The sequence below is a fragment of the Triticum urartu genome, chromosome 1A (assembly GCF_056163025.1).
Source record: "Triticum urartu cultivar PI428250 chromosome 1A, HENAU_Tu73, whole genome shotgun sequence".
Taxonomy (NCBI): domain Eukaryota; kingdom Viridiplantae; phylum Streptophyta; class Magnoliopsida; order Poales; family Poaceae; genus Triticum; species Triticum urartu.
Genome location: NC_141873.1, coordinates 444,745,980 through 444,818,068, shown reverse-complemented (window position 1 = coordinate 444,818,068; position 72,089 = coordinate 444,745,980). Strand labels below are relative to the sequence as shown.

Sequence of the window (72,089 nt, the reverse complement as noted above, 5' to 3'; positions counted from 1 at the left end):
AGGCAACCTATCAGTATAATCCTTAATAAGTGCAAACTTCTCCAATATAGTGTAGTCGGGAGAATTCAAAAAGATAATAGGACTATCATGCGTGGGTGCAACAGCAACAATTTCATGTTTAACATAAGGAAATATAGCAAGTTCATCTCCATAAGCATAATTCATATTGGCATCTTGGCCACAAGCATAGCAAGCATCATCAAAAAGGGATATTTCAAAAGAATCAACAGGATCATAACAATCATCATAGCAATCATCCTCCGGTAAGCACGAAGGGAAATTAAACAATGTATGAGTTGAAGAGTTACTCTCATTAGAAGGTGGGCATGGGTAGCTAATATGCTCTTCCTCCTTTTGTTCTTCGCTCTCCTCGTCATCTTTTTCATCTAATGAGCTCACAGTTTCATCAATTTCTTCTTCCATAGACTCCTGCAAAATATTAGTCTCTTCTTGGACACTGGAGTAGTACTCAATATATGGTTCAACATAGGCATTACAAGCATAATTATCATAGCAATATTTAAGTATGGCAAAATTTTCAGATTTGTAAAGAGTAGCATCATACTTTTCAATCAAAGAAGCAATTTCATAAGCACCCTTAAAAGCAACAAATTCTTCAATTTGTTGAACATCATAGTAATTATAAACACCCTTAGCATACGAAGATATGATTCCATTATTACTAAACTCACATTGATAGGGAAGGTGTTTCTTAGGGTTTTCATAACAACAAGTAAAATCATATATTTCACATAAATTCCAAGCATAGCATTGAAAATGATGAATTTGATCCAGTAAAGTTTTCCCTTATTCAGATATTCGGTGTCGCACATAACAAGCATGCTCATCTAAAGATTTGCCCTCAACTAAGCTAGTTGGGGTTTCAGCACGAGCACATAGGGATCGAAGATGATCCAAGTAATAAGCTTTAGCAGTGTGATAGATTTTGAGTGGTTCTTCAACCATTGGCTTAGTAGGTACAACTAATTTTTTTGGTATTTTGCGTTTCCTACCCATAACTAAAGATAGAAAACAACTAAGAACAGCAAATAAAAATTACTTAGTGATAAAGCAAACAAGCACACCCGAGAATATTCACCCCACGCTATTGCGCCCCGGCAACGGCGCCAGAAAAAGGTCTTGATAACCCACAAGTATAGGGGATCGCAACAGTTTTCGATAAGTAAGAGTGTCGAACCCAACGAGGAGCTAAAGGTAGAACAAATATTCCCTCAAGTTCTATCGACCACCGATACAACTCTACACACGCTTGACGTTCGATTTACCTAGAACAAGTATGAAACTAGAAGTACCTTGTAGGTGTTGTTGGATAGGTTTGCAAGATAAGAAAGAGTATGTAAATAAAAAGTAGGGGCTGTTTAGATAAAGAAACAATAAAGTAAATATAGCGAGTGTAGAAAAGTGGTGGTACGAGTTGCGAAATTGTCCCTAAGCAATTGAATACTTTACTAGACGATAGCAAGTATTATGTGGGAGAGGCCACTGCTAGCATGTCATCCCTGACTTGGAATTCTATGCACTTATGATTGGAACTATTACCAAGCATCCGCAACTACTAATGTTCATTAAGGTAAAACCCAACCATAGCATTAAGATATATTGGTCCCCCTTCAATCCCGTATGCATCAATTTCTATGCTAGGTTGAAGCTTCTGTCACTCTTGCCCTCCAATACATAGTCCAATCAACATACAACTAACCCTAGGGTGTGATCCACGTGCGCAATCATATGATGGGCACCAAAGGACAACAACATAACCACAAGCAAATTAAATCAATCAAGCAATTCATCAACCACCGATAGGACAACGAAAATCTACTCAGACATCATAGGATGGCAACACATCATTGGATAATAATATGAAGCATAAAGCACCATGTTCAAGTAGAGGGTACAGCGGGTTGCGGGAGAGTGGACCGTTGTAGATAGAGGGAGGAAGGTGATGGAGATGTTGGTGAAGATGGCGGAGGTGTTGGTGTAGATCGTGGTGATGATGATGGCCCCCGGTGGCACTCCGGTGCCACCGGAAGCGAGGGGGAGAGAGCCCCCCTCCTTCTTCTTCTTCCTAGACCTCCTCCCTAGATGGGAGAAGGGTTTCCCCTCTGGTCCATGTCCTCCATGGCAAGGGAGGGGCGAGAGCCCCTCCGAGATTGGATCTGTCTCTCTGTCTCTCTCTGTTTCTGCGTTCCCAGATTCTTCCCTTTCACCGTTTCTTATATTCCCAGAGATCCGTAACTCTGATTGCACTGAAATTTTGATACGATCTCTATCTGGAAATTAGCTTTCTTGCGGCGAAAGAAAGGCATCAACCGCCTTACGGGGTGGCCACGAGGGTCAGGGGCGCGCCTGCCTCCCCAGGGCGCGCCCCCCTACCTCGTGGGCCCCTCGAGCATCGTCTCGCGTGGATTCTTCTTCCCAAAAATCATATATATTCCAAAAAAATCTCCGTCAGTTTTTATTACGATTGGACTCCGTTTGATATGGATATTCTGCAAAACAAAAAACATGCAACAAACAGGAACTGGCACTGGGCACTGGATCAATATGTTAGTCCCAAAAATAGTATAAAAAGTTGCCAAAAGTATATGAAAGTTGAATAATATTGGCATGGAACAATCAAAAATTATAGATACGACGGAGACGTATCAGTTCTCTATGCCCACGAGCTCGAGCCGAAGACCCCACATTGTTGGATCCGACTGTCTTCTTCCTCGACGGACGCCAGCGATCCTCGACGATTCCGGCACCTCTGCTGCTCCTAAGCCAACGCCAAGCCTCCTTGTGCCTTCCCGGTGAGCTCCGGCTCCTTTCCCCTCTCCTGCCACATCTCTTTCTCCCCCGTAGCGCGCTCCCCGCGTTGTTTCCGCCATGGCTGAAGCTCCTTGTCGCCGCCGCACTAGCTGCCATCGTTGCCATCAGTCTCCCGGCCAAGCACGGAACGTACTCAGGCCATCTCTCCGAACACCATACCTCCACCGCGCTGCTCATGCTCCCCGCTGTCGTTGCCGCGCCCGGCATGCGCGCGCGCCTTGCCTGACCGCGAGCCCACACGCACTGCAACGCAGCCGCTCGCACTCATCTACTGATGCTGCTTGCTCTGCTGCGCTGCTGCCTGCCCTCACGTAGCCGCCGCTACTCCTGCCTAGCACTGCCACTCCCAGCGGCCCTTGCTCGTTGGCCAGCGCGTGCCCTCCCCTCTGTGGCCGCTCTCCGGCCTTGCCTACACGCGCTGCTCACCGCCGCTCGCACTTAGTGCCTCTGTCGAGCTCGCGCCTCCCTGCCCAGTCGTGGCTCGCCATTCGTCGGCCCGACCGCTGCCCCAACCGTTCCGCCCCGCTACAGCTGCTCACTGACCACCGCTGTTGGCGCCCATCCGCGCACCGCCAAGGCACCCCACTACTCCCGCTACCCTGCTGCGCCTCGCACCGCTACCGGCCACGCCGCGCATCGTCGACCCCTCCTTGCTCGCCACCAATCGCCGAGCGCAGCCGCCGCCTCTACCTCAAGCCTCCGGTTGCTGCCTGCACGGCCTCCGGCAGCCGTCGGTGCATCACCGCGGCATCGCCCCGCTGCCTCGCGAGCGGGCTCGACCCTGTGCGGGTTGCGCCCGCTGCCCGCCTGCCCATCGCCCCTATGGCCTCCTGGCCAAATGACGAACGGGGCCCACGCACTAAGAAAAAAAAGAAAAAATATAATTAATTAATTAATTAACTAAGTTAATTAACTTAACCTAATTAATATGTTAATAAAACTAATTAAGTTGGTTAGTTAGTTAGCAGAGAATGACATGTGGGACCCAGTGGTTTGTTGACTAGTCAAAGTCCACAGTTGACCGCTGACGTCATGCTGGCGTCATAATTGCATTTTCTAATTTAATTAATTCTGTTAATTCTAAAAATGAATTAAAACTTTATAAAATAATATAAAATAAACCATAACTCGGATGAAAATATTGTATGCATGAAAGTTACTCAGAACGACAAGACGAAGCCGAATACGCAGTCCATTCATTTGCCACACATCCCTAGCATAGCGAACATGCAACAATCCACCTCCGGTTCATTAGTCCGAAAACATCAAACACCGAGAATACTTTCCCGGATGTTTCCCCCACTTTTCTAGTATCACCTACCACCGCGTTAGGGCACACCTAGCACCACTTAATGTCATGTCATGCATCGTTATGCATCTGTTTCCATTGTATTCATTGTTTCTTTCCCCTCTTCTCTCTGGCAGACTACGAGACGGACGACGCTGCTGCCCCGATCGACTACGTTGTTGACGACCCCTGCTTGCCAGAGCAACCAGGCAAGCCCCCCTTTGATCAACCAGATATCGCCCACTCTCTTCTCCCTTATTCTTGCATTAGGTTTGCTACTATTGTTGATTCAATAGCTCCTATTCTGATGCATAGCCTGTCATTGTTGCTACAATTGTTGATACCTTTACCTGCTATCCTAATGCTTAGAATAGGTTGCTAGTATTACATCAGTGGCCCTACACTCTTGTCCGTCTACCATGCTATACTACTAGGCCGTGATCACTAGGGAGGTGATCACGGGTATATACTATACTATTACATACTTATGTTGATAATTCGGAGATGGGGGCTGAAGGGGCAGGTGGTTCCATCCATGTAGTGGTGGGCCTAGGTTCCCGACAGCCCCCGAGTGTTACTTTGTGATGGAGCGACAAGGCAGGTTGTGACCACCTAGGAGACAGGTGGGCCTGGCCCTAGTCGGCGTCCGCGGGTACTTCAAATAACACGCTTAACGAGATCTGGATATTTGATCTGAGTCTGGCCACTAGCCTATATGCACTAACTAACTACGCGGGAACAGTTATGGGCACTCAACATCGTGGTATCAGCCGAAGCCTTCTTGACGTCAGCGACCGAGTGACACGCGCCGGGGTTGGACCGTGTAACGCAACTTCCTTTGTAATGGAGTTTGCTAGGTCTGCTCACTAGCCGCGTACGCAACATGCAGGTGTGCAATGGGCAATGGGCCCAGACCCCTACACGCTTAGGATTTAGACCGGCGTAGTGACCTCTCCGTTGTGCCTAGGTAGGGTTGCGACGTGTTGATCTTCCGAGGCCGGGCATGACCCAGGAAAGTGTGTCCGGCCAGAGGGATTGAGCGTGTTGGGTAAAGTGGCGCACCCCTACAGGGAAGTTTATATATTCGAATATCTGTATCCCTCGGTAAAAGGACGACCCGGAGTTGTACTTTGACCTCATGACGGCTAGAACCGGATACTTAATAAAACACACCCTTTCAAGTGCCAGATACAACCCGGTGATCACTCTCTCACAGGGCAACGAGGGGAGGATCGTCGGGTAGGATTTTGCTATACGATGCTACTTGGTGAACTTACAATCTACTCTCTCCTGTATGCTTCAAGATGGAGAATGCCAAAAGCGTAGTCTTCGATAGGACTAGCTATCCCCCTTTTATTCTGGCATTCTGCAGTTTAGTCCACAGATACTACCCATTTCATTGCTACCAATGCATATGTAGTGTAGATCCTTGCTTGCGAGTACTTTGGATGAGTACTCACGGTTGTTTTGCTACTTCTTTTTTCCCTTTTCCGAGTTATTGCGATCATATGATGGAGTCCAGGAGCCAGAGGATCCCGAGGATGTTTCTACGTGGAGTTTGACTTTGAGGAGTAGTTAGGAGGTCCCAAGCAGGAGGCCTTGCGTTTTCGATCGTTGCTACTTTTGTGCTAGACTTCTTAAGGCAAACTTGTTTAACTTATGTCGGTACTCAGATATTATTGCTTCTGCTGACTCTTGTGTCTACGAGCATTTGTATTCGAGCCTTCGAGGCCCCTGGCTTGTAATATAAAGCTTGTATGATTTTAATTTGTGTCTAGAGTTGTGTTGTGATATCTTCTCGTGAGTCCCTGATCTTGGTCGTACACATTTGCTTGCATGATTAGTGTACGGTCAAATCGGGGGCATCATAGTGGCCCATTAATCCCCTTGGGGTTCCGGTAACCCCTCGGTACTCCGGAAAGTATCCGAACCTATCCGAAACCATTCCGGTGTCCAAACATAACCTTCCAATATATCAATCTTTATGTCTCGACCATTTCGAGACTCCTCGTCATGTCCGTGATCTCATCCAGGACTCCGAACAAACTTCGGTTCATCAAAACGCGAAACTCATAATACAAATCATCATCGAACATTAAGCGTGCGGACCCTATGGGTTTGAGAACTATCTAGACATGACTGAGACACATCTCCGGTCAATAACCAATAGCGGAACCTGGATGCTCATATTGGCTCCTACATATTCTAGGAAGATCTTTATCGGTCAAACCGCATAACAACATACATTGTTCCCTTTGTCATCGGTATGTTACTTGCCCGAGATTCGATCGTCAGTATCATCATACCTAGTTCAATCTCGTCACCGGCAAGTCCCTTTACTTGTTCCGTAATGCATCATCCCATGGCTAACTCATTAGACACATTGCTTGCAAGGCTCATAGTGATGTGCATTACCGAGAGGGCCCAGAGATACCTCTCCGATACATGGAGTGACAAATCCTAATATTGATCTATGCCAAATCAACAAACACCATTGGAGACACCTATAGAGCATCTTTATAATCACCCAGTTACGTTGTGACGTTTGATAGCACACAAGGTGTTCCTCTGGTATTCGGGAGTTGCATAATCTCATAGTCCGAGGAACATGTATAAGTCATGAAGAAAGCAATAGCAGAAAAAACTAAATGATCATTATGCTAAGCTAACGGATAGGACTTGTCCATCACATCATTCTCTAATGATGTGATCCCGTTCATCAAATGACAACACATGTCTATGGCTAGGAAACTTAACCATCTTTGTTTAACGAGCTAGTCAAGTAGAGGCATACTAGGGACACTCTGTTTATCTATGTATTCACACATGTATTAAGCTTCCGGTTAATACAATTCTAGCATGAATAATAAACATTTATCATGATATAAGGAAATATAAATAACAACTTTATTATTGCCTCTAGGGCATATTTCCTTCAGTCTTCTCCAAGATGGAGGTCTTGAAATCCACAAGTGGATCCTCTCCTAAGAGGCCTTGATCTCAAATGGAGGTGGTAGAAGGAGCAAAGCTCACAAATATCTCTTCTAATACTTTGCTAACCCTAAACATGATCCTAGGTATGACTTATAGCCTTGGGGTCGAAGTAGATGAAGGGGAGGGCGAAGAGGCAATCTCATCCGGCCATCCTGGGAGGCCCGTGCGCATGGGGTAAGTTGGGCCCGTGCACACAGGGTAAGTTGGCCCGTGTGCACGTTACACGCCCGTGCGCACGGGTGCTACATCTGTAGCTCCCAGTGTAGCCCGTGGGCACGGGGTCTCGGGGCCCGTGCGCACGGGGTCGCCTGGGACCTTCTATCCAGATTCTTGGGGACTCCTTCTTCGTCCATGGCGACTTGGCGCGCTTCTCCTTGGACTTGGTGGTTCTCCTTAGCTGCTTGGTGGTGTTCCTCTTTCGTACCTAATGAGGCATAGAGCATCTTGGTGAGGTAGCACCCAAGTTCCGTTTGTGTCCATATGCATGTCAAGTAGGAAGGAGTTCACCTCAGTTTCCAATGCACGTGCACTGGTGCGCATCACTCCTAAACAAACGGTTTTTAACCCCTTTCCGCGACTGCATTTGGAACCATCGCCAAGTGAGTGTGGGCGATAGGGGGGTCCTTCCCACACGACTCAGAAACCGTCGGGATAGGGACCCTACAGTACTCCAACTCGTTTCCGCTCGCATTGCCATTGCAGTCGGTATTGTGTGGTGCTACGTTTACGATGTGCGGCCCATCACAAACGGCTCACTATTATAGAATGTGTATGATGCGCGGCCCATCACAAATGGTTCACTGTTAAGAAGATTAGCTAATCGTCGTACGAGTGTCGGACAGGATTACGAAACGTCAGACCGTCGTAACATTGCCGTACACGACAACTATCGCACACGCTATTCTATGGCTAGGAAACTTAACCATCTTTGGTTAACGAGCTAGTCAAGTAGAGGCATACTAGGGACACTCTGTTTGTCTATGTATTCACACATGTATTAAGTTTCCGGTAAATACAATTCTAGCATGAATAATAAACATTTATCATGATATAAGGAAATATAAATAACAACTTTATTATTGCCTCTAGGACATATTTCCTTCAGTCTCCCACTTGCACTAGAGTCAATAATCTAGATTACATAGTAATGATTCTAACACCCATGGAGTCTTGGTGTTGATCATCTTTTGCTCGTGAGATAGGCTTAGTCAACGGGTCTGCAACATTCAGATCCATATGTATCTTACAAATCTCTATGTCTCCTTCCTTGACTTGATCACAGATGGAATTGAAGTGTCTCTTGATGTGCTTGGTTCTCTTGTGAAATCTGGATTCCTTTGGCAAGGCAATTGCACCGGTATTGTCACAAAAGATTTCATTGGACCCGATGCACTAGGTATTACACCTAGATTGGATATGAACTCCTTCATCCAGACTCCTTCATTTGTTGCTTCCGAAGTAGCTATGTATTCTGCTTCACACGTAGTGAAGGAAATATGCCCTAGAGGCAATAATAAAGTTATTATTTTATTTCCTTATATCATGATAAATCTTTATTATTCATGCTAGAATTGTATTATCCGGAAACATAATACTTGTGTGAATACATAGACATACTAAAACGTCACTGGTATGCCTCTACTTGACTAGCTCGTTAATCAAAGATGGTTATGTTTCCTAACCATAGACATGTGTTGTCATTTGATTAACGGGATCACATCATTAGGAGAATGATGTGATTGACATGACCCATTCCATTAGCTTAGCACCCGATCGTTTAGTATGTTGCTATTGCTTTCTTCATGACTTATACATGTTCCTATGACTATGAGATTATGCAACTCCCGTTTGCCGGAGGAACACTTTGTGTGCTACCAAACGTCACAATGTAACTGGGTGATTATAAAGGAGCTCTACAGGTGTCTCCAAAGGTACATGTTGGGTTGGCGTATTTCGAGATTAGGATTTGTCACTCCGATTGTCGGAGAGGTATCTCTGGGCCCTCTCGGTAATGCACATCACATAAGCCTTGCAAGCATTGCAACTAATGAGTTAGTTGCGAGATGATGTATTACGAAACGAGTAAAGAGACTTGCCGGTAACGAGATTGAACTAGGTATTGAGATACCGACGATCGAATCTCGGGCAAGTAACATACCGATGACAAAGGGAACAACGTATGTTGTTATGCGGTCTGACCGATAAAGATCTTCGTAGAATATGTAGGAGCCAATATGAGCATCCAGGTTCCGCTATTGGTTATTGACCGGAGACATGTCTCCGTCATGTTTACATTGTTCTCGAACCCGTAGGGTCCGCACGCTTAACGTTACGATGACAGTTTCATTATGAGTTCATATATTTTGATGTACCGAAGTTTGTTCGGAGTCCCGGATGTGATCATGGACATGACGAGGAGTCTCGAAATGGTCGAGACATAAAGATTGATATATTGGAAGCCTATGTTTGGACATCAGAAGTGTTCCGAGTGAAAACAACATTTTACCGGAATACCGGGAGGTTACCGGAACCCCCCAGTAACCTAATGGGCCTTAATGGGCCTAGTGGAGGAAGAGGAGAGGAGGCCTAGGGGCTGCCGCGCGCCCCTCCCCCCCCCCCAAGTCCGAATTGGACAAGGAGGGGGGCGGCGCCCCCCCCCCTTTCCTTTCTTCCCTCTCCTCCTTCCCCCAAGTCCTAATCCAACTAGGGAAGGGGGGGAGTCCTACTCCCGGTAGGAGTAGGACTCCTCCTGCGCGCCTCCTCCTAGGGCCGGTCGCACCCCCCCCCCCCCTTGCTCCTTTATATACGGGGGCAAGGGGGCACCTCTAGACACACAAGTTGATCCTCGTGATCATTTTCTTAGCCGTGTGCAGTGCCCCCTTCCACCATATTCCTCGATAATATTGTAGCGGTGCTTAGGCGAAGCCCTGCAACGGTAGAACATCAAGATCGTCACCACGCCGTCGTGCTGACGGAACTCCTCCCCGACACTTTGCTGGATCGGAGTCTGGGGATCGTCATCGAGCTGAACGTGTGCAGAACTCGGAGGTGCCGTACGTTCGGTACTTGGATCGGTCGGATCGGGAAGACGTACGACTACTTCCTCTACGTTGTGTCAACACTTCTGTTGCCGATCTACGAGGGTACGTAGACAACACTCTCCCCTCTCGTTGCTATGCATCACCATGATCTTGCGTGTGCGTAGGAAAATTTTGAAATTACTATGTTCCCCAACAGTGGCATCCGAGCCTAGGTTTTATGTGTTGATGTTGTGCACGAGTAGAACACAAGTGAGTTGTGGGCGATATAAGTCATACTGCTTACCAGCATGTCATACTTTGGTTCGGCGGTATTGTTGGATGAAGCGGCCCGGACTGACATTACGCGTACGCTTACGTGAGATTGGTTCTACCGACGTGCTCTGCACACAGGTGGCTGGCGGGTGTCAGTTTCTCCAACTTTAGTTGAACCAAGTGTGGCTACGCCCGGTCCTTGCGAAGGTTAAAACAGCACCAACTTGACAAACTATCATTGTGGTTTTGATCCGTAGGTAAGAACAGTTCTTGCTAAGCTCGTAGCAGCCACGTAAAACTTGCAACAACAAAGTAGAGGACGTCTAACTTGTTTTTGCAGGGCATGTTGTGATGTGATATGGTCAAGACATGATGCTAAATTTTATTGTATGAGATGATCATGTTTTGTAACCGAGTTATCGGCAACTGGCAGGAGCCATATGGTTGTCGCTTTATTGTATGCAATGCAATTGCGTTGTAATGCTTTACTTTATCACTAAGTGGTAGCGATAGTCGTGGAAGCATAAGATTGGCGAGACGACAACGATGCTATGATGGTGATCAAGGTGTCGCGCCGGTGACGATGGTGATCATGACGGTGCTTCAAAGATGGAGATCACAAGCACAAGATGATGATGGCCATATCATATCACTTATATTGATTGCATGTGATGTTTATCTTTTATGCATCTTATCTTGCTTTGATTGACGGTAGCATTTTAAGATGATCTCTCACTAATTATCAAGAAGTGTTCTCCCTGAGTATGCACCGTTGCGAAAGTTCTTCGTGCTGAGACACCATGTGATGATCGGGTGTGATAGGCTCTACGTTCAAATACAACGGGTGCAAAACAGTTGCACACGTAGAATACTCAGGTTATACTTGACGAGCCAAGCATATACAGATATGGCATCGGAACACGGAGACCGAAAGGTCGAGCGTGAATCATATAGTAGATATGATCAACATGGTGATGTTCACCAATGAAACTACTCCATCTCACGTGATGATCGGACATGGTTTAGTTGATTTGGATCACGTGATCACTTAGAGGATTAAAGGGATGTCTATCTAAGTGGGAGTTCTTTAGTAATATGATTAATTGAACTTAAATTTATCATGAACTTAGTACCTGATAGTATCTTGCTTGTTTATGTTTGATTGTAGATAGATGGCCCGTGTTGTTGTTCCGTTGAATTTTAATGCATTCCTTGAGAAAGCAAAGTTGAAAGATGATGGTAGCAATTACATGGACTGGGTCCGTAACTTGAGGATTATCCTCATTGCTGCACAGAAGAATTACGTCCTGGAAGCACCGTTGGGTGCCAAGCCTGCTACTGGAGCAACACCAGATGTTATGAACGTCTGGCAGAGCAAAGCTGATGACTACTCAATAGTTCAGTGTGCCATGCTTTACGGCTTAGAATCGGGACTTCAACGACGTTTTGAACGTCATGGAGCATATGAGATGTTCCAGGAGTTGAAGTTAATATTTCAAGCAAATGCCCAGATTGAGAGATATGAAGTCTCCAATAAATTCTATAGCTGCAAGATGGAGGAGAACAGTTCTGTCAGTGAGCATATACTCAAAATGTCTGGGTATAATAATCACTTGATTCAATTGGGAGTTAATCTTACAGATGATTGCGTCATTGACAGAATTCTCCAATCACTTCCACCTAGCTACAAGAGCTTCATGATGAACTATAATATGCAAGGGATGAATAAGACAATTCCCGAGCTCTTCGCAATGCTGAAAGCTGCGAAGGTAGAAATCAAAAAGGAGCATCAAGTGTTGATGGTCAACAAGACCACTAGTTTCAAGAAAAAGGGCAAAGGGAAGAAGAAGGGGAACTTCAAAAAGAACAGCAAGCAAGTTGCTGCTCAGGAGAAGAAACCCAAATCTGGACCTAAGCCTGAAACTGAGTGCTTCTACTGCAAGCAGACTGGTCACTGGAAGCGGAACTGCCCCAAGTATTTGGCGGATAAGAAGGATGGCAAGGTGAACAAAGGTATATGTGATATACATGTTATTGATGTGTACCTTACTAATGCTCGCAGTAGCACCTGGGTATTTGATACTGGTTCTGTTGCTAATATTTGCAACTCGAAACAGGGACTACGGATTAAGCGAAGATTGGCTAAGGACGAGGCGACGATGCGCGTGGGAAATGGTTCCAAAGTCGATGTGATCGCAGTCGGCACGCTACCTCTACATATACCTTCGGGATTAGTATTAGACCTAAATAATTGTTATTTGGTGCCAGCGTTAAGCATGAACATTATATCTGGATCCTGTTTGATGCGAGACGGTTATTCATTTAAATCAGAGAATAATGGTTGTTCTATTTATATGAGTAATATCTTTTATGGTCATGCACCCTTGAAGAGTGGTCTATTCTTATTAAATCTCGATAGTAGTGACACACATATTCATAATGTTGAAGCCAAAAGATGCAGAGTTGATAATGATAGTGCAACTTATTTGTGGCACTGCCGTTTAGGTCATATCGGTGTAAAGCGCATGAAGAAACTCCATACTGATGGACTTTTGGAACCACTTGATTATGAATCACTTGGTACTTGCGAACCGTGCCTCATGGGCAAGATGACTAAAACGCCGTTCTCCGGTACTATGGAGAGAGCAACGGATTTGTTGGAAATCATACATACAGATGTATGTGGTCCGATGAATATTGAGGCTCGTGGCGGATATCGTTATTTTCTCACCTTCACAGATGACTTAAGCAGATATGGGTATATCTACTTAATGAAACATAAGTCTGAAACATTTGAAAAGTTCAAAGAATTTCAGAGTGAAGTTGAAAATCATCGTAACAAGAAAATAAAATTCCTACGATCTGATCGTGGAGGAGAATATTTGAGTTACGAGTTTGGTGTACATTTGAGACAATGTGGAATAGTTTCGCAACTCACGCCACCCGGAACACCACAGCGTAATGGTGTGTCCGAACGTCGTAATCGTACTTTACTAGAAATGGTGCGATCTATGATGTCTCTTACTGATTTACCGCTACATTTTGGGGTTATGCTTTAGAGACGGCCGCATTCACGTTAAATAGGGCACCATCAAAATCCGTTGAGACGACGCCTTATGAACTGTGGTTTGGCAAGAAACCAAAGTTGTCGTTTCTGAAAGTTTGGGGCTGCGATGCTTATGTGAAAAAGCTTCAACCTGATAAGCTCGAACCCAAATCGGAGAAATGTGTCTTCATAGGATATCCAAAGGAAACTATTGGATACACCTTCTATCACAGATCCGAAGGCAAGACTTTTGTTGCTAAATTCGGAAACTTTCTAGAGAAGGAGTTTCTCTCGAAAGAAGTGAGTGGGAGGAAAGTAGAACTTGATGAGGTAACTGTACCTGCTCCCTTATTGGAAGGTAGTACATCACAGAAACCGGTTTCTGTGACACCTACACCAATTAGTGAGGAAGCTAATGATGATGATCATGAAACTTTAGAACAAGATACTACTGAACCTCGTAGATCAACCAGAGTAAGATCCGCACTAGAGTGGTACGGTAATCCTGTTCTGGAAGTCATGCTACTAGATCATGATGAACCTACGAACTATGGAGAAGCGATGGTGAGCCCAGATTCCGCAAAATGGCTTGAAGCCATGAAATCTGAGATGGGATCCATGTATGAGAACAAAGTGTGGACTTTGGTTGACTTGCCCAAAGATCAGCAAGCAATTGAGAATAAATGGATCTTCAAGAAGAAGACTGATGCTGACGGTAATGTTACTGTCTACAAAGCTCGACTTGTCGCAAAAGGTTTTCGACAAGTTCAAGGGATTGACTACGATGAGACCTTCTCACCCGTAGCGATGCTTAAGTCTGTCCGAATCATGTTAGCAATTACCGCATTTTATGATTATGAAATTTGGCAGATGGATGTCAAAACTGCATTCCTGAATGGATTTTTGGAAGAAGAGTTGTATATGATGCAGCCTGAAGGTTTTGTTGATCCAAAGGGAGCTAACAAAGTGTGCAAGCTCCAGCGATCCATTTATGGACTGGTGCAAGCCTCTCGGAGTTGGAATAAATTCTTTGATAGTGTGATCAAAGCATTTGGTTTTGTACAGACTTTTGGAGAAGCCTGTATTTACAAGAAAGTGAGTGGGAGCTCTGTAGCATTTCTGATATTATATGTAGATGACATATTACTAATCGGAAATGATATAGAATTTCTGGATAGCATAAAGGGATACTTGAATAAGAGTTTTTCAATGAAAGACCTCGGTGAAGCTGCTTACATATTGGGCATTAAGATCTATAGAGATAGATCAAGACGCTTAATTGGACTTTCACAAAGCACATACCTTGACAAAATTTTGAATAAGTTTAAAATGGATCAAGCAAAGAAAGGATTCTTGCCTGTGTTACAAGGTGTGAAATTGAGTAAGACTCAATGCCCGACCAATGCAGAAGATAGAGAGAAAATGAAAGATGTTCCCTATGCTTTAGCCATAGGCTCTATCATGTATGCAATGCTATGTACCAGACCTGATGTGTGTCTTGCTATAAGTCTAGCAGGGAGGTACCAAAGTAATCCAGGAGTGGATCACTGGACAGCGATCAAAAACATCCTGAAATACCTGAAAAGGACTAAGGATATGTTTCTCGTATATGGAGGTGACAAAGAGCTCATCGTAAATGGTTACGTTGATGCAAGCTTTGACAGTGATCCGGACGATTCTAAATCGCAAACCGGATACGTGTTTACATTAAACGGTGGAGCTGTCAGTTGGTGTAGTTCTAAACAAAGCGTTGTGGCGGGATCTACATGTGAAGCGGAGTACATAGCTGCTTCGGAAGCAGCAAATGAAGGAGTCTGGATGAAAGAGTTCATATCCGATCTAGGTGTCATACCTAGTGCATCGGGTCCAATGAAAATCTTTTGTGACAATACTGGTGCAATTGCCTTGGCAAAGGAATCCAGATTTCACAAGAGAACCAAGCACATCAAGAGATGCTTCAATTCCATCTGGGATCTAGTCCAGGTGGGAGACATAGAGATTTGCAAGATACATACAGATCTGAATGTAGCAGACCCGTTGACTAAGCCTCTTCCACGAGCAAAACATGATCAGCACCAAAGCTCCATGGGTGTTAGAATCATTACTGTGTAATCTAGATTATTGACTCTAGTGCAAGTGGGAGACTGAAGGAAATATGCCCTAGAGGCAATAATAAAGTTATTATTTTATTTTCTTATATCATGATAAATCTTTATTATTCATGCTAGAATTGTATTATCCGGAAACATAATACTTGTGTGAATACATAGACATACTAAAACGTCACTAGTATGCCTCTACTTGACTAGCTCGTTAATCAAAGATGGTTATGTTTCCTAACCATAGACATGTGTTGTCATTTGATTAACGGGATCACATCATTAGGAGAATGATGTGATTGACATGACCCATTCCATTAGGTTAGCACCCGATCGTTTAGTATGTTGCTATTGCTTTCTTCATGACTTATACATGTTCCTATGACTATGAGATTATGCAACTCCCGTTTGCCGGAGGAACACTTTGTGTGCTACCAAACGTCACAACGTAACTGGGTGATTATAAAGGAGCTCTACAGGTGTCTCCAAAGGTACATGTTGGGTTGGCGTATTTCGAGATTAGGATTTGTCACTCCGATTGTCGGAGAGGTATCTCTGGGCCCTCTCGGTAATGCACATCACATAAGCCTTGCAAGCATTGCAACTAATGAGTTAGTTGCGAGATGATGTATTACGAAATGAATAAAGAGACTTGCCGGTAATGAGATTGAACTAGGTATTGAGATACCGACGATCGAATCTCGAGCAAGTAACATACCGATGACAAAGGGAACAACGTATGTTGTTATGCGGTGTGACCGATAAAGATCTTCGTAGAATATGTAGGAGCCAATATGAGCATCCAGGTTCCGCTATTGGTTATTGACCGGAGACATGTCTCAGTCATGTCTACATTGTTCTCGAACCCGTAGGGTCCGCACGCTTAACGTTACGATGACAGTTTCATTATGAGTTTATATATTTTGATGTACCGTAGTTTGTTCGGAGTCCCGGATGTGATCACGGACATGACGAGGAGTCTCGAAATGGTCGAGACATAAAGATTGATATATTGGAAGCCTATGTTTGGACATCAGAAGTGTTCCGAGTGAAAACGACATTTTACCGGAATACCGGGAGGTTACCGGAACCCCCCGGTAACCTAATGGGCCTTAATGGGCCTAGTGGAGGAAGAGGAGAGGAGGCCTAGGGGCTGCCGCACGCCCCTCCCCCCCTAAGTCCGAATTGGACAAGGAGGGGGCGCCCCCCCCCCCCCGCTTTCCTTTCTTCCCTCTCCTCCTTCCCCTCAAGTCCTAATCCAACTAGGGAAGGGTGGGAGTCCTACTCCCGGTAGGAGTAGGACTCCTCCTGCGTGCCTCCTCCTAGGGCCGGCCGCACCCCCCCTTGCTCCTTTATATACGGGGGCAAGGGGGCACCTCTAGACACACAAGTTGATCCTCGTGATCGTTTTCTTAGCCGTGTGTGGTGCCCCCTTCCACCATATTCCTCGATAATATTGTAGCGGTGCTTAGGCGAAGCCCTGGGACGGTAGAACATCAAGATCGTCACCACGCCGTCGTGCTGACGGAACTCCTCCCCGACACTTTGCTGGATCGGAGTCCAGGGATCATCATCGAGCTGAACGTGTGCAGAACTCGGAGGTGCCGTACGTTCGGTACTTGGATCGGTCGGATCGGGAAGACGTACGACTACTTCCTCTATGTTGTGTCAACACTTCCGTTGCCGGTCTACGAGGGTACGTAGACAACACTCTCCCCTCTTGTTGCTATGCATCACCATGATCTTGCGTGTGCGTAGGAAAATTTTGAAATTACTACGTTACCCAACACGTAGATCCTGCCACGACGCTATGCTTAGAACTGCACCAACTAACAGCTCCACCATTCAATAAAAATACGTATCCGATTTGTGACTTAGAGTCATCCAGATAAGTGTCAAAGCTTGCATTGACGTAACCGTTTACGACGAGCTCTTTGTCACCTCCATAAACGAGAAACATATCCTTAGTCCTTTTTAGGTATTTCAGGCCAGTGATCCACTCCTAGATTACTTTGGTACCTCCCTGCTAAACTAATAGCAAGGCACACATCAGGTCTGGTACACACCATTGCATACATGATAGAACCTATGGCTGAGGCGTAAGGAATGACTTTCATTTTCTCTCTATCTTCTGAAGTGGTCGGGCATTGAGTCTGACTCAACTTCACACCTTATAACACACGCAAGAACCCTTTCTTTGACTGATCCATTTTGAACTTCCTCAAAACTTTATCAAGGTATGTGCTTTGTGAAAGTCCAATTAAGCGTCTTGATCTATCTCTATAGATCTTGATGCCCAATATATAAGCAGCTTCACCGAGGTCTTTCATTGAAAAATTCTTATTCAAGTATCCTTTTATGCTATTCAGAAATTCAGAATCATTTCCGATCAACACTATGGCATCCACATATAATATCAGAAATGCTACGGAGCTCCCACACACTTTCTTGTAAATATAGGCTTCTCCGGAAGTCTATATAAAACCATATGCTTTGATCACACTATCAAAGCGTATATTCCAACTCCGAGAGGCTTGCACCAGTCCATAAATGGATCGCTGGAGCTTGCACACTTTATTAGCACCTATAGGATCGACAAAACCTTCTGGTTGCATCATATACAACTCTTCTTTGAGATATCCTTTAAGGAATGCAGTTTTGACATCCATTTGCCAAATTTCGTAATCATACAATGCGGCAATTGCTAACATGATTCGGACAGACTTAAGCATCGCTACGGGTGAGAAGGTCTCATCATAGTCAACTCCTTCAACTTGTTGAAAATCTTTCGTAACAAGTCGAGCTTTGTAGACAGTAATATTACCGTCAGCGTCAGTCTTCTTCTTGAAGATCCATTTATTCTCTATGGCTTGCCGATCATCGGGCAAGTCAACCAAAGTCCACACTTGTTCTCATACATGGATCCCATCTCAGATTTCATGGCCTCATGCCATTCTGTGGAATCTGGGCTCATCATCGCTTCCTCATAGTTCGTAGGTTCGTCATGGTCAAGTAACATGACCTCCAAAACAGGATTACCACTCTGGTGCGGATCTTGCTCTGGTTGACCTACGAGGTTCGGTAGTAACTTGATCAGAAGTTTTATTAGCTTCCTCACTAATTAGTGTAGTAATCACTGGAACTGATTTTTGTGATGAACTACTTTCCAATAAGGGAGAAGGTATAGTTACCTCATCAAGTTCTACTTTCCTCCCACTCACTTCTTTCGAGAGAACTCCTTCTCTAGAAAGGATCCATTCTTAGCAACGAATATCTTGCCTTCGGATCTCTGATAGAAGGTGTACCCAACAGTCTCCTTTGGGTATCCTATGAAGACACATTTCTCTGATTTGGGTTCGAGCTTATCAGGTTGAAGCTTTTTCGCATAAGCATCGCAGCCCCAAACTTTAAGAAATGACAACTTGGGTTTCTTACCAAACCACAGTTCATATGGTGTCGTCTCAATGGATTTCGATGGTGCCCTATTTAATGTGAATGCTGCCATCTCTAAAGCATAACCCCAAAACGATAGCGGTAAATCAGTACGAGACATCATAGATCACACCATATCTAATAAAGTGCAGTTACGACGTTCGGACACACCATTATGCTGTGGTGTTCCAGGTGATGTGAGTTACGAAACTATTCCGCATTGTTTCAAATGAAGACCAAACTCATAACTCAAATATTCAAGTCCACGATCAGATCATATAAACTTAATTTTCTTATTACGATGATTTTCCACTTCACTCTAAAATTCTTTGAACTTTTCAAATGTTTCAGACTTATGTTTCATCAAGTAGATATGCCCATGTCTGCTCAAATCATCTGTGAAGGTCAGAAAATAATGGTACCCGCCACGAGCATCAACACTCATCGAACCGCATACATCAGTATGTATTATTTCAAATAAGTCTTTTGCTCGCTCCATTGTTCCGGAGAACGGAGTCTTAGTCATCTTGCCCATGAGGCATGGTTCGCAAGCATCAAGTGATTCCAAAAGCCCATCAGCATGGAGTTTCTTCATGCGCTTTACACCAATATGACCTAAACGGCAGTGCCACAAATAAGTTACACTATCATTATTAAACTTATATCTTTTGGCTTCAATACTATGAATATGTGTATCACTACTATCGAGATTCAATAAAAATAGACCACTCATCAAGGGTGCATGACCATAAAAGATATTACTTATATAAATAGAACAACCATTATTCTCTGATTTAAATGAATAGCCGTCTCGCATGAAACAAGATCCAGATATAATGTTCATGCTTAAAGCTAGCACCAAATAACAATTATTCAGGTCTAAAACTAATCATGAAGATAGATGTAGAGGTAGCGTGCCGACCGCGATCATATCGACTTTGGAACCATTTCCCACGCGCATCGTCACCTCGTCCTTAGCTAATTTTCACTTAATCTGTAGCCCGTGCTTCGAGGTGCAAATATGAGCAATAGAACCAGTATCAAATACCCAGGCGCTACTGCGAGCATTAGTAAGGTACACATCAATAACAGGTATATCAAATATACATTTCTCTTTGCCATCCTTCTTATCCGCCAAATACTTAGGGCAGTTCCGCTTCCAATGACCAGTCCCTTTGAAGTAGAAGCACTTAGTCTCAGGCTTAGGTCCAGACTTGGGTTTCTTCACTTGAGCAGTAACTTGCTTGCCGTTCTTCTTGAAGTTCCCCTTCTTCCCTTTGCCCTTCTTCTTGAAACTAGTGGTCTTGTTGACCATCAACACTTGATGCTCCTTCTTGATTTCTGCCTCCGCAGCTTTTAGCATTGCGAAGAGCTCGGGAATTGTCTTATCCATCCCTTGCATATTATAGTTCATCATGAAGCTTTTGTAGCTTGGTGGCAGTGATTGGAGAACTCTGTCAATGACACTATCATCAGGAAGATTAACTCCCAGTTGAGTCAAGTGGTTGTGGTACCCAGACATTCTAAGTATATGTTCACTGACAGAACTATTCTGCTCCATCTTGTAGCTATAGAACTTATTGGAGACCTCATATCTCTCAGTTCGGGCATTTGCATGAAATATTAACTTCATCTCTTGGAACATCTCATATGATCCATGATGTTCAAAACATCGTTGAAGTCCTAATTCTAAGCCGTAAAGCATGGCACACTGAACTGTTGAGTAATCATCAGCTTTGCTCTGCCAGACGTTCATAACATCTGGTGTTGCTCCTGCAACGGGCTTTGCACCTAGAGGTGCTTCCAGGACGTAATTCTTTTGTGCGGCAATGAGGATAATCCTCAAGTTACGGACCCAGTCCGTGTAGTTGCTACCATCATCTTTTAACTTAGCTTTCTCTAGGAACGCATTAAAATTCAAAGAAACAGTAGCACGGTCCATTTATCTACAACTACATAGACATGCAAAATACTATTAGGTACCAAGTTCATGGTAAATTAAAGTTCAATTAATCATATTACTTAATAACTCCCACTTAGATAGACATCTCTCTAGTCATCTAAATGATCACGTGATCCATATCAACTAAACCATGCCTGATCGTCACGTGAGATGGAGAAGTTTTCAATGGTGAACATCACTATGTTGATCATATCTACTATGTGATTCATGCTCGACCTTTCGGTCTAAGTGTTCCGAGGCCATATCTGCATATGATAGGCTCGTCAAATTTAACCTAAGTATTCTGCGTGTGCAAAACTGGCTTGCACCCGTTGTATGTGAACGTAGAGCTTATCACACCCGGTCATCATGTGGTGTCTCGGTACGACAAACTATAGCAACGGTGCATACTCAGGGAGAACACTTATACCTTGAAATTTAGTGAGCGATCATCTTATAATGCTACCGCCGTACTAAGCAAAATAAGATGCATAAAGGATAAACATCACATGCAATCAAAATAAGTGATATGATATGGCCATCATCATCTTGTGCCTTTGATCTCCATCTCCAAAGCACCTTCATGATCACCATCGTCACCGGCTTGACACCTTGATCTCCATCGTAGCATCATTATCGTCTCGCCAACTATTGCTTCTACGACTATCGCTACCACTTAGTGATAAAGTAAAGCAATTACATGGCGATTGCATTTCATACAATAAAGCGACAACCATATGGCTCCTGCCAGTTGCCGATAACTGTTACAAAACATGATCATCTCATACAACAATTTATATTATCACATCTTGACCATATACATCACAACATGCCCTGCAAAAACAAGTTAGACGTCATCTACTTTGTTGTTGCAAGTTTTACGTGGCTGCTATGGGCTTCTAGCAAGAACCGTTCTTACCTACGCATCAAAACCACAACGATTTTTCGCCAAGTGTGGTTTTTTAACCTTTAACAAGGACCGGGCGTAGTCAAACTCAATTCATATAAAGCTGGAGAAACAGTCACCCACTAGCCACCCGTGTGCGGAGCACATCGGTAGAACCAGTCTCATGAACACGGTCATGTAATGTCGGTCTGGGCTGCTTCATCCAACAATACCACCGAATCAAAGTAAGACATGCTGGTAAGCAGTATGACTATTATCGCCCACAACTCATTGTGTTCTACTCATGCATATAACATCTACGCATAGACCTGCCTTGGATGCCACTGTTGGGGAACGCAGTATTTCAAATAATTTACCTACGATCACACAAGATCTATCTAGGAGATGCATAGCAACTAGAGGGGAGAGTGTGTCTACGTACCCTCGTAGACCGAAAGCGGAAGCGTTTAGTAATGCGGTTGATGTAGTCGAACGTCTTCGCGATCCAACCGATCCAAGTACCGAACGCATGGCACCTCCGCGATCAGCACATGTTCAGCTCGATGACGTCCCTCGAACTCTTGATCCAGTTGAGGTAGAGGGATAGTTTCATCAGCATGACGGCGTGGTGACGGTGATGATGAAGTTACCGACGCAGGGCTTCGCCTAAGCACTACAACGATATGACCGAGGTGTGTAACTATGGAGGGGGGCACCACACACGGCTAAAAGATCAACTTTTGTGTCTTTGGGGTGCCCCCTCCCCATGTATATAAAGGGGGAGGAGAGGAGGCCTGCCCTAGGAGGGGGAGCGCCATGGGGGGAGTCCTACTTGGACTCCTAGTCCAAGTAGGATTCGCCCCCCCCCTCCTAGTCCAAGTAGGAGATGAAGGGGAAGAGGAGAGAAGAGAAGGAAGGAGGGAGGCGCCGCCCCCTCCCCTTGTCCAATTCGTACTAGGCAAGGGGGGCCACGTCTGGCCGGCCCTCTCTCATCTCCACTAAGGCCCATTGTGGCCCATTAATCCCCCACGGGGTTCCGGTAAACCCCAGTACTTCAAAAAATACCCGAACCTATCCGAAACCATTCCGGTGTCCAAACATAATCTTCCAATATATCAATCTTTATGTCTCGACCATTTTGAGACTCCTCGTCATGTTCGTGATCTCATCCGGGACTCCGAACAAACTTTGGTTCATCAAAACACAAAACTCATAATATAAATCATCATCGAACGTTAAGCGTGCGGACCCTACGGGTTCAAGAACTATGTAGACATGACCGAGACACATCTCCGGTCAATAACAAATAGCAGAACCTGGATGCTCATATTGGCTCCTACATATTCTACGAAGATCTTTATCGGTCAAACCGCATAATAGCATACGTTGTTCCCTTTGTCATCGGTATGTTACTTGCCCGAGATTCAATCGTCGGTATCATCATACCTAGTTCAATCTCGTCACCGGCAAGTCTCTTTACTCTTTCCATAATGCATCATCCCGTGGCTAAGTCATTAGACACATTGCTTGCAAGGCTCATAGTGATGTGCATTACCGAGAGGGCCCAGAGATACCACTCTGATATATGGAGTGACAAATCCTCATCTTGATCTATGCCAACTCAACAAACACCATCGGGGACACCTATAGAGCATCTTTATAATCACCAGTTACGTTGTGACATTTGATAGCACACAAGGTGTTCCTCTGGTATTCGGGAGTTGCATAATCTCATAGTCCGAGGAACATGTATAAGTCATGAAGAAAGCAATAGCAGAAAAAACTAAACGATCATTATGCTAAGCTAACGGATGGGTCTTGTCCATCACATCATTCTCTAATGATGTGATCCCATTCATCAAATGACAACACATGTCTATGGCTAGGAAACCTAACCATCTTTGTTTAACAAGCTAGTCAAGTAGGTGCATACTAGGGACACTCTATTTGTCTATGTATTCACACATGTATTAAGTTTCCGGTTAATACAATTCTAGCATGAATAATAAAAATTTATCATGATATAAGGAAATATAATTAACAACTTTATTATTGCCTCTAGGGCATATTTCCTTCAGTCTTCTCCAAGATGGAGGTCTTGAAATCCATAAGTGGATCCTCTCCTAAGAGGCCTTGATCTCAAATGGAGGTGGTATAAGGAGCAAAGCTCACAAATATCTCTTATAATACTTTGCTAACCCTAAACATGATCCTAGGTACGACTTATATAGCCTTGGGGTCAAAGTAGACGAAGGGGAGGGCGAAGAGGCAATCTCAGCCGGCCATCCTAGGAGGCCCGTGCGCGCGGGGTAAGTTGGGCCGGTGCGCACGGGGTAAGTTGGGCCCGTGCGCACGGTAGACGCCCGTGCGCACGGGGTGCTACATCTGTAGCTCCCAGTGTAGCCCGTGGGCACGGGGTCTCGGGGGCCCGTGTGCACGGGGTCGCCTGGGACCTTCTGTCCAGATTCTTGGGGACTCCTTCTTCGTCCATGGCAACTTGGCACGCTTCTCCTTGGACTTGGTGGTGCTCCTTAGCTGCTTGGTGGTGTTCCTCTTCGTACATAATGAGGCATAGAGTATCTTGGTGAGGTAGCACCCAAGTTCCGTTTGTGTCCATATGCATGTCAAGTAGGAAGGAGTTCACCTCAGTTTCCAATGCACGTGCACTGGTGCGCGTCGGTCCTAAACAAACGGTTTTTAACCCCTTTCCACGACTGCATTTGGAACCATCGCCAAGTGAGTGTGGGCGATAGGGGAGTCCTTCCCACATGACCCAGAAACCGTCGGGGATAGGGACCCTACAGTACTCCAACTCGTTTCTACTCGCATTGCCATTGCAGTCGGTATTGTGTGGTGCTACGTTTATGATGTGTGGCCCATCAAAAATGGCTCACTATTATAGAATGTATATGATGCGCGGCCCATCACAAACGGTTCACTGTTAAGAATATTAGCTAATCGTCATACGAGTGTCGGACAGGATTACGAAACGTCGGACTGTCGTAACATCGTCGTACACGACAACTATCGCACACGCTATTCTGTGGTACAACGTTTACGATGCATACTTCATCAGAAATAGTTCATGGTTGCGGATCGTGTACTATAAGGCAACTAACACAAACTTTTAGTTTGCCCGCACCATTTGGATATTGTCTAACATCGCACACGCTTTGGAAATAGCAATTGTGTGCATGCTTGCACACGTTTCCTCTCTGTGAAATGTCTCGGATTATGGTGTACATCGCAAACATTTGTGTTTTACCAACTGTGTGTGCCATAACAACCTGGAGAGCATAACTTCACCATAATTTAATTGCTGCTATTTCAAATTGTACCGGATTTGAATTTGAATTTAAATGTATGCTACAACTTTATCCATATCAATCAGGTTCAAACAACCAATGCATTATTCAATTCATAGGTACATATGTTCAAAAATTACATAAGAACCAAATAAAGAATGATGAAATACTGTTGTATACTTGTACTATTAAAGACGGTAAAGAAAGAGGCGAAATATATTCTGGTTGTTGAACAAGGTGAAGCGGAATGCCCATATTGGTCCCTCCTCCATGCAGAAGGCACGCATGACTCTAGTCCAACCCCTTGTGATGGCCAACCGCCCATCCTTGACGGTCTTCATGAAAACATCTAGATAATCATCGTGTTCTGGTAGAAATACTTTAACCTTTGCATGCCTACCAATCATGTAGTTTGAGAGGAAATCTTGAGTAAACTACTTTGGCAACCACTGCGAAGGAAAAGGATTCAGACATTGTCATCTAACACAACTCATTATGGGCAGTAAAAAGAAGGCTGCAGAGTTCTTACTTACCATCCTGCAGTTCGCTGTTGTCTTGGATAATGTGTAAACAAATAGTTTAATTGCCATCTTTGGACCCATTTTACTAACAATCTTTATCAGCTTCCTCACTTGATGCTGGTTCATCGATATCTCATTGCCCCATACGCAGAAAGGGTCGAAGCGCAGATCTTTATCAATGACATATGTACCTAAAAGCACCAAGTTAATATTAGAAGCTAAACAGCAATTGCACAATGATGTAGTACAACACTATTTTATAATATGTCTATATACATCCGTATGTGGTAGTCCATTTGAATCTTTAAAAATACAAATATTTAGGAACGGAGGGAGTATTTTATAACATCCAATATACTCACATATTAGATGAATTAACATCTTATATTATGGGCCGAAAGGAGTTTAGTGCATTCTTACAAAATATTGGCTAATTAACTGCTGCTGTATCCAAGGGTTACAGTTAGTTTGAGCTAGTTCGATCTCAAATAGCCCTAAAGTATATCTAAACATGAGGGCTAGTTTGAGCTAGTTGCATATATAACCCACCCAAAAAAAACTATCCAACCCAAGAGGTGCTAATTGGAACTAGTTCTCCTAGTGCATTTATTGTCAATCTAACCCTGCCATCCAAACAACTCTTTGGATGGAGTTAGTTCAGGGTTAGTAATGAGCTAGAAACTAACTCTAACCTCTAGCTAAGTTGAGTATCCAAACAGGGTTGTGTTGTTATTGTTGTTGTTGTTGCTGCTGCTCTTCTACGTATATCTAGACATCATTAGAACATTAATGTAACACTCTTCCTTGTTGCTATGTAGCCTAGGATTGCATATTTAGACATTAAGTACAGTGCATGTTGCTATGTAGCCTTAGATATATTACATATGGCCCTAGTTAACCTAACGATAAATGGGTTGCAGATATATTCAGTTAAAAGTCCGATTCACCGATTTGTCCCTTATCAGCCGCCGGCCTATATGGTACCAGCTACCGATATCCTGAATAGTGAGCAGATATAAGCCATGGGATGAAACTAACCTCGATGGAAAACAGCAGTCGTTCCCAAAATTGTCCTGTGTAGGTACATCGAGAAGCATGTTAAGCACAACAGTTCATACTTGCACATATAGAACATCACGTTGTGAATAACTGGAGTAAACAAGGCATACTACGAACAACCAAAGATAGCATTTGAAACTGGACATATGCTAACTACAAACAACTGAACAATCAAAAAACTTTAAAAGAGGCATATGCTAGCTATAACAAGCTTACCAGCAAGCAAATATATGCATTCCTATCGGTATGTTTAAAACTGGATTGATGAAATGTACTGCATAGTAAATAATTGCACATATAGAGCATCACATTGTGAACAACTGAAATAAACAAGGCATACTGCAAACAACCAGATATAGCAATTAAAACTGGACATATTCTCACTACACTACAAAAGGGACTCGACAAAACAAATCATGGGTTTCCCCCTGTGAAGAGGCACATCAAAACAAATCATGGGTTTCCTCACTTGTCATAGATGGGCTCGTTCCCGTGGGAAGAGCATGGACCCTAGATGCGCTCCATGTTGTCCCAGATGGGCTCCTTCCCCTTGGAAGAGCACGGCTGTAGGGTGCCCTCCCTGATGCCGCAGACGGGCGCTTTCCCCTTGGAAGATCCAGAGAGGGTGCCCTCCTCGTGGTCGCCGTCGATGAGGTGTGACTTGGAAGCTGTGGATCCCAAGCCAGTGTCGCAGAACGTGTCCTTCAGAAATGATAAAAGGGGCTCGATAGCGATGTAGAATGGCAAATTGTTGACAACGTGCCAGAGGAGATCAGTGGCGGGGCCATGGATGAGATCGACGGCAGTTGAACCCGAGGGGTTGGGGGTGGGCCACTTAACCTGTGACATAGCCCATCGCTGTCGATGACCTCAATGCCGTAGCCGGCGGCCGAGACATGCCCGCATACTCTAGCCTGCTGCTTGAGTGCCTGCCGCCAGTAATGGTCATCAGCTTCCTCGGCGACGTCGGGCGAAGAGACCGCTATACACCTCTTTTGGGCCAGTCGCTCCTCGAGCTCCACGGGAAGCGTAGCCGGGCTTAGGCTATGACGCTCTGGAGTGGGGGATGGGGATCTGTGGGAAAGGGGGTGTTTGACAGGCGTCATCTAAGAAACTCAGGATGGCCTGGGTATGGATATAGGTGGGTAAGCTACACGGGCAAACCGACAGATGTTCACAATGGAGGCCTTGCGGCGGCGGCGGCAGCGGCGGCGGGGACCTTGCTAGGGTTTCGAACGAGCGAGGGTGTGTGTGTGCACGCGCACGCCCGAGGAGGTTTTGGTGTGTGCGTGTGTGTGTGGAGAGGTGTTTAAGGAAATGACGCGGGTACTGAAAATTTTACTACGCGGGAGTCAAATGCGGGAGTGAAATGCCGGGCTATTGAAAATTTTGATGATTGTGCATCGCACATGGTCCGGAGATAACAACTGTGTGTTATGAAACAGAAAAACCCTCGAGGCGGGCAGATATTTTCTATGGATGCAGGCAGGGTTGGGAACAAGAAATATCGCACACGGTTCGGAGATAACAACCGTGTGTTATGAAATAGAAAAACCCTCGAGGCGGGCAAATATTTTTGAGAGGGGGAGCCTCGTGGAGCCCAATGTACTGTGCGGATGTGTGCGTGACAGGGGCACCGACGTGGTACATGGTTAGTTTGAGTGAACCGTGACTGTTGCGTCATCCGACTTGTCTAATGTTCATAAATTTGGTGAAAAATGACGCGGGAGAGGGTCAGAACACGAACACACTTGCATGTGGACCAAATTTATGTATCAAAAGGGTGGTTTGATTTTCAAATACCAAATGCAACTTCGATGTGGCACCTCTCTCGCAAAGCGCACGGTATTGCTTGCCCCCACCCCACCCCACCCCCCCTCATGTCGGCACGAATTGGGAATCCTAAGCTATGAATGCATGCCCCCTCCCCCCAACCGAGGTTCACCTAGCAAAGTGTGAAGTAGCTTGCGGCCCCCTCCTCCCTCGTGTCGGCACGAAGGGAATCCTCAGCTATGAATGCATGCCCCCCCAACCGATGTTCGTTCACCTAGCAAAGTGCAAAGTAGCTAGCAGTCTCCCTCCCTCGTGTCGGCATGAAGGGAATCCTAAGCTATGAATGCATGCCCCCCCCCCAACCGAGGTTCACCCTAGCAAAGTCCGAAGTAGCTAGCAGCCACCCCTCCCTCGTGTCGGCATGAAGGGAATCCTAAGCTATGAATGCATGCCCCCCAACCGAGGTTCACGCTAGCAAAGTGCGAAGTAGCTAGCAGCCCCCCTCCCTCGTGTCGGAACGAAGGGAATCCTAAGATATGAATGCATGCCCCCCAACCGAGGTTCACCTAGCAAAGTGCGAAGTAGCTAGCAGCCCCCCTCCCTCGTGTCGGCACGAAGGGAATCCTAAGCTATGAATGCATGCCCCCAACCGAGGTTCACCTAGAAAAGTGCGAAGTAGCTAGCAACCCTTTCCCTCGTGTCGACATGAAGGGAATCCTAAGCTATGAATGCATGCCCCCCCAACCGAGGTTCACCTAGCAAAGTGCGAAGTAGCTAGCAGCCCCCCTCCCTCGTGTCACCATGAAGGGAATCTTAAGCTATGTATGCATGCCCCCCCCCACACACACACACTTTCAGTCGATGGGCCAGAGAAGCATATCTCACCAAGATGGATCGTAAAATGGACCAAGAATAATCCACCTTGGTTGTACAACCTCTATCTTGTTGTTGGTCAAATTGATGGTCGTCCATGTGACCCCGGAGATGGGCTAGCTCGCCAATAATCACGCAAGTAGCTACTCCCCGAAGGCAACCACTGCATGCGTGTGGCCCAAACATATGTATGGAGAGGTGTGTTTTTAAGTAACAATGGAACAACTTTGATGTGGCACCGTGATTTCGAACTAGAAATCCCCACACTGTGTGAGGGTTAGGTTGACGATGCATATGTATGTTATACCACACTTCAGGCCAACGACGGGGATTCAAGCATGCATGCGTACATAGTATATGCGCTCAAACTTAAGGTCTGAATCTCACCATGACCTATACTACGATAACATGAACCAAATGAAGAATCCGCCATGGTAACCTATCTTGTTGTTGGTCAAGGTGATCATGGATGTCCATGCGGGCCCATGAATATATAGACTTGTCGCCGATAACCACGCGAGGGAGTGTGCCGTTCGTAGGCAACCACTACATGCATACGTATGGAGGCGATGCATGCATGCATGTTTGAATACACAACATTGATGTGGCGCGTGCGTCACAAATCGTACACTGGCTCCCCACATAGAGCGAGATCGGTTCATGATGTGCCATTGTACTAGCCACTTCGACTCGATGGGAGGGATTCATGCGTACACATGCATGTGTGTGTGCTAAAATTGTATCATGAATGTCATCCCAGAGCAAAAATAATAATCCCCTCCTAAGTCAAATTAACCTCTCTTGTTGTCAGGCAAAAAGTAGTGATGGACCAAGCGGGCCCACGGATGGAAAGCATCGATATCGCTGATAACCGCTTAAGTGGGTGCGAGAGGACAACCACCACTGCTTTGCATGTGGGCCAAACATATATATGTTGAATACCCAAAATGCAAAAACTTTGATGTGCCACATGCCTCAAAAACCATAAACCATGCACCCACACAGAGCGAGGTTCAGCAAACGTACTACATATGATGGTCCCCTTCCCTCCTCTTCACCGCATACTATATGCTCTGTCGTTATATATGTACAACCCCAAAAAATCCTCATCGGTGGTGAAATTAATTAACCTCTCCCAATGTAGGTCAAAGTGATGCATGCATGCATCGACGATGGCCTCATGGGCCCACAGATGGAAGCGTCACACATGAGTGTCCTAGCTAGGATATGCATGTGGCCCAAAAAGGTGTTGTGTGATGTTTGAATAGCCAATTTCACAATTTTGATGTGGCACGTGCCTCAGAAACCAAAAAGTCCCGACACTGAGTGAGGTGTACTTGTACACTGACGCATACGTATAGTATATATATGCTAGTCCCCTTCCACCTCTTCGACGCGTACTATTTACCACCATAACACAAACAAAAAGATTCTACCTTGCTGGTCGAATTAACCTCACTGCCGGTTGTTCGTCAAAGTGATGGATGATGACCTCGCGGGCCCATAGAAAGCGTCACACGCGAGTATCGAGTGTCATGTAGGACAACCATCGACTGCATGTGGACAAAACATTTATGTATGAAAGGGTTGTGTAATGTTTTAAATAACGATTTCACGACTCTGATGTGGCACCGGCCTGCCTAACAAAACAGCCAACCCGCACGGTGGCTCACAACTCGTAGTGTACTGCGAGCCACCCGCCACCCCCAGCCGCACACACCCACACACACACACACACCGCGAATCCACCGCAACTCCGATGCATGTTAAATTAATCATCCCGCGGTGAACATATATGTTACCAAAGGAGGGACGTTTTAATTTCAAAAAAATCACAGAGATCATTAAGACGTTTTAGTACATTGATTGATTGATTTTCTACCGGTATAATGTGCAAAATTCAAATTTGAGCCACATGCACACGTGACAGTGCACCTAAATGGATTGCAAAAATGCATGTGTCTCACTGGGTGAATGTTTACTCCCCATGCAACAAATTTCAAACATTGGGAATCTTGATTTTTAAATTCTAGTACATCCAGAACTTATTTGAAATTCATGAAACTTATCGTGTTGTCATATGGACACCAATACAAAGTGGCATTGTACTTTTTGGTCAAATTTGAGACCAGCTTTGATGTAATATTTATCTAACTACAGATGAGAGATTATTAATAATTGGGAACCAATATCCCAAACGGATTATTTATTCGAACCGTGAGTGTTAGACCAGCAATGGATACGTGCCATGCTTTGGTTAAGCAATAAAGCGGCATCATTAATCATCCAAATAGAAAAACAATATACGTGCCGCCGCGCGACCTGTGTGCCGTGCGAGCAGGCGTGAGTTGATGGGACGCGTCCGCCGCGTAGGCAGACGGGGAGGCGTGCGTGCATGTGTGTGAATTGACGGAGGCGTGTTCGCTGTGCAGTGTCATTGGGAGGCATGCGAGTAGCTGTGTGAAACTTTGGTAGGCATGCCAGCAGTCCGATGCGTAGGCTCACCGGGAGGTGAGCCATAGGTTTGACCGCCGCCCCCTCTCTCCCACAACTCCCACCACTCCATATTAATGGTGCGCCCGAGCGGCCGCACCCCCCATCCTCGCTACGCCGTCAGTATATGAGGATGCCGCTGAAGCGCCCCATCGGAGGGAGTGGCAACGACGGGGCTGCTAAAGCACCAGAGCACGACGTGGAGATGGAGACAAAGGTTGTCGTCACCGCCGGCGAGTTATCACTGCATCCTGATGTCGTCGACGACGTCGAGCTTCCACAACCCGAGGCGGAGTTCCACACCGACTCCGACGACCACTCCGGCGACGACTCCAACGACCACTCCAGCGACAACGGACAGCTGGTTAGTCATCTATACCCATTTATGTGTCAAATAGATCATAGGGTTTCTCTGGTTACTCCAGCATCCCCCTTTTTGTAATAGAAATCTTATGGGTATGTTCTCTCAATCCATGAAATCTGAGTAAGTTTCGTTAGATCCGTGTAGTGTATTGATTGTTTGAATGGTACAGGTGATAAGTGATTAGTTGTTTCATCTGTGCAAATGATTTCTGCTAGTAATCCGACTAGGGTTAGTGTTCGTGCTAATAATTCCTAGCCAGGGCTTGACAATTGATTTTGATTGACCTACATATGTTTGTGCCATTATTTTCTTCAAGATTGGTCCATACATAGACGACTATGCTTAAAAATCGAACCATAATCTCTTGATATGTATAAATAAATAGTCATAAATTCCTAATCCTACTTCACAGCATGTAATCATTGATTTGATGCCAAATTTGTTTTACTATTTGTATAGGTGCTGTGTGACGATGTGGACAGCGAGGATGAAGATGTCCAGAGGAGGTACAACAGGCAAATCCTGAGGGAGCTTTATGCGGGAATGCATAACAGGCGTATTAGGACCTGGAACAGCGGCTATGGATGCCCATTTTGCAACCAGAAGCTTCATGATGCGTATCTAAGTGTTCTGGCGCATGCAAGAGGACAGGCCATTGCCTCCTTCAAGCAGAAGTATTCTCGCAGGGTGGCGGACGGCGCGTACGCCGAGTACCTGAAGAAGCTTCAAGATCGTGTCGGTCGCATGTGAGATGAGATGTGGGATGGATCAAACTATGTACGCTTGAGTATGCTTAATGCGGTTGAATTATGTACTACTTATGGTTGAACTGTGCTTATGTACGTGTACGCTTATTATCTATGTCTGAGTATGTTAAATATTTGGTCAAAATTACAAAGGGGACCAATAAACCAGGATGGAGGTAGTACGTCAATCACACACGGTTCCCAAAAATGGAACCGTGTGCAATGACTTTCATTTTGTGTGTTGCGTCAATCACACACGGTTCGCTCTAGTAAACCGTCGCCCCCAAAATTATTTATGGGACAGAAAACCCTCACCACCCAATTCAAAAAAAAAAAACCCTCACCATCCCCACATCACAAAAACCTAACCCCACCCTCCACCCCCTCGGCCCCTTCGGTACGTTCCCCGTTTACACCTGCACAAGCTCCTTCGTGTCTATGCCATGGCACCACCTATAGCGACGGTAAACACTTAGCTCAACACCTACCGCCGCCAGGCTACCGGCAAAGCCCACAGCATTTCGCCACTTCCGCTTGTCGCCGCCTATCGCCATCGACTTTCTCGACGCTGCTCGCGGTCGACCTAGCTCCGCTCAGTTGGGGAATCTGCCGTACTGAGGGTTCTTTCTCATGGACGACAAGGTAACTAATTTAATGATATATTATCTCATCTCTTATCCCAGTTCATCTGCCTTCTTTAATCATCCAGCGGAAATCGCCGTGAATTCATTTTTATTCGAGCTGATTTGAGGGTTTTCTTTCATTCATATAATGTACAGTGCGCCGACACTTCAGGACTTTGCGACCTCCGCCAGATATTCCATCTCACCGTACCAGATAACTTGAGGACGTGCGCGGTATGTTCAATCTCACCCTAAATCGGTTGGCATGGCCTACTTTCCTAAACATATTCTAAATATTGCTACATTTGGATAAAAGGTGCCACATGCACCATATACGTCAAAGGGGATTTCCCCCCTCTTCTTTCTATATTAGGCAAATTAATGATGTATTGTTCTTTCGATTACTCTCATATTTCCATGACATAATGTTTACCCTATCTGTTTAATTATAGATTTTTGTCTTTCGAATTCAACTGTTGTACAGTTCTTTTAATTTGGGCCCATATTTGCATGTTACCATATTTTCCTTAACAATCCTACCATTTTCTGTAGAACATCCCTTGCTATGCAACAGATTATGTAGTGCACAATTTTTCCCTTTACATAGATGAAGGCTCCACGGATGTCATACTGCACACAAACCATGGATTTACAATCGTTGCTACTGTAAGACTTAATGAATGTGGTGACTCCTATTTTGGCACTGGCTTTTGGAAAGAAATTGCAAAGTTTTATGTACTAAAAGCTGGCACTAAAATTGCACTGCACAGCCTGGTCATGAGATATATGCTAACTTCCTCAACAAAATCATCCGTCCAGACTTTGTTCGAAGTAAGTTTTCTTTTCAACTATCTCCATGTTGACTTACCCAGCAATGTCAAATGAATTGTGTAGTATTTAAGCAACCAATTGTTATTCCCTTTTCTTACTATATTCCTACCTAATAACTTCTAGTTATCAGTACACTTCTCTATTGCCCCATTTTAACTAAATATTCCCTGTACTCCCATTTCTATCAGAAAGCGCCGCTGACAAGGAGACTCCGGAGGTGGAGAACGGGGTTGCCATCAAGCGGAGGCGGGGCGAGCTAGAACCGCAAGCGACTCGAGTAGGCCTAGACTTCATCAGTGGCCTTCCCGATGATATGTTGAGAGTTATCATCTCCCTCCTCCCAATCAAATATGGGGCGTGGACAACCGTCCTTTCCCGGCGGTGGCGCCCCCTATGGAACTCCAGCCCTCTCGACCTCATCGACACCCACGAGCTCTGCCATGGCTATCGCAAAAGCTTGGATGCGTTCTCCAAGATCCTCTGCAGTCACCTTGGCCCAACCAAAGGCCTTAGAATGGGCAAGTTCCGTTCCAACGGCAAGGACCGAGCCAAGCTTGACGACTGGTTTCGATCCCCCGCCCTAGATCAGCTCGAGGAGCTCACTTTTGATGATGGGCATAGGCGGTCACTGCCAACGTCCGCACTCCGCCTCGTGCCCACGCTGCGCGTCGCCAAGTTCAGGAACTGCCATCCCCCCTTAATGACACACCCGCTCTTATTCTACCACGACTGAAGCACCTCGAGCTCGTCGTCGTCTGCCTCTTAAATGGTGACATGGAGCGCCTGCTCCGTGGTTGTACCGCACTCGAGTACCTTCGTCTCCAGGCGATTAATGGGTTGAGTACCTTCCACATCACCTCCATGACTCTCCAGACTATTTATGTGTGTTGCTGGTGCGACAGGAAGACATCACAAGATGTGTACCACGGTATGGTCATTGAGGACACACCTGCACTTGAGAGATTACTTGTAGTTGATCAAGAAGGTCCAACAAGAATCAATGTCATTTCTGCGCCGAAATTGACAGTGGTGGGCTACTCGTCTCACAAATACTCTGAACTTGTTATTGGATCCACACATGTTCAGGTACAACAGCCGCCTTCTATCTCTCCTTCTACAAATTAACATTATTTGTAATTTTGAAGATGTTTGTTCGTCTGTCATTCAGAAAATGATTCCGACAAGCTTGACCCCAAAACTGCACACAGTGAAGGTCTTGGCACTAGAATCTATCGGCCCCAACCTGGAGCAATCTGTCAGTTTTCTGAGATGCTTTCCGTGCCTGGAGAAGCTATATATCGAGGTGATGTTCCTTTCCTGTTAAATGTTAACCATAAGGGAGTTCAAGTTTTCTTAGGGAACTTTTCATCCACTCCAACCTCTTGTGAAGAAGGCTACATTTTTCTAGAATGTAATCAAATGCCCATGTAAAATCATGTCAGATCGAAGATGGCATGTTAGTGCATTTTACAAATCCTGCAAACCAAATAGGCATGTAGTAATGTTCAAAACTACATGTAGGCACTAACACGTTTTCTTCTTTTGCAGATAAGATTAGGCCCAGTGGTGGATAATGTGATACAATATAACAATCATGTCGAATGCCTAGATTTGCATCTCTCAGAAATTACTTTGAACTCCTACCGAGGGACCTTACCGGAGATTATATTCGTCGGGTTCTTTGTTCTCAAAGCAAGGGTGCTGAAGGAAACGAGGTTTGCCCTACATTTATTTCACAAAAATGAATGGTTTGTTGATCAGCGCCAGCGCCTGCGACAGAATGGAGTAGGCTCCCAAAATGCTGAATTTCATTTTGGAACTTCAGATGACAGAGTAATCGAAAGTCATCGTGTCAACCCCATACATGACTTCTCAATGGCTGACCCCTTTGCAAAAATTGTGGGGTTTCGAAACTAGACTTAGAAGCAGTGATATTAGTTTGAACCTCTATGATATCCATGTTCAGCGGATCAGCATGAGCATTTGCAGCTGATGAGCTGAATTTCATTTTAAATATCAGTTTGAACCTTGTAATCTTCGAATTTGAGCCATATAACTCTGGAATTTGAACCTTGTAACATTTCGAGCTTTTGTGGTACAATCGTTGAAATGGCATCGTATGAGACTTGTATATTGCTAACACTATTTTGACCTTAATATGCAATGGTCTTAGATTTTATTAATCATTCTCGAATCAGTTTACCTTGTCGATCTCATAGCACACGATCTGTATAGCTAATTCGACTGCGATCTTCGACATTATTGCACATAGTTGGTTTCTTCCACCGTGTGCACTGTAGAGCATAATTACTTATCGCACTTGAGTGTCCATCATCACCCTTCTGTATAACTTTGACATCATCACCCACGGGTAAACTTATGATCGAAGTCATTCCACACACTTCGTTTTTATAAAGCTTTTTGCCAATAAATGCCCACGATTTGTCCGTCTTCTAGCCAACACGTGGCCAAACAAAGCCGGGCGGGAAGCTTGCGCGGTAAACAGCGCAGTAGCGCGAGAACATGCTCACCGACAATACATTTGGCGCCTCTTCGAGCCCACGCGTGCGGGGCGGTGTTGTCAAGCGTGCACTGGAATCCTCCGCTATGAATGTCGTGACATGACATGACGATTACAAGCCGGCCAGCCCCCATTTATTATAGCGGCCATTTAACCCTGGTGTCTCTTCAACCTTTCGATCTCGCCCCACCATTGCAAGAAGCACACCCACCATGAGAAATTCTTAGAGGGTATCCTGCGCGGCTCCAATGGCGCTCCGAGCGGCTGCCGATGACGAGCAGCAGTTCACCATTCGTGCTATGGTGGACACCCACAGAAGGTTCATGGACCTCTCGGTGGTGTACACCAATGACCCGGTCTGGGTGGAGCACTCCATCCACATCATGGAGTTGTTGCTTGCCGCGGAGAAGTACAAGGTGGTCGGGTTCGACCTCGAGTACACCCGCGCTCGTGTTGGGTCTCATCCGAAGGTCGCCGTCGCCCGGATGTGCATGCGCCACCACGTCCTCGTCTGCCACTATTGCCTGGCCATAAGGCCTTGCGAGCGTTTCGCCAGGTTTATCAACAGCCCCCACTACATGTTCGCTACGGTGGACATCACCAACGATGTAAAGGCGCTCGAGAATTCGGGCATCGGCTGCCATAATCTTGTCGGCATCCAAGGCCAATACAAGATCTGGGGCAGCAAGGAGCATGAGAAGGACTCACTAGTCCACCTCGTCAAGGCCATCATCGACCCCTACTATAGAGACATGAAGGATTCATGCAACAAGGACAGGCGTGCCTGGCACTCGGCCTAGATGGAGAAATCGACAAAGCTCACGTCGTGTACGCAACCAAGGAGGCGTACATGAGCTACGGCATGTACAGGTGGATCGTTGACATGATGAAGTGCCTCCTTCCCCAAAACGGCCAGGGATCCAACCGGAAGCAGAGCAATGGCAAGTGTCGTCACAACAATAAGTAGATGATTAGATCCTCATTTCTCCTACTTTAGTATGCATGTAATTGCTTTCTTTAGTGTGTGGAAATGTTATGTGTGTAGTCACTTGTGTAATTGTATGCTTAATTTGGTTATGCAATGCTGTCTTTTTAAGTATATATGTTGATGTCTGTAGACAGAGCGTATATGTTGTGCGGACAAAGAAAATCACATCGCATACGGACTAAACAATGTAACCCGTCGATGATGTTTTCATCAATCACTCACAATTGTATACCAGCAATCGTTTGCTCACAACACACACGGCTTGTTAGCAGTAATCGTCTGTGTTGTTATCGGTCTTCGCACACGTTTCTGATTACACACCTGTTTGTCTCGTATCACACACATCTTGTTCATTTGAACCGTTTCTGCTCTCATGTCTCAACGCAAACAGTTCATCTGAGTGAACCGCATCCCGTATATCGGACACACCTTTGATCTGGCTGGCCGTTTCTTTTGTGTTGCCTAGTCACAAATAGTTCATCCGAGTGAACCATATGCTGTACATCGCACACACCTTCATTTGGCTGCCCGTTTCTTTTGTTCCTCCTCATTGCAAATAGTTAATTGAGTTGAACCGTATGCCCTGCATCGCACACGCAACTAAAATCTGAACCGTGTTTGATGCATCATCCATCGCAAATGTTTTGCACCTTTTTTGACGGTTTTTTACACCACCGTTTGCGATTATGGCATCGCACATAGTTTCATCGAAGGGTCTCTAATCGTAGTGTCGCGTTAGCAGCATCCTGCAGTAGTGGTGCTCTAGCTCTTGTCATAGGTCCACGTAGGGCTTGAAGTGCTGGTGTAAAGTCCATGTGGATGATGGAAGGATGCTCCGCATCACATAACCCAGACTCTCGTAGATTGTACCCCTACCCAATTGGGCAGAGAACCAGCTACACCCCTTCTAACCCAAACTCCAGCACATAGTAACCCTGTTCCAGTTGACACAACACTATCTCCACCACAGAGCACCCAAACACGAGCAGTTAGTAAGGGAACTGCAGTGCCCAAAGCACGAGGACCACCACTCTGAATCCCAACTCAATGCTTAAAGCAGAAGAAGAATTGTTCTCAAGTCAGGTTTTGTAGCTATGGTTCATACTCCTTTGCTCTTGCATCATTGTATTTACTCATACCAACTATTTTCAAATTTGAAGGATGGAATTGAAACTCTAATGGCGCAACAGGTATGTTTTAAACCTGTTTCTTTAACTGGTTTGTTGTTGTAACTTGCTCCATGTTCATTTCAGTTTCAATTGAATAAACAGTTATGTTCTCATGTCATGCACATTACAAGTGTTGTTATTGCTCTGTAGTTTCCCACACTTATATTCTGTCTATTCTGCTTTGTCTTGAACAAATATTATTTGAATTGTGTCTCTATATTGATTTGGCAACAAAAACTAGAATGATATAGACCATAAAGTGACCATGGTACATAGATATATGTTTGTTTCATGTTGTTATCCTGTCCACTTTACTATTGAACTGATTTACCAAAATGAGTTTCATATACCACATAGTAAACCTGTGATGTGTCTGCTTGTTTATCTTTTAGAATGCGGACAAAATATTGGAGAAGAGTACCCCGTTATGCAATGGTAAAGAAAGTAATGCAGATAAGGTTCAAAATAGTGAGACATCCCTGTTGGTCTCCAAGAAAGCTGATAAAAACTATATTGAAGACACTGAGACAACCCCAAAGTCCTGTCTTGATGTAGTGTTGGAGTTACTGGCCACTACTATTGGCACCAGCTCTTCGAACTCGCTGCCTGAATCAGTTCGGCTTCTTGAGTCTCAACTTCAAGTTGAAAGACATCGATCAGATGTTGTGCAACTGGAAGCCAAAGGACTAAGGAAGTCCCTGTAGAATTCATATGCATACTTTCTGGTGCAACAGCAAGCGCTGGAGGATTTAAGTGTTGGAAATATGCCCTAGAGGCAATAATAAAAGCATGATTATTATATTTCCTTGTTCATGATAATTGTCTTTATTCATGCTATAATTGTGTTATCCGGAAATCGTAATACATGTGTGAATAATAGACACCAACATGTCCCTAGTAAGCCTCTAGTTGACTAGCTCGTTGATCAACAGATAGTCATGGTTTCCTGACTATGGACATTGGATGTCATTGATACGAGATCACATCATTAGGAGAATGATGTGATGGACAAGACCCAATCCTAAACATAGCACAAGATCGTATAGTTCGTTTGCTAGAGTTTTCCAATGTCAAGTATCCTTTCCTTAGACCATGAGATCGTGTAACTCCCGGATACCGTAGGAGTGCTTTGGGTATACCAAATGTCACAACGTAACTGGGTGACTATAAAGGTATACTACGGGTATCTCCGAAAGTGTCTGTTGGGTTGACATGGATCAAGACTGGGATTTGTCACTCCGTATGACGGAGAGGTATCACTGGGCCCACTCGGTAATGCATCATCATAATGAGCTCAAAGTGACCAAGTGTCTGGTCACGGGATCATGCATTACGGTACGAGTAAAGTGACTTGCCGGTAACGAGATTGAATGAGGTATTGGGATAGCGACGATTGAATCTCGGGCAAGTAACATACCGATTGACGAAGGGAATTGTATACGGGGTTGCTTGAATCCTCGACATAGTGGTTCATCCGATGAGATCATCGAGGAGCATGTGGGAGCCAACATGGGTATCCAGATCCCGCTGTTGGTTATTGACCAGAGAGCGATCTCGGTCATGTCTACATGTCTCCCGAACCCGTAGGGTCTACACACTTAAGGTTCGGTGACGCTAGGGTTGTAGGGATATGTATATGCAGTAACCCAAATGTTGTTCGGAGTCCCGGATGAGATCCCGGACGTCACGAGGAGTTCCGGAATGGTCCGGAGGTAAAGAATTATATATAGGAAGTGCTATTTTGGCCATCGGGGCAAGTTTCCGGGTCACCGGTATTGTACCGGGACCACCGGAAGGGTCCCGGGGGTCCACCGGGTGGGGCCACCTATCCCGGAGGGCCCCATGGGCTGAAGTGGGAAGGGATCCAGCCCAAAGTGGGCTGGGGCGCCACTTCCCCCTAGGGCCCATGCGCCTAGGGTGGGGGAAACCCTAAAGGAAGAGTCCTAGGAGGGGAAGGCACCTCCTAGGTGCCTTGGGGAGGAGGGATTCCTCCCCTTGGCCGCACCCCCCTAGGAGATTAGATCTCCTAGGGCCGGCGCCCCCCCCCTTGGCCCTCCTATATATAGTGGGGAGATGGAGGACTTCTTACCTTTGCCTTTGGTGCCTCCCTCTCCCTCTCCAACACCTCCTCCTCCTCCATAGTGCTTGGCGAAGCCCTGCCGGAGTACTGCAGCTCCATCACCACCACGCCGTCGTGCTGCTGCTGGAGCCATCTTCCTCAACCTCTCCTTCCCCCTTGCTGGATCAAGAAGGAGGAGACGTTACGCTGACCGTACGTGTGTTGAACGCGGAGGTGCCGTCCGTTCGGCGCTAGGATCTCCGGTGATTTGGATCACGTCGAGTACGCCTTCCTCATCCCCGTTCTTTGAACGCTTCCGCGCGTGATCTACAAAGGTATGTAGATGCAATCCAATCACTCGTTGCTAGATGAACTCCTAGATGGATCTTGGTGAAACCGTAGGAAATTTTTTGTTTTCTGCAACGTTCCCCAACAGTGGTATCAGAGTTAGGTCTATGCGTAGTTCTCTTGCATGAGTAGAACACAATTTGTTGTGGGCGTTGATGTTGTCAACTTTCTTGTCGCTACTAGTCTTATCTTGCTTCAACGGTATTGTGGGATGAAGCGGCCCGGACCAACCTTACACGTACGCTTACGTGAGACCGGTTCCACCGACTAACATGCACAAGTTGCATAAGGTGGCTGGCGGGTGTCTGTCTCTCCTACTTTAGTTGGAGCGGATTCGATGAAAAGGGTCCTTATGAAGGGTAAATAGAAGTTGACAAATCATGTTGTGGTTTTCACGTAGGTAAGAAAACGTTCTTGCTAGGACCCTGTTTCAGCCACGTAAAACTTGCAACAACAATTAGAGGACGTCTAACTTGTTTTTGCAGCAAGTGCTTTGTGATATGATATGGCCAAAGTTGTGATGAATGATGAATGATCTATATGTGATGTATGAGATGTTCATGCTATTGTAATAGGAATCATGACTTGCATGTCGATGAGTATGACAACCGGCAGGAGCCATAAGAGTTGTCTTTATTTTTTGTATGACCTGCGTGTCATTGAGAAACGCCATGTAAATTACTTTACTTTATTGCTAAACGCGTTAGCCATAGTAGTAGAAGTAATAGTTGGCGAGCAACTTCATGGAGACACAATGATGGAGATCATGATGATGGAGATCATGGTGTCATGCCGGTGACAAGATGATCATGGAGCCCCAAGATGGAGATCAAAGGAGCTATGTGATATTGGCCATATCATGTCACTATTATTATTTGATTGCATGTGATGTTTATCATGTTTTTTCATCTTGTTTGCTTAGAACGATGGTAGTAAATAAAATGATCCCTCATAATAATTTCAAGAAAGTGTTCCCCTAACTGTGCACCGTTGCGACAGTTTGTTGTTTCGAAGCACCACGTGATGATCGGGTGTGATAGATTCTAACATTCACATACAACGGGTGTAAGACAGATTTACACATGCAAAACACTTAGGTTGACTTGACGAGACTAGCATGTACAGACATGGCCTCGGAACACAGAAGACCGAAAGGTCGAGCATGAGTCGTATAGAAGATACGATCAACATGAAGATGTTCACCGACGTTGACTAGTCCGTCTCACGTGATGATCGGACACGGCCTAGTTAACTCGGATCATGTTATACTTAGATTATAGGAGGGATGTTTATCTAAGTGGGAGTTCATTGAATAATTTGATTAGATGAACTTAATTATCATGAACTTAGTCTAAATTTTACAATATGTCTTGTAGATCAAATGGCCAACGTAGTCCTCAACTTCAACGCGTTCCTAGAGAAAACCGAGCTGAAAGACGATGGCAGCAACTACACGGACTGGGTCCGGAACCTGAGGATCATCCTCATAGCTGCCAAGAAAGATTATGTCCTACAAGCACCGCTAGGTGACGCACCTATTCTCCCTGCAGAACAAGACGTTATGAACGCTTGGCAGGCACGTACCGATGACTACTCCCTCGTTCAGTGCGGCATGCTTTACAGCTTAGAGCCGGGGCTCCAAAAGCGTTTTGAGAGACACGGAGCATATGAGATGTTCGAAGAGCTGAAAATGGTTTTCCAAGCTCATGCCCGGGTCCAGAGATATCAAGTCTCCGACAAGTTCTTCACCTGTAAGATGGAGGAAAACAGTTCTGTCAGTGAGCACATACTCACTATGTCTGGGTTGCTAACCGCTTGACTCAGCTGGGAGTTAATCTCCTGGATGACGCGGTCATTGACAGAATCCTTCAGTCGCTTCCACCGAGCTACAAGAGCTTTGTGATGAACTTCAATATGCAGGGGATGGAAAAGACCATTCCTGAAGTATTTGCAATGTTGAAATCAGCAGAGGTAGAAGTCAAAAAGGAACATCAAGTGTTGATGGTGAATAAAACCACTAAGTTCAAGAAGGGCAAGGGTAAGAAAGCCTTCAAGAAGGACGGCAAGGGAGTTGCCGCGCCCGGCAAGCAAGCTGCCGGGAAGAAGCCAAAGAATGGACCCAAGCCCGAGACTGAGTGCTTTTATTGCAAGGAAAGTGATCACTGGAAGCGGAACTGCCCCAAATACTTAGCGGACAAGAAGGCCGGCAAAACGAAAGGTATATGTGATATACATGTAATTGATGTGTACCTTACCAGTACTCGTAGTAGCTCCTGGGTATTTGATACCGGTGCAGTTGCTCACATTTGTAACTCAAAGCAGGAGCTGCGGAATAAGCGGAGACTGGCGAAGGACGAGGTGACGATGCGTGTCGGGAATGGTTCCAAGGTCGACGTGATCGCCGTCGGCACGCTACCTCTACATTTACCTACGAGATTAGTTTTGAACCTCAATAATTGTTATTTAGTGCCAAGTTTGAGCATGAACATTGTATCAGGATCTCGTTTAATACGAGATGGCTACTCATTTAAATCCGAGAATAATGGTTATTCTATTTATATGAGAGATATGTTTTATGGTCATGCTCCGATGGTGAATGGTTTATTCTTAATGAATCTCGAGCGTAATGCTACACATATTCATAGTGTGAGTACCAAAAGATGTAAGGTTGATAATGATAGTCCCACATACTTGTGGCACTGCCGCCTTGGTCACATAGGTGTCAAACGCATGAAGAAGCTCCATGCTGATGGACTTTTAGAGTCTCTTGATTACGAATCATTTGACACGTGCGAACCATGCCTCATGGATAAAATAACCAAGACTCCATTCTCAGGAACAATGGAGCGAGCAACCAACTTATTGGAAATCATACATACTGATGTGTGCGGTCCAATGAGTGTTGAGGCTCGCGGTGGCTATCGTTATGTTCTCACCCTCACTGATGACTTGAGTAGATATGGGTATGTCTACTTAATGAAACACAAGTCTGAGACCTTTGAAAAGTTCAAAGAATTTCAGAGTGAGGTTGAGAATCAACGTGACAGGAAAATCAAGTTCCTGCGATCAGATCGTGGAGGAGAATACTTAAGTCACGAGTTTGGCACACACTTAAGAAAATGTGGAATAGTTTCACAGCTCACGCCGCCTGGAACACCTCAGCGTAATGGTGTGTCCGAACGTCGTAATCGCACTCTATTAGATATGGTGCGATCTATGATGTCTCTTGCCGATTTACCGCTTTCTTTTTGGGGCTATGCTTTAGAGATTGCCGCATTCACTTTAAATAGGGCTCCGTCGAAATCCGTTGAGACGACACCGTTTGAATTATGGTTTGGGAAGAAACCTAAGCTGTCGTTTCTAAAAATTTGGGGATGCGATGCTTATGTCAAGAAACTTCAACCTGAAAAGCTCGAACCCAAATCGGAAAAATGTGTCTTCATAGGATACCCTAAAGAAACTATTGGGTATACCTTCTACCTCAGATCCGAAGGCAAGATTTTTGTTGCCAAGAATGGATCCTTTCTAGAGAAGGAGTTTCTCTCGAAAGAAGTAAGTGGGAGGAAAGTAGAACTTGATGAAGTATTACCTCTTGAACCGGAAAATGGCGCAGCTCAAGAAAATGTTCCTGAGGTGCCTGCACCAACTAGAGAGGAAGTTAATGATGATGATCAAGATACTTCTGATCAAGCTCCTACTGAAATTCGAAGGTCCACAAGGACACGTTCCGCACCAGAGTGGTACGGCAACCCTGTCTTGGAAATCATGTTGTTAGACAACGGTGAACCTTCGAACTATGAAGAAGCGATGGCGGGCCCGGATTCCGACAGATGGCTAGAAGCCATGAAATCCGAGATAGGATCCATGTATGAAAACGAAGTATGGACTTTGACTGACTTGCCCGTAGAGCGGTGAGCCATAGAAAATAAATGGATCTTTAAGAAGAAGACAGACACGGATGGTAATGTAACCATCTATAAAGCTCGCCTTGTCGCTAAGGGTTATTGACAAGTTCAAGGGGTTGACTACGATGAGACTTTCTCACCGGTAGCGAAGCTAAAGTCCGTCCGAATCATGTTAGCAATTACCGCATTCTATAATTATGAGATATGGCAAATGGACGTCAAAACGGCATTCCTTAATGGTTTCCTTAAGGAAGAATTGTATATGATGCAACCGGAAGGTTTTGTCGATCCTAAGAATGCTGACAAGGTGTGCAAGCTCCAACGCTCGATTTATGGGCTGGTGCAAGCATCTCGGAGTTGGAAAATTCGCTTTGATGAGATGATCAAAGTGTTTGGGTTTACGCAGACTTATGGAGAAGCCTGCGTTTACAAGAAAGTGAGTGGGAGCTCTGTAGCATTTCTCATATTATATGTAGATGACATACTTTTGATGGGAAATGATATAGAACTCTTGGACAGCACTAAGGCCTACTTGAATAAGAGTTTTTCAATGAAGGACCTTGGAGAAGCTGCATATATATTAGGCATCAAGATCTATAGAGATAGATCAAGACGCCTCATAGGTCTTTCACAAAGCACATACCTTGATAAGATATTGAAAAGGTTCAATATGGATCAGTCTAAGAAGGGGTTCTTGCCTGTGTTGCAAGGTGTGAAATTGAGCTCAGCTCAATGTCCGACCACGGCAGAAGATATAGAAGAGATGAGTGTCATCCCCTATGCCTCAGCCATAGGTTCTATTATGTATGCCATGCTGTGTACCAGACCTGATGTAAACCTTGCCGTGAGTTTGGTAGGAAGGTACCAAAGTAATCCCGGCAAGGAACACTGACAGCGGTCAAGAATATCCTGAAGTACCTGAAAAGGACTAAGGAAATATTTCTCGTTTATGGAGGTGACGAAGAGCTCGTCGTAAAGGGTTACGTCGACGCTAGCTTCGACACAGATCTGGATGACTCTAAGTCACAAACCGGATACGTGTATATTTTGAATGGTGGGGCAGTAAGCTGGTGCAGTTGCAAGCAGAGCATCGTGGCGGGATCTACATGTGAAGCGGAGTACATGGCAGCCTCGGAGGCAGCACATGAAGCAATTTGGGTGAAGGAGTTCATCACCGACCTAGGAGTCATACCCAATGCGTCGGGGCCGATCAAGCTCTTCTGTGACAACACTGGAGCTATTGCACTTGCCAAGGAGCCCAGGTTTCACAAGAAGACAAGGCACATCAAGCGTCGCTTCAACTCCATTCGTGAAAATGTTCAAGATGGAGACATAGATATTTATAAAGTACATACGGACCTGAATGTAGCAGATCCATTGACTAAACCTCTCCCTAGAGCAAAACATGATCAACACCAGAATTCCATGGGTGTTCGATTCATCACAATGTAACTAGATTATTGACTGTAGTGCAAGTGGGAGACTGTTGGAAATATGCCCTAGAGGCAATAATAAAAGCATTATTATTATATTTCCTTGTTCATGATAATTTTCTTTATTCATGCTATAATTGTGTTATCCGGAAATCGTAATACATGTGTGAATAATAGACACCAACATGTCCCTAGTAAGCCTCTAGTTGACTAGCTCGTTGATCAACAGATAGTCATGGTTTCCTGACTATGGACATTGGATGTCATTGATAACGAGATCACATCATTAGGAGAATGATGTGATGGACAAGACCCAATCCTAAACATAGCACAAGATCGTATAGTTCGTTTGCTAGAGTTTTCCAATGTCAAGTATCCTTTCCTTAGACCATGAGATCGTGTAACTCCCGGATACCGTAGGAGTGCTTTGGGTATACCAAACGTCACAACGTAACTGGGTGACTATAAAGGTATACTACGGGTATCTCCGAAAGTGTCTGTTGGGTTGACATGGATCAAGACTGGGATTTGTCACTCCGTATGACGGAGAGGTATCACTGGGCCCACTCGGTAATGCATCATCATAATGAGCTCAAAGTGACCAAGTGTCTGGTCACGGGATCATGCATTATGGTACGAGTAAAGTGACTTGCCGGTAACGAGATTGAATGAGGTATTGGGATAGCGACGATTGAATCTCGGGCAAGTAACATACCGATTGACGAAGGGAATTGTATACGGGGTTGCTTGAATCCTCGACATAGTGGTTCATCCGATGAGATCATCGAGGAGCATGTGGGAGCCAACATGGGTATCCAGATCCCGCTGTTGGTTATTGACCAGAGAGCGATCTCGGTCATGTCTACATGTCTCCCGAACCCGTAGGGTCTACACACTTAAGGTTCGGTGACGCTAGGGTTGTAGGGATATGTATATGCAGTAACCCAAATGTTGTTCGGAGTCCCGGATGAGATCCCGGACGTCACGAGGAGTTCCGGAATGGTCCGGAGGTAAAGAATTATATATAGGAAGTGCTATTTTGGCCATCGGGGCAAGTTTCCGGGTCACCGGTATTGTACCGGGACCACCGGAAGGGTCCCGGGGGTCCACCGGGTGGGGCCACCTATCCCGGAGGGCCCCATGGGCTGAAGTGGGAAGGGATCCAGCCCAAAGTGGGCTGGGGCGCCACTTCCCCCTAGGGCCCATGCGCCTAGGGTGGGGGAAACCCTAAAGGAAGAGTCCTAGGAGGGGAAGGCACCTCCTAGGTGCCTTGGGGAGGAGGGATTCCTCCCCTTGGCCGCACCCCCCTAGGAGATTAGATCTCCTAGGGCCGGCGCCCCCCCCTTGGCCCTCCTATATATAGTGGGGAGATGGAGGACTTCTTACCTTTGCCTTTGGTGCCTCCCTCTCCCTCTCCAACACCTCCTCCTCCTCCATAGTGCTTGGCGAAGCCCTGCCGGAGTACTGCAGCTCCATCACCACCACGCCGTCGTGCTGCTGCTGGAGCCATCTTCCTCAACCTCTCCTTCCCCCTTGCTGGATCAAGAAGGAGGAGACGTTACGCTGACCGTACGTGTGTTGAACGCGGAGGTGCCGTCCGTTCGGCGCTAGGATCTCCGGTGATTTGGATCACGTCGAGTACGCCTTCCTCATCCCCGTTCTTTGAACGCTTCCGCGCGTGATCTACAAAGGTATGTAGATGCAATCCAATCACTCGTTGCTAGATGAACTCCTAGATGGATCTTGGTGAAACCGTAGGAAAATTTTTGTTTTCTGCAACGTTCCCCAACATTAAGCACCAAACAAGAGAAACTTAATAAGATTGCTAACCATCTTGCCAGCATTATGGGTATTCAGGATATTGTTTCTTGATCTCTTCTGAAGTGGTTTCAGTTCTGGACTTGTTTTGCTACGACGTTTATTTGCACTGGTCACCAATTTGACAATTGGTGCATCTGATATGCTGCTTTGTTCCCTATATTTGCACTGGTGGCGAACTTTAATGCCAGTGGATGTAATATGTGTAATAGCCGTGATAGCCTAGCGTAAGTTGCTTGCTTATTTATTTCCTTATTGTCTTGTTTATTTGTTTGCTTGTAGTCAGTGCGGTTCTTTTTTCGCGTTTGCTAGTGGCCGCAATAACCTATTTTTTAAAACTAGGCCACAATAAACACGAGCTACATATTATAGTGACCCCGGGCCTACTATGGGGCGTAGAAACAATGGGCCTTCTAAGGGCCGTAGAAACAATCGGCCTTCTGTGGGCCGTAGAAACAATTGGCCTTCTACGGGTCGTAGCATCAATGGGCTTTCTACGGGCCGCATGATCGATTGGCCAAACATGTGCCACTAACAGACCGCATTATGGGACATAAACGGGCTAGAGTTGGAATCGCCCGTTCATAGGCCGAGCATAACGGGCGTCGTTAATCTGCCGTATTTGATAACGCTATGAAAACAGCCCAACGAATTAACGGGCCGACTGTAACCACGGGCTGAATTTGGCCCACAAGCAGAAAAGGACAGTAACAGGCCGTAAGTAACCGAATGCTGGAAATGAGCCCAAGAATAATTGGGCTCTGAGAAGGCCGAAAGATAACACGGGTTGGAAACGACCCCATGGAATAATGGGCCGTTAATGGGTATAAAGCGGTACACCGTTCATTACGGGCCAGTTTCATCATGGGCCGTTAATAGGCCAAGAGTTATAAAGGGCCTCATATGTGCCGAAAGACATCATGGGCCATACATGAGCCGAAAGTTACAACAAGCTGGAATCATATTGAACGGCCCAGATGAAGCTACTGGGCTTAATTCCGATAGGCCGTAACGGACCATGAGTTAGCAGGCCGTAAATGAGCTATATACGAACAAGCTGTTAATAGGCCTTCCGTGGGCCAACCCGCTACCTTTTGACCAAGTCAAATGGGCCGGCCTTTTCATCGGAATGAGCCTCTGTTGGGCCGTGCCACGTGCCAAAATAAGAAGATATAGGGGTACAGTACGACCGACGATACGACCGGGCACGGTCGTACCGTGCGCCATCGATCGCTCTGGACCCTTAGGTAATGTGGTCGCCATTTCTTCACATGAACTCGGATTTCGATGTTCTTAGACTCGTTGGATTCGTATGAGCGATGCTGAGGCACCTATGATTTTGAGCACTTTGCAATAATGTCAACTTTGACACTTCCAAATGCCTAAGTTTTGGTGTGTGTAAGGCCTCCTTGATGATCCTAACCTTACCTTTTTTCATCGTGTTTGGTCCTTAACTGCTACTCCCTCTGTAAACAAATATAAGAGCGTTTAGATCACTATTACAAAACAAATAAAGAAGACTAGTAAAAACTAAATAAAACCCATAACCATGCAATGCTCACAATGCAAAAGGTGAAACTGAAAATCATACATAATAGACATGTAATTGGCTCAATGGGACATGATATATGAGGATAACATGCAAAAAATGAGCTATAAAAATGCGTAAAAAATGGAGCCATCGGTAGTCATAGCTAGGAGGTCCATTGATCTGTTGTGTTTAATTATTTCTAGTGTTTTTTACTGGCATGACAAATTATGAATATATTGATTTTTTTCTCTGAAAAAGGAAAGAGAAAAAAGTTACAAATTAGATATTTTGGAAAAAAAATAAAGAAAATACTATACATCAGGGAGTATATTATACCTTTCTGATCATTTTCTCACCGTACGTGCGCAAGAATAGTTGTGAACTCGTCATCACCAATCAAAATATACACCCATGAAATAAAAATATACTAGTACAACAGTGAGGAAAGAAAGCGTATCATTCTCATTTCTGACAGTATATATAAAATAAAAAGTGCTCAATTTTAACCGAACGCGGAATAAAATCCCTATCGCGCTGGGGCGCGCATACTCTTTGCTTCTGCCCTTCCCTCCTCCTCCGCCTCCGACAAGTTCCCCACCTTCATCGCCGTCGACCCGCTCTAATGGAGGCGGAGCAGCAGAAGCCGCAGCGCCCGCGGCGCAAGGCGCAGAAGCGCAGGATTGACGACGAGGCCGCCGCCTCGGCCGCCGCCGCCGCCGCCGCCGCAGCGGCCGCCGCCGTCTCGTCGCCGCTCGGCAGCGCCGATGCCGACGACGACAACGAGGACGACGAGGGCTCCGTCGGCCCCGAGATCTGCTGCCGCCAGTCCCAGGTGGCGGTCGCCCGCGAGGTCCGCACGCAGGTCGACGCCCTCCACCACTGCTTCTCCTGGCGCCACGCCGACCGCGCCACCGCTAAGCGCGCCACCAGCGTCCTCGCGGAGCTCGCGAAAAACGGTAATCCCCCAACCCTACGCCCACCGTGCCGATCCGTACTCTTCCCCACCCGTCCAGGCGCCGTTACTGAGGCGGATCTGCTTGCTGCTTTTGCCGCAGAGGAGATGGTGAACGTAATCGTAGAGGGCGGCGCCGTGCCGGCGTTGGTGTGCCACCTGAAGGTGCCCCATATGGCGGCGGCGGTGGAGGAGGAGCAGCAGCCGCGGCCGTTCGAGCACGAGGTCGAGAAGGGGGCTGCCTTCGCTCTCGGGCTCCTAGCTGTAAAGGTTAATTCGATTAGTTTTCCTCTTTGCACTTTAGCTGAGATTTGCTTACATTCCATTGCAATTGCTTGAATTGTTCTTATAATCCCAATTTTCTGGGCCGTGGCCGGCTCATACATGAAACATCCCATTTCGTAGCAAAATGCAAGAGAGAGAAAAATACCACTCTCTTCCCTTCCCCTAATCTCTTGTTTATCTGTAAATGTAACTTCATACGCCTTCATAAGAATCTAGGTATACTTGGGTTCAAGCAGAATAGGTTTCAACCTTGCCTAGTTCTCTTTAGGCAATCCATAAATATTATTGTTAACTTTTCTTCAACATGACTACTTCATTGTTATGATTTTAGCTATGTTACTGTCAGAATTTAGTCATTTATTACTTTTTGTGTTGGTTTACCAGCCTGAACATCAACAACTTATAGTTGATGCTGGTGCCCTACCCCTGCTGGTGAGTCTCCTAAGAAGGCATAAAAATGCTACAAATTCGAGGGCAGTTAACAGCCTTATCAGAAGAGCAGCTGATGCAATTACCAACCTTGCTCATGAGAATAGCAACATCAAAACTTGTATCAGGTTTTGTTCTATCCACTGCCCACTAGCCAATGCTGCGTTTCCATGAAAGTTTTCTGTGCTTGCTGATGGTTTTGTTCCACTGCAGAATTGAAGGCGGAATCCCACCTCTCGTTGAATTGCTAGAATCACAGGATATTAAGGTGCAAAGGGCAGCTGCAGGGGCCTTGAGGACTTTGGCGTTTAAAAATGATGAAAACAAAACCCTGGTAAGAATATAAGAAAGTTTAAATTATTGAAACCAACATTAATGTTAGATTTTAACATCAGACTTTCATCCACATTCACCCATGTATATTATTTCCTCACTTCTAGATGTTAAATCTTCCCCTTAACTCCTTAATGCAGATCGTTGATTGCAATGCATTGCCAACATTAATCTTAATGCTGCGGTCAGAGGATGCTGCAATTCACTATGAAGCAGTAAGATACTGAATATTCATATATGTTCATCAAATACACTTCTTTGGTTGAACCCCTCTCCATTTTTAGTGCGGCACTTGTCATGTACTCCCTCCGTCCGAAAATACTTGTCGGAGGAATGGATGCATCTAGACATATTTTAGTTCTAGATACATTCGTTTTTATGCATTTCTGCGACAAGTATTTCCGGACGGAGGGAGTATCTATTACAGGAAAACATTGTTCTGGTTTTGAACCTTGCCATTTCTCTTGTTTTTCTACAATCATGAATAACAGTTATCCTAAGGCCTCATGGAATGTAAACTTCAAAATGTATTGTCTTGATTGGCTTAATGGTGAACCGTAGTACTATATATTGCTTGGGAAACTTCCAGGTGAAAGTTTTTGTTCAAGTTGCAATGTAACTTGGGTTAGTTGGCACAAGTGGCACTTACCTTAACTTATCATTATACTCCATTTACATTATGAGCAATGCAATTATGGTGCACTATATTGATATTGATGTGCATTAGAACCCAATTCCTTAAGTGTATTGAACTGTTGTCTCTTATTATTATTAAATATTAAATAAAGGATAGAGTAATTCCTTTGTCTAGAGATTCTAGTGCTGCAATAAGGGTTCATATTGTCATTATGTTAATAAAAAGTGGTTCAGTGGCATGTTAACAAATCGGTCGATTACGAAAACTAGACTTTCTGTCTCTTGGACTTCTTATTCTTTTGCTTAGGTTCAGCCGAGGTAGTGGACAAACAGTGGGGAAGAAATATGGCGGGGGAGAAATTTCTTGTGATTGTGAGCAAGTAGAATTGCTTGACTTCAACAAACAAATGGAAGTTCTATCTATCAATATCTATGGTCTTGACCGTCATGGTTAACCTCCTTCCATATTACTCCCTACCCCCAGGGAAGTTGAATCCCCGCTGCCTCCTTGAAAGAGAGATGCCCTGAACCACTAGACGATAGCAGTGAAAAATTGAGTGTACGCCTAGGCGCGCTCAAGTGATGAGCGGAGGCCTACCGCTTTGCTTTTGTGGTAAGCGGTGAAACAAAGCGCTCGGACGCCTAGGGTTAGACAAAGGAGGGCAGGGGTGAGAGAAACAGAGGAGAGCAAGACGACCTTGCGCCTAGGGTTAGACAAAGGAGGGCAGGGGTGAGAGAAACAGAGAGCAAGACGACCTTGCGCTGCCAGGTGTGGGGCTTTATTCCTCGGTCTCACCACCCATCTTCTTCCCCGACCTAGCGCCGCTGGATCTTGAGCTCCCCGCCCCCAACCTTGCCACCAGTCCTCCCCCCTCTTCCCCAATCTCAAGCTCCTCCTTGTCTAGGCTGGAGCCTGGTGATTTCTCTCCAACCTCACCGCTGCCAGCTTGCTTCCCTTCCCTGAGCTCAAGCTCCTCCTCGTCTCTTCTTCCCCAACATGCTTGCGATTTTAGGCTTAATACATGACTTACAGAAAGCTTAATATATGTCCTGCAGCTTTATATGTTTGGTGCACACAACTTACTTTTTGGAGTGTTACAAAAGAAAAGCTATTCCACATCAGCCAATTAGAAATTTGGAGCATTAACACCTTTAACTTACCAATGGAGTTACTAATCCTGTGGAATTTATACAAAGAAAATGATCTGACTATTTGCTTCTATCAGTTACATATAGATTTATACTTTTGCCAAATGCAAAGGCTGTCCTCATAAGGTTCTCAGCATACAACATATATCGTGACAATTTTGCATGAAATCACCCTAGTGTTATACTTTTGCCAAATGCAAAGGCTGTCCTCATAAACCAGCCATATGTATGATATTGTTTTTGCTGTGCATGCCAGTAAGTACTAAATACACTCTCTTGGCGTGGCAGGTTGGTGTCATTGGAAATTTGGTCCATTCATCCCCAAATATCAAGAAAGAGGTTCTTAATGCGGGGGCCTTGCAACCTGTAATTGGGCTATTAAGGTATGATGATCATCATATGCAGCTTATGATAATTGTTTTAATTGTATCTGTTAATAATTAAATGCATATAACTTACTGTATTTATTTGTTGAGTTCTGCTAGAGTACTGCTGGAAATTCAAATTCTATGTACTTTACTTTTAGCGTACATGAGCAATACACACTCGATTACTGATTACACCATTGTGCATGTGTTCCTGGATGCAGATTAATTTTGTTGCTTTAAGGTCAAAACAATATGTGATTGTAATGATATAATCTTATGAGATCTTCAAGTGTAAGCTTGCGTGTAGCAAATTATCTTCTAACCCAGATTCCATATCCATATCCATATTGTAACACGAGAAGCTGTTTTATTGTAGTCCCAATCTTAGTATATGAAGGCATGGTATTACCCTGAGTCTGCTCTCTAGCTTAAAGAACCTGTGTTTCATCTTTTCTTTTGCAGTTCCTGCTGTACGGAAAGCCAAAGAGAAGCTGCTTTGTTGCTAGGGCAGTTTGCTTCGGCCGACTCTGAGTGCAAGGTGCTTAAGGATGCTTCATTTGTTGTTAGCTCCATATTTATTTTTATGATGAGTGATGAAGTGGAAGAGTAAAAACTAAAATGAAGTACTTTTTTCCTATATACTCCCTCCGTTCCTAAATATAAGTCTTTTTAGAGATTCCAATATAGACTACATACGGAGCAAAATGAGTGAATCTACACTCCAAACCACGTCTATATGCATCCGTATGTAGTCCATATTGAAATCTCTAAAAAGACTTATATTTTGGAACGGAGGGAGTAATACTCGTGCTACATATCATTGATTGATTATGTCTACCTACTTACTTAATATGTTGTTTCGTACGATAAAGAGTTAGCCATGGTGAATCAAAAGAGTACAAAATTGTTTTTTGAGCTATCCTCTCTAAATATGCATGTATGGGGTTTGGCAGGTCCATATTGTGCAACGGGGGGCAGTCCGACCACTAATTGACATGCTACAGTCAGCTGATTTCCAACTCAGGGAGATGTCAGCCTTTGCCCTTGGGAGGCTTGCACAGGTTATATTTCTCTCTATATCCCCTTGCACACAACAATATCAATCTGATTGCTTATGTTTGTCAGCGGGTTGTACTGCATGTATTTTAGGGAGGTATTGTAGCAGTGAAAGAGAAACAACAATGACAATCCTTACTCCCCTTCATAAAATCACCTGACATAGTGACAGAGCACTTTCTCAATTTTGTTGCTTCCCTTTTTCTCTATGTTGATTTTACATCGGGATGTGGTGCCCCCTCTTAGAAGGATTGACATGAGAGTGACCACAGGTTATGTTTAATGTACCATCAATAATTGAAGCCATGCAGCTCATTCTCTTTATATGTGTTAAATATCCAGACTAACTGTTGAGCATCTGCCTCTCAAATGATGTCTGTTTAGATTTGTACCTTTTGTTTGTGTATGCTTCTTCACTGTATCCATTGTCCTGCGACAAGTAATCGTAACCCAGCATAGTTTAGCACATCTCTTGAACATGCGCATTTCCGAATAGTCCTGAAGGAAAAGACACCATTTTCTCCCTGGCAGATTCTTTGGAGTGAAATGCCTGTTTGACATGCATGATGAAGTCACCACGTTCAAATACAATCACTATCAGAATTGATGAAATTGCACAAGAGATAACTTCTCCGCCAGATTATTTGATTAGTTTCGTTCAAATACAACCAGATCAATTTAAACTGCAGCATCGCACACATGCAGATTGATATACAGTTTTACAGATTCTTGTACATAAATTGAAATACAGTTTTACAAATTAACTAACATCTTTGATTTACATAAGCCAAAGGCTGAAACATAAGCCCATTGTCATATGGTGTATCATGTTGGATATATTATTTTTTGCCTACCAGGTGTCATCTGGACTCCATGCAGTACATTGCCACATTCTGTATTTGTTATTGAACAAGAGTTTAGATAGTTTAGTGTCAGGCACATGCCAAGTTATTCCCTTTTCACTGTCTTTCTAAGCTGTAAACATTCCATTCATGGGATTCGAAAATAAAACAGTATTCTATTAGTTTTAGTGTGTTATCTCTTTGTTTGGAGTGGGCATGTTTTATTTATTTCTTTATCTTGATTAACCTGTATGGCTAATTTGACTTTTGTTTCACAGGATACACATAACCAAGCAGGTATTGCATACAATGGTGGCTTGTTACCTTTACTAAAGCTTCTCGACTCAAAAAATGGTTCTCTGCAACATAATGCTGCGTTTGCTCTTTATGGAGTTGCCGACAATGAGGTAATTTTTTGTTGTTCAAAATATTGTTTTCTACTTATTATTTCATATTTGTTCTTGAAAGGGAACGGACTTGTAGTCATGTTCATTTCTGTTTTATGTAAGCTTCTTACTTTCATGTATCCATAATAACTTTCTTCTTGTAGGATTATGTCTCTGACTTCGTTAAAGTAGGAGGTGTCCAAAAGTTGCAGGATGGCGAATTTATTGTCCAGGTATGTCAACCATCATAGCATAGATTGGTACTTTCTTAGTAAATTTATACCTGAGTTTGGTTAAGCACTTTTTTTCAGGCTACAAAGGACTGTGTAGCTAAGACATTGAAGAGGCTGGAGGAGAAGATAAATGGACGAGTAAGTTCTGCTCACTGTTTCTTTTTTCTTTTATTTGCCAAGCTGTGGTATCTACTCCAGCTGACTCACGCGTGATCTTTAACAGGTATTAAAACACTTGGTTTATCTCATGAGAGTAGGAGAAAAGTCTGTGCAGAGGCGTGTTGCTCTGGCTCTTGCACACCTCTGTGCCCCTGAAGATCAGCGAACAATTTTTATTGATAATAATGGTATGAACAATTTGACATCTTAAGTGTTCCTTGTCCCATTTGTGTTCTAATCTCCATGGATTAAATTCTGGCTTAATTCAGGTCTCGACTTGCTTCTTGATCTTCTGGTTTCGGGCAGCTCGAAACATCAACAGGATGGTTCGGTAGCACTATACAAATTAGCCAACAAAGCTGCAGCACTCTCTCCGATGGATGCTGCACCTCCATCTCCAACGCCACAGGTTATTAGAAACTAAAAAAAGGGTGATTTGTCTTTACTATGTAGTTATGCTATTGAAGTGAATAAGGTCTTCACAGTGCTTGGAAAAGAGAGTTGTCTAACAAAATTGTCGTAAAAAAATATAGTTCTAGGGATATATGCTAGTACTCCCTCCGTTCGGAATTACTTGTCTCGGATATGGATGTATCTACAACTAAAATACATCTAGATACATCCATTTCTGCGACAAGTAATTCCGAACGGAGGGAGTATTACTTTGGAGCTATTAGCAAGATCTGAATTAAATCAAGATCATATGTGCACAAACTTACTTAAAATGTTATTTCCTACAAATCGTGACATGTGCAACCTGTTGGACACAGATGTTCTGTCATGTAACTTTATACTGCTTAGCAGTCTGTTCTTAGTAGTTGGCAGGCTTTACCTTGCCCTATCCTGGATATTCTTAATGAGGTTTCCCCATAAATCAATTCTTAATACCGATGGATTGGTCCATCCATAATAAGTTACTATACTAAAGCAGGAAGGCTTTGGTTTTTCTGGTTTTTTTGAATTTTTTCCAAGCTTCTACTATTCATTTACATCCATGTCAGTGAATAGTAATAGTGAGCAGTATCATGCATAAACAGCACCCTGCATGAACAGTACCACCACTGAACAGTGCTCCGAATAATCTGATTTTCCCTTTTTTTTACTTTCAATGGATTAAAAATACGCACGTTGTAAACAAAAAACTGGGACTTTTTTACACATTATTTCTCTCCTCCACCACCATCGCGTCCATATATATAGGGTTAAGATTTAGGATTTTTCTACACATCATTTCTCTCCACTGGCGTACCAACGCAGAGCCGTCTCAGTCGTCTCCTGATCCTTTCCGGTGATGGTGTTGCTGAGGCACAAAACAGTAGGTTGGAACAGTATATTTGCATAAATAATAATTCATGGGGAAAATAAGTTCTTGACCGATTACTGCCCATTTTTACACCACGACATCAGCAAACAGTTTACTAACACCTGAACAAAAACCAAAACAGTATCTGAATAAACCCAGAATGCTAACCAGAACAATAACAAAATAAACCAAGACACCAACCCCGAATAACCTGGAACACAAAAACCAGTGAAACGGGACAACAGCTGAATAAACCAAATTTTTTAACCCACCCGAACCATAAACCGAAACAATAACCGAGTTGTAATCTAGAATAGTACACCTGAATAAACCGGAGCAACATACGAAAAAATATTAATAGGCCAGCCGGTTTTCTTAATTTGTTAAATAATTTAATGTTGGTTACGTGCCTACACTGATCATGGGGTAAAGATAGAATTCGTGTTCTCCTCTTCATTTTATTTTATCGCTTAATACATGTTGTTTTCTTGCTTATTTTGGTAAAATACAGACAGAAACGATCACGGGCGCGGCGTGCGCCGCGCTTCTTCGGCGCTAGTTCTTGCTATTGCTATTACTAAATGTACTTCTGACTGCAGGTTTATCTTGGGGAGCAATATGTGAACAGTTCGACACTTTCAGATGTCACCTTCTTGGTGGAAGGTTCGTGACGTTTCTGCACCCTGCCTTCACAGAAACTACTTTAGATAATTGCTTTTTTTCATTAGGATCATAATAATCACCTCCCTTGTGATCCACAGGAAAACGCTTTTATGCACACAGAATTGCTCTGCTTGCTTCTTCAGATGCATTCCGTGCAATGTTTGATGGTGGATACAGGGTTAGTCTCGACATTACATGCTATTCCTTTTTTGGTTGGAAGATGTGGATCTTGTTTGCTAGTTGAACAATTTCTGGTTACAGAAACTCACTATTTTCTCAACCAGGAAAAGGATGCAAGAGACATAGAAATTCCAAATATCAGGTGGGATGTGTTTGAACTCATGATGAGGTTAGTAAATCATTGATCATTCTTGTTCCTTGGCCATGTCCCATGGGTAAATCTGCATGTTAGTTCCTCACTCTGAGGGGACAAGGCCTGCAATTGAAGTTTGGAAACATCTTTGTTTTGTGCAGATTTATCTATACAGGGTCAGTCGAAGTAACCAACGAGCTTGCTCAAGATCTTCTTAGAGCTGCAGATCAGTATCTGTTAGAAGGCCTCAAACGCCTATGTGAATATACAATTGCGCAGGTGATTTCAGGAGCATTACCCCCAAGTTCTATGTTTGAACCGCTGCCAACTGGGTCTAATTGATTGTATTGAATATCTTGCAGGATGTTAATTTAGACAACGTCTCTGATATGTATGACTTATCCGAAGCCTTTCATGCCATGTCACTGAGACATACATGCGTCTTGTTTATTTTGGAGCAGTTTGATAAGATCTGCACCAGACCTGGGTGGGTATCTTAACCTAGGGCCACCACATTTGGTACATAATGTAACACGCTTCAAGCAACGAAAAATCCAAATCCATCTAACTGGTCATCTTGCAAATGCAGTTTCTCTCAGCTAATCCAGCGCGTCATCCCTGAGCTCCGCAACTTCTTCGCTAAGGCACTAAGGCCAGGCCACCGGAGTGCGCAACCATGAGCCCTGCCCACATTCGTTGATAACACCGCCGCCATCTGACAGATGCTGCTGGAAATCTTGTACAGCTGAAGTTTCTGGTTCTGGGCATTGGGTACTCGCTCGGTGGTAAGGTTAACTATTCAATCTATTATGGTTTGCATGATGGCCAGGTCCTCAATCGACACCCAGCAAGAATGTAACATCTCCTATTCGATTGAACAATGGTGATCATGCTAAGGGAAGTGTATGGTTATAGAGAGACATGTGGTTTGCCTAGATGCAGTCAGACCGGCCTAGTCTGTGATAGGATTAGTTGGTTGGCCTTGACCGGATTTGTCGGGTCTCGCCGTAGTTACTGAGTTACTTAGGGTCACTTCCAGTTCGCAGTTCCGATTATGTCCGTGTATGTTGTTTGGAGATGTTAAGGTCGAGCGGTGTAATGCTGTAGCATCAATCTGTGTTCTCCATGTTAACAACCGTGCTGATGTTCAAGACTAGTGTTCAGAACTCGTGGGCTGTTTCATACCAAATTCCCATATATAGCCTTTGCTCAGGTTGTTTGTTTCGGCGTCTTCTTTAACTTCACATGGAGCAATAGAGGTGTATATCCGAAAGTACCCTTCTACTCCCGAGCTCATTTGAGCTTGGGATGAACAGTAAATTCCCCAAAAAAGAAATAACACTGAAAAATGAACTTTTTGGTGCAAACTTACACAAATGTTTGTGGAAGATTTCAGCCCGAAACAACATTTGTGGAAGGTGTGGCAAGAATATAATAAAATTAGCACTCCAAAATGCTTTTAAAATAGCATTTTTGGTGCATCGATTTTTTTTAATCATGACTTCCAGGAATAGTGTTTTATGATAAATTTATGCAAGCACATAAAATATTTGTCAAAGTTTGCAACAAAGAATTTCAAAACTTTTTGAATTTTTTGATTTAACTGTTCATCAGGGTACATTTGAGCTCGGGTGTAGGTACTTCCTTTACCAATTGCAAAAAGAAAGAAAGACATGGAGCCTCTAGCAAGCACACATTTAGATTAGGCCTCTCCTCCACGTGGAACTTGTTTGGCATTATGGTAGACATATTTGACTCATGTATTTTATCGGTTGGCTAAGCAGCCTTGCGAATATGTTTTTGACAGAAAACTAACTCAACGCACCTTAGAGCAACTATATCAGAGTTGCCATATTGCTTTCAAAGAAAAATTAAAATAAAAAATATCAGTGTTGCCATATTGGGTGGAATTCCATGATAACTACTTTTGTAGTGAATGGACTACAAATTGAATCACGGACCCGGACTTTGTCACCCCTGCCTTCATATTTGGAGGAGATAATTTGGATTTGTAGTGAATGGACTGCAAATTGAATCACGGACCCGGACTTTGTCACCCCTGCCTTCATATTTGGAGGAGATAATTTGGAGCGCACTCCATCCTGAAAATGACCTGGCGTAGCAGACATTTCCGCTCCCGCTCCTTCTTCGCGCTCGTGACGTCGTTGCCCCTGCCTTGTCATAAGCCTTTGGTTGTCCCTGCCGCCGACACCGTGAACTCTACCTTGACCCCCGTGTCCCATTCCATTGGTGCCTCGTAGGAACCGACGCCTCTTGTGTTGTCTGCATCATCCTGCCGCCTAAGCCATCACCTCGTTAGCTCGATTGCCGACGACTTGGGCACACCGGTGAATGACCCTCCATTGCCATTGCCGGCATTCACTTTGTCCTCCCCCTTCCTGCAGCCGCTGCAACGCAAGGTCGGTGGAGGCTGGGCGCCTAGCACAAAGGGAAGTCCAAAGCACAAGAATGTGTCGGGCTCCGTCCCGTCTCGCAGGCTCTCCCTCCTCCCTTCGTCTGGCGAAATTCAATGGACGAGGTTGAGGGAACCTATGAATGGCGAAGTGTTCGATGAAATGCCTAGTTGATGAAAAACATTGTTTTCCCTTTGTCTTTCAACTTGTTCTCTTCAATTGTGCAAAGTAACAATGCTTGTTGCGCGTGTGCAATGGTTTCAACATTGGTCAGTTGATCAAAGGAGTTGGCGGATCAAGTGATGCAAAGGAAGATGGACTTGGCCGAGAGGAGGTAACAAGAGAAGTTGGAGCGGTGGGAATAGATTCACGAAAAAAAAGTGTAAGGAAGAGATGGAGACACATGGGCTTCAACTTGAGAAGAATTGATTGATGCATGAAAAGGTGGGCAAGGAGAACCGATTCATGATGTTGGATCCAAATGTCATCAATGAAACGACAATAACATTTTTGGAGATTAAGCGGCTGGCGATCATGGCTTTCAGGATGCCACGAAGTGGCCAACACACATGTGGAGGGAGCGGTGCAATCTTGGCAGAAGACGGTGGTGCTGACTGACACATAATTTTTTGTGTGGCTGAATTTGTGCATGGTTATTTCTTTTGGTTGGACTTTATTCTTGTATGATGCTTCATCTTTTGTTCATGCATTTGAAGTTTATGTCATATATAAACTTGAATTTTAAAATGAAAAATATGGTTTGATTTGCAAAGTTGTTGAAGTGCGTGGCAACGAAAAGTTAAAACCCGAAGCCCAAGAATACGCTGGGCTTCGCCGCGTCCTACATGGCTCCCCTCCTCCCTTCATCTAGAGAAATTCAATGAAAACGGTTGGGGGAACCTATGAATGGCTAACACACGGGGATGAGGGAGTGGTGTGAATTTGGGGAGACAGTGGTGCGGGCAACAAGTGATTTTTCATGTGGTTGAGTGTGTGCATGGTGAATGCTTTTGGTCGAACTTTGGTCTTGTATGATGCTTAATCTTTTGTTCATGCATTTAAACTCTATCTCCTGCTTAAATTTGAATTTAAAACATGAAAAATATGGTTTGACTTGTAATATTGTTGACGTGTATGGTGGTGAAAAGTTCTAACCTATATCTATGCGAAAACATGATCAATTAGAGTGTATATGCACAAATATATGAGAGAGAACACTATGAGTGCTGCAATTTTAGAGTGGACCAGGAGTGCCAGACATGTTTCTAGGGTGGCAGCAGGGTGGTGCCTGGTGGGCTAACCCATCTCCAGTATGCCAGCGACACCCTAACCTTCATCAAGAATTGGAGGAGGAAATCATCAACCTTAAGTTTCTTCTGATGTGTTTCGAGGCTATGTCAGGCCTCGAGATTAATTTTGAGAAAAGTGAGCTGATTGTATTCAGAGGGGACTTGTAGTCGCAATTAAGGGCGGTCCATATGATGAATTGTGAGTTGGGGTCCATACCAGTCAAGTATCTTGGGATTCCCATCTCAGAATGGATCCTTAATGATCATGGACCTTGAGCTGGTAGTCGACAAGGTGTCTGGGAGGGTTGAACCGTGGCAGGGAAATCTTTTAGCCTCGGGCAGTAGGCTAGTGCTCATAAACGACAGCCTCACTAACATCCCCATGTTTATCGGGTTCTATCTTTTACAAGATAGAATTCATGAAAAACTGGATAGGGTGCGATTTAGATTCTTTTGGCCTAAAGACTTAGGCAAACACAAATACCGTATGGTTAAGTGGGACTTCATTTGCTCACCAAAAGAAACCGACATGCTTGGAGTTATAAATTTCAAAATCATGAATTGGTGTGTGATCGCAAAATGGTGTGGAAAATCATAATTGGACAAGGGGGTCTACGACTAGATAAACTAAAACCTAGTCGAGGGAGGAATTGACTTTCGACCAAATACTATCCCAATTGGCGAGGGGAGCGAGAAAGGTTTGATCACTACTTGGATTGGGCATGAAAATTGAAGTGAATGATGGTAGAGTGGTAGTTTTTTGGTTGTTCGGTGACAGTAATGACTGGTGTGGCTGTTCAACGTTCAAGACGAAGGGACACCACCCGCTAGGGAGCCACCCTCATCTCACCATGAGTTTTGGGGCCGGAGCCTCATCCACTGGGAGTTCTTCTCCATTCCGTGTGGCGTTATTTGGTCACGTCTGAGCACTATGATACGTCTCTGACGTATCTATAATTTTTGATTGCTCCATGCTATTATATTATCTATTTTGGATGTTAATGGACTTATTTTTACACTTTTATATTATTTTTGGGACTAACCTATTAACCGGAGGCCCAGCCCAAATTGTTTTTTTTGCCTATTTTAGTGTTTCACCGAAAAGGAATATCAAACGAGTCCAAACGGAATGAAACCTTTGGGAGCATTATTTTTGGAACAAACGTGATCCAGGAGACTTGGAGTGGACGTCAAGAAACAATCGAGGAGGCCATGAGGCAAGGGGGCGCGCCCTCCACCCCGTGGGCCCCCCGTTGCTCCACCGACCTACTTCTTCCTCCTATATATATCCATATACCCCGCAAACATCCAGGAGCACCACGAAACCCTATTTCCACCGCCGCAACCTTCTGTACCCAAGAGATCCCATCTTGGGGCCTTTTTCGGAGCTCCGCCGGAGGGGGCATTGATCACGGAAGGCCTCTACATCAACTCCATGGCCCCTCCGATGATGTGTGAGTAGTTTACTTCAGACCTTCGGGTCCATAGCTAGTAGCTAGATGGCTTCTTCTCTCTCTTTGGATCTCAATACAAAGTTCTCCTTGATTCTCTTGGAGATCTATTCGATGTAATCTTCTTTTGCGGTGTGTTTGTCGAGATCCGATGAATTGTGGGTTTATGATCCAGATTATCTATGAACAATATTTGAATCTTCTCTGAATTATTTTATGTATGATTGGTTTATCTTTGCAAGTCTCTTCGAATTATCAGTTTGGTCTGGCCTACTAGACTGATCTTTCTTGCAATAGGAGAAGTGCTTAGCTTTGGGTTCAATCTTGCGGTGCTCGATCCCAGTGACAGAAAGGGAAACGACACATATTGTATTGTTGCCATCAAGGATAAAAAGATGGGGCTTACATCATATTGCATGAGTTTATCCCTCTACATCATGCCATCTTGCTTAAGGCGTTACTCTGTTCTTATGAACTTAATACTCTAGATGCATGCTGGATAGCGGTCGATGTGTGGAGTAATAGTAGTAGATGCAGGCAGGATTCGGTCTACTTGTCACGAATGTGATGCCTATATACATGATCATACCTAGATATTCTCATAATTATTCGCTTTTCTATCAATTGCTCGACAATAATTTGTTCACCCACCATAATACTTATGCTATCTTGAGAGAAGCCACTAGTGAAACCTATGGCCCCCGGGTCTATTTTCCATCATACAAGTTTCCAATCTATTGTATTTTGCAATCTTTACTTTCAATCTATATCATAAAAATACCAAAAATATTTATCTTATTATTATCTGTTGGGGATTGTTGCAGAAATTTAAAATTTTTCTACGCATTACCAAGATCAATCTATGGAGAAACTACCAACGAGAGTGAGAGGGGAGTGCATCTTCATACTCTTGAAGATTGCGACACGGAAGCGTTACAAGAACGCGGATGAGGGAGTCGTACTCGTAGCGATTCAGATCGCGGTTGATTTCGATCCAAGCGCCGAACAACGGCGCCTCCGCGTGCAACACACGTGCAGCCTGATGACGTCTCCCATGCCTTGATCCAGCAAGGAGAGAGGGAGAGGCTGGGTAAGTATCCGTCCAGCAACATCACGACGACGTAGTGGTGTTGGAGCAGCGTGGTACTCTGGCAGGGCTTCGCCAAGCGTCGCGGGAGGAAGAGGAGGTGTTGGGGAGGGGAGGGTTGCGCCTTGGATGTGGGTTCCGCTGCCCTCCCACCTCCCCTCTATTTATAGGGGCAAGGGAGAGGGGGGCCGGCCCCCTCCAGATGGATCTCGAGGGGGGGCGGCGGCCAAGGGGGGAAGGCTTGCCCCCCAAGCCAAGGGAGGCGCCCCCTTTAGGGTTCCCCCAAACCCTAGGCACATGGGCCCTAGGGGGTTTGGCGCCCAGCCCACCTAGGGTCTGGTTCCCCTCCATATTCAGCCCATAGGGCCCTCCGGGGCAGGTGGACCCTCTCGGTGGACCCGGTACAATACCGATAAACCCCCGAACACTTCCGGCGACCGAACAAGGACTTCCCATATATAAATATTTGTCTCCGGACCATTCCGGAACTCCTCGTTACGTCTGGGATCTCATCCGGGACTCTGAACAACATTCGGTAACCACGTACAAACTTTCCCTATAACCCTAGCGTCATCGAACCTTAAGTGTGTAGACCCTACGGGTTCGGAAATCATGCAGACATGACCGAGACATCTCTCCAGCCAATAACCAATAGCGGGATCTGGATACCCATGTTGGCTCCCACATGTTCCACGATGATCTCATTGGATGAACCACGATGTCAAGGATTCAATCAATCCCGTATACGATTCCCTTTGTCTACCAGTATAGTACTTGCCCGAGATTCGATCGTCGGTATACCGATACCTTGTTCAATCTCGTTACGACAAGTCTCTTTACTCGTTCCGTAACACATCATCCCGTGACCAACCCCTTAGTCACATTGAGCTCATTACGATGATGTCTTACCGAGTGGGCCCAGAGATACCTCTCCGTCATACGGAGTGACAAATCCCAGTCTCGATTCGTGCCAACCCAACAGATACTTTCGGAGATACCCGTAGTGCACCTTTATAGCCACCCAGTTACGTTGTGACGTTTGGCACACCCAAAGCATTCCTATGGTATCTGGGAGTTGCGCAATCTCATGGTCTAAGGAAAAGGATACTTGACATTAGAAAAGCTTTAGCATACGAACTACACGATCTTGTGCTAGGCTTAGGATTGGGTCTTGTCCATCACATCATTCTCCTAATGATGTGATCCCGTTATCAACGACATCCGATGTCCATGGTCATGAAACCGTAACCATCTATTGATCAATGAGCTAGTCAACTAGAGGCTCATTAGGGACATGTTGTGGTCTATGTATTCACACATGTATTACGATTTCCGGATAACACAATTATAGCATGAACAATAAACAATTATCATGAACAAGGAAATATAATAATAACCATTTTATTATTGCCTCTAGGGCATATTTCCAACATTATCATCTCTATCAGATCTCACTCTTGCAAGTGGCCGTGAAGGGATTGACAACCCCTTTGTCGCGTTGGTTGCGAGGTTCTTATTTGTTTGTGTAGGTATGAGGTGACTCGCGCGTGGTCGCCTACTGGATTGATACCTTAGTTCTCAAAAACTAAGGGAAATACTTATGCTGCTTTACTACACCACTCTTTCCTCTTCAAGGGAAAATCAACGCAGTGCTCAAGAGGTAGCAAGAAGGATTTCTGGCGCCGTTGCCGGGGAGATCTACACCAAGTCAAGACATACCAAGTACCCATCACAACTCTTATCCTTCGCATTACATTATTTGCCATTTGCCTCTCGTTTTCCTCTCCCCCACTTCACCCTTGCCGTTTTATTCTCCCCTTTTCCATTCGCCTTCTTCCCGTATGTATCTTTCTTTATGTTTTCATGTGCCTTCTATTTGCTTGCATCTTTGCTTGCTAAAAATCTATTGATATGGATCCACTTAAAGTATTCTACTTGGATCATCTTTGATACTTATGCGCTCGTGCTGAAACCCCAACTAGCCTAGTTGATGGGAAATCTTTAGATGAGCATGCTCATTTTGTGCGTCACCGTTTGTCTGAAAAAGAGATAATCTTATGGGATCAAATAAACAGATTACTATGTTATGCTTGGAATCTTTGTGAAATTTGTGATCTTACTTGTTTCTCTAAGAACCCTAAAAAACATCTCCCCTACCTATGTGAGTTTAATGATAATAAAATCTTATCTTCTTATACAAAGGGTGTTTATAGTTACTATGATATCGAACAAATTGAAGAATTTGTTGCTTTTAAGGGTGCTTATGAAGTTGCTTCTTTGATTGAAAAGTATGATATTACTCTCTACGAATCTAATTTTTTTGACATACTTAAATATTGCCATGAAAACTATGCCCATAATGTCTATGTCAAAGAATTTATTGAAAAAATGACCATTGCTTCGAAAGAGAATAATGATATGCATGACTCTATAGATAATTATGATTCCGATGATTTGATTGAAATATCCCTTGATGAACATGATGCTTGCTATTCTTGTGGCCATGATGCCAATATTTATGAAGATGAATTTGCTATAGTTCCTTATGTTAAACATGAGATCGTTGCTATTGCACCCATACTTGATAGTTCCTTCGATGAAAAGCATGATTGCAATGATGTTATCATAAATTCTCTTAATGTCAATTGTATCAATGATATGCAAAACCTCAAGCTTGGGGATGCTAGTTTTGCTATGACTACTATTTGTTGCAATGATCATGATTGGGGTGATACTTCTTTTGATCTTGAAAATGTATTTAAGCCCCATGATGAATATGAGATTGATAATGGCGTTTGCAATATTATTAAAAGTGGGTTTGTAAGAGTGTCAACTTTAGACCCAACATATTTGGAGAATGTTCAATCTGATGAAGTTTTTGATACAAGTGGGTTTGGAGAGGTCATGACTTTAGTTAATGTTAATCCCACTATTTTGGAAGAGTGTCAACTTTGCATACATGTGGATCTTGTTAAGAATATGTTTTGTGATAGCTATATTGTTGAATTTGCTTATGATCCTACATGTAATTATTATGAGAGAGGAAAATATGGTTGTAGAAATTTTCGTGTTACTAAATTGCCTCTCGTTATGTTGAGATTGCTATTGTTTCGTTCCGCTTCCTTGCATATACTAGTTTTTGCTTACCTTGATAATTTGTTTGCCTATAATATGCCTATGCATAGGAAGTATGTTAGACTTAGATGTGTTTGTCACATGTTTCTTGATTCTCTATTTGTCCCAATTATTATCTTCCGTGTGAGCATCGTTGAAATATTATGCCTAGCTAGGGGCGTTAAACGATAGCGCTTGTTGGGAGGCAACCCAATTTTATTTTTGTTTCTTGCTTTTTGCTACTATTTAGCAATAATTTTTTTATCTAGCCTCTTTTTGGTTGTGTTTTTGTGTTTAATTAGTGTTTGTGCCAAGTAGAACCTTTGGAAAGACTTGGGGAAAGTCTTTTTGATCTTTCTGTAAAAAACAGACACTTTAGTGCTCACGAGAATTGCTGCCATTTTTTACTAGAGAGTGACATTTAGTTAATTATTTTTTGCAGATGATTAATAGATAAATTCCTCACGTGTAGAAATTTATTTTAGAATTTTTGGGGTTCCAGAAGTATTCGAAACCTACAGTACAGACTATTTTGTTTTTGACAGATTCTGTTTTTTGTGTGTTGTTTGCTTATTTTGATGAATCTATGGCTAGTAATAGAGTTTATGAACCATAGAAAAGTTGGAATACAGTAGGTTTAACACCAATATAAATCAAGAATGAGTTCATTACAGTACCTTTGTAACGCCCATGATGCGGCTATATCTCCCACGTGTCGAAGCACGACTTAGAGACATAACCGCATTGTAAGCAATGTCGCAAGTGAGGTAATCTTCACACAACCCATGTAATGAATAAGAAAAGAGGTACATAGTTGGCTCACAATCGCCACTTCACACAATACATGAATAAAGCATTACATCATCCAGATACAATCAAGGTCCGACTACGGAACCACAATAAAAGAAGACTACCCCAAATGCTACAGATCCCCGATCGTCCCAACTGGGCTCCACTACTGATCAACTGAAACGAAACAACACGATGAACAAGATCTTCATCGAGCTCCTCCTTGAGCTCGGTTGCGCCACCTGCACGGTATCATCGGCACCTGCACACTGGTTTTGGAAGTAATCTGTGAGTCACGGGGACTCAGCAATCTCACACCCTCACGATCAGGACTATTTAAGCTTATGGGTAGGTAAAAGGTATGTGAAGTGGAGCTGCAGCAAGCACTAGCATATATGGTGGCTAACATACGCAAAATGAGAGCGAGGAGAGAAGGCAAAGCACGGTCGAAAATCTATGATCAAGAAGTGATCCTAGACTACCTACGTTCAAGCATAACTCCAACACCGTGTTCACTTCCCGGACTCCGCCGAGAAGAGACCATCACGGCTACACACGCGGTTGATGCATTTTAATTAAGTTAAGTGTCAAGTTCTCTACAACCGGACATTAACAAATTCCCATCTTCCCATAACCGCGAGCACGACTTTCGAAAGTTCAAATCCCTGCAGGGGTGTCTCAACTTAGCCCATCACAAGCTCTCACGGTCAACGAAGGATATTCCTTCTCCCAGAAAGACCCGATCAGACTCGGAATCCCGGTTACAAGACATTTCGACAATGGTAAAACAAGACCAGCAAAGCCACCCGAATGTGCCGACAAATCCCGATAGGAGCTGCACATATCTCGTTCTCAGGGCACACCGGATTGTCCAAGGTTCCGGTAGGCCAGCCCAGAGTTGCCCCTGGTGGCCACCGGCAGCTGACAGGTTGGACCAACACTCAGAGGAGCACTTCCCCGGGGGTTTAAATAAAGATGACCCTTGAGTCTGCAGAACCCAAGGGAAAGAAAAGGCTAGGTGGCAAATGGTAAAACCAATGTTGGGCCTTGCTGGAGGAGTTTTATTCAAGGCGAACTGTCAAGGGGTTCCCATTATAACCTAACCGCGTAAGGAACGCAAAATCAAGGAACATAACACCGGTATGACGGAAACTAGGGCGGCAAGAGTGGAACAAAACACCAGGCATAAGGCCGAGCCTTCCACCCTTTACCAAGTATATAGATGCATTAATTAAAATAAGAGATATTGTGATATCCCAACATAACCATGTTCCAACATGGAACAAACTTCAACTTCAACTTCACCTGCAACTAGCAACGCTATAAGAGTGTCTGAGCAAAGCGGTAACATAGCCAAACAATGGTTTGCTAGGAAAGGTGGGTTAGAGGCTTGACATGGCAATATGGGAGGCATGATATAGCAAGTGGTAGGTATCGCAGCATAGGCATAGCAAAAAAGCGAGCATCTAGCAAGCAAAGATAGAAGTGATTTCGAGGGTATGGTCATCTTGCCTGAGATCCCGCAAGGAAGAAGGACGAGTCCATGAAGAAGACAAACAGACGTAGCCGAATGGGTCCTCACAACTCCGGAACGAAATCGAAGCTAACGAGAGAGGCAACCCGGAAAGAAGCATGCAACATAGTAAACAATCATCACATAAGCATGGCACGATGCGCAAACAAGTATGATGCATGACCGGTTTAATGAGGCATCGCATGGAAAAGTGCAACAAACAACACTACAAATTAAATGGAGATCAATATGCAATGGAGTTGCATATTGAAAAAAACACCACATGACTTATTTAGTTCTCTCGTTTAGGTACTCAACAATATTAAATGTTGTTAAACATGGCAAGAGGAGAAGCATAAGAAATTATCTATTTAGGCAAGTTTAAATGAGGCCGGAACGTCAAATAAGAATTCCGGTAAATCCCCATATGCATTTATCAATTTGGTGCAACAACAATTTTAAACATTTAAATGTTATTATCATGATGCAAATGACATGAGCAAGTTTTATACAATATTTATGAAAATTTTGTCATGTTATAAGATATGGGGCACTTGTCGCCATGGCAAAAGGAAAAAGGGTGCCACGGCGGCGAAACAGAAATGTTACCATGGCAACATTCCGATGATCCGGCAACTCAAATGAGATGCTAGTGCAAAGGAACAAGTGTGGGTGCGCGAAACGTGCAAGAGTGACGGGGAGTGATCCCGGATACCGGGTGTCCCACATGTCGATGGCAAGGCAAAAGTGGGGCAACGTGCACCGACAGTTCGGACTCGAGGCGAACAAGGGTGCATCTCATACAACATGCATTTATTCGTTCATGGGCGTCGTCTCGGGGTTATACCTCTCGACGCGTGCATTATCAGAACGGATCAAGTTCATAGAGGGAAGTAGGCGTTTTCGCGACGACGGTAGAGGAAGTAGTCGTTCTTGCTTCATAGATGTTCGAGGTCACGGCGAGGAACTTGATGGATTTGAATCCCTTCGGAGTTGTCGTGGTACTTGGGGTCTTCGGACTTGCTAGTCTCGACGAAACGAAGAGGTACTTGGTACAATGCATGTCGACGGTAGTTGTTCTCGTATCGTCGTGATACTTGGCGATTTCGAAGACGGCGGAAAACAAACTTGGTGTAACTAGAGTCTTCACGGA

General features: G+C 44.5%; 2 protein-coding genes across 2 annotated transcripts; one reads left to right on the top strand and one right to left on the bottom strand.

Moving 5' to 3' along the window:
• Nucleotides 1–19,969: 19,969 nt before the first annotated feature.
• Nucleotides 19,970–20,926, bottom strand: LOC147991631 (uncharacterized). Its single transcript, XM_087538748.1, has one exon. The coding sequence runs from the start codon at nt 20,924–20,926 to the stop codon at nt 19,970–19,972; it is 957 nt and encodes a 318-aa protein (XP_087394874.1).
• A 29,771-nt stretch (nt 20,927–50,697) lies between these two features.
• Nucleotides 50,698–60,491, top strand: ARIA (ARM repeat protein interacting with ABF2). The gene is made up of 19 exons (XM_048682353.2): nt 50,698–51,128; nt 51,228–51,394; nt 51,794–51,966; nt 52,052–52,172; nt 52,312–52,386; nt 54,245–54,339; nt 54,787–54,862; nt 55,278–55,385; nt 56,501–56,629; nt 56,773–56,841; nt 56,920–56,979; nt 57,065–57,188; nt 57,270–57,409; nt 58,903–58,966; nt 59,065–59,144; nt 59,251–59,315; nt 59,441–59,558; nt 59,642–59,766; nt 59,869–60,491. The coding sequence occupies exons 1-19, from the start codon at nt 50,795–50,797 to the stop codon at nt 59,957–59,959; spliced, it is 2,214 nt and encodes a 737-aa protein (XP_048538310.1). The 5' UTR covers nt 50,698–50,794; the 3' UTR covers nt 59,960–60,491.
• The last annotated feature ends 11,598 nt before the right edge of the window (nt 60,492–72,089 follow it).

What these genes read in the sequence shown, in the direction of transcription:
- LOC147991631 (XM_087538748.1), bottom strand. Translation starts at nt 20,926, where the DNA reads ATGGACCGTGCTACTGTTTCTTTGAATTTTAATGCGTTCCTAGAGAAA.
- ARIA (XM_048682353.2), top strand. Translation starts at nt 50,795, where the DNA reads ATGGAGGCGGAGCAGCAGAAGCCGCAGCGCCCGCGGCGCAAGGCGCAG. An exon ending in ATGGCGAATTTATTGTCCAG is followed by an intron (nt 56,842 to 56,919) that starts GTATGTCAACCA and finishes ACTTTTTTTCAG; the next exon opens with GCTACAAAGGACTGTGTAGC. An exon ending in TGTCACCTTCTTGGTGGAAG is followed by an intron (nt 58,967 to 59,064) that starts GTTCGTGACGTT and finishes TGTGATCCACAG; the next exon opens with GAAAACGCTTTTATGCACAC.